Raw genomic sequence first — 60,393 nt, forward strand, 5'->3', positions numbered from 1 at the left:
ATTCCTATAAATCAAAAAGAAAAAGGCAGCCCAATTAAAAAAGGGCCAAAAGATGTGACCCAATACTTCACATAAAACAATATGTAAATGGACAATAGACAGAAAGCAGTGCTGAACATATTAACCATCAGGAAAATGTAATTTAAAACTACAAGGGGTTGGGGGCACCCAGCTGGCTCCAACAGTGGAGCATGTGACCCTGATCTTGAGATTGTGAGTTCAAGTCCCATGTTGGGTGTAGAGATTCCCTAAAAATAAAATCTCCCTCTAAAAAACAAAAAAAAAAAAAAAAAAAAAAAAAGGTGTATCTCATTACAGAACAGTGAAAACTGAAGGCCAGCAACGCTGGGTTGGTGTGTTATAAAGCAATGGGAACTCTCACACTTGGTGGGTGGAGATGATGTAGTGACACCTTCTTTGCAAAACTGGTATTATTTCATAAAGTGGAACATAGGAAAACCCACTCCTAGATACCCACTCAGCACGAATGTATACATATGGCCACTAAAATGCGCAAGAATGCACTAATTTCATTTATAAACTTATATGCAAAAGTTCTAATAAAGATACTAGTAAGCACCCAGTAGGGATCAAAAAGAAAAAACCAAGGGACACAAGGAAAAGGTGTTCAGTGTCACTAATCATCAGCGAAATGCAGATCAAAGCCACAGTGAGATATCATCCCCTAGTGTCAGGACGGCTACAATCCATCCAACACAAAATCCCAGACAAATGGGAACAGGCACTGCTGAGGATGTGGAGAAGTTGAGACCCTTGTACACTGTTGGTGGTGGGAATGCACAATGGTGCTGCTGCCATGGAAACTGGTGTGGAGGTTTCTCAAACATTGAACATAGAACTACCTTAACCCCCAGTAATCCTACTTCTGGGTATAAACCCCCAATAATTGAAATTGGCATCTCCAAGAGATCCTACACTTCCATGTTCATTGAAGCATTACAGAAGAAAAGCCGTGGAAACAACCCAAGCCATGGAATGGATAAAAGACCATATTTTTCAGGCTTAAGAAAGAAGTTAGTTCTGCCATTTACTGCATGAAATTAGGCAGACACAAAAGAACAAAGATAATTCCACTTATATGAGGGATCTGGTAGCCAAATGTATAGAGATAGAAAGTACAATGATGTCACCAGGCGCTGGAGAGAGGAATGGGGAGCTGGTGTTTAATGGGTATGAAGTTCTAGTTATAGAGGATGAGTAAGTCCTAGGAACCTACTATAAAGCATAATGCATATAGTTAACAATACTGTAATGTCTACTTAAAAATTTTTGAAAGAGGACAGATCTTATAGTAAATGTTCTTATCACACACACACACGCACACACACACAAAGAAGGAAAGAGGAAACTTTTAGAAGTGATGGTTAAGCTTATAGCTTTGTGGTGACAGTTTCGTGGCTGTTTACTTATCTTTAAACTCATCAATATGTACATACTAAATATACATAGCATTTTTCATATGTATGAAAACCATACCTCAGCGAAAAAAATAAATGTAGGGTTTTTTTTTAAGCCACTAAAAAGGAAAGTGAACTCGCAATCTTTTGTGTTGTTTTTTGGGTTTTTTTTGGTTTTTTTGTTGTTGTTTTTTTGCTTCTTATGATACTTGGGTTGGTTTTTGTTCTTTTGGTGAGTAATTCCATTTCTGAAAGAATAGAAAAAAGATATTTTTATCCTAAAAATGTTTGTGGTCACATAGATGTCTTTACATGAGATTATCTGTGATTTTAAGTAAACATTACACATAAAAAAAAAAAGTTTGCCCCAAAATCTCACTTGACTGCCATGCAGAGAATGGCCTGTAGGAGGCGAAAGTGGATACAGGCAGCCCGTAGGAGGCTTCCGGAGATGAAACCCCGAAAAGCCTTAGAGTCTGACACATTAAATCTGTACGTTAAGATGTCTAAGGAAATGGCCAAAAGAATAAGAACAGAATACATTGTTTCTGAACTAAGTAGAAGAAAAAACTGTAGTGAGAAAAAAAAAATCCAAAATAAAGCAAGGAGGAAGAGTAAAAGAAATATAGAAAAGGAGGGATGGTCAGAAGTCACAAAATAAATCCAAACCCATCAGTAATTGGAATGAACACAGATACTCTATATCTCTGCCACCCGAAACAGTGGGCGCAAGCCGGCCAGTGCTGTGGAACACCTGAAAGGTGGGCGGTCTGGGCTGAGATCGTCTGGTGCCAGTGGGAAATTCACTGCAGCAGTATTTGGAGACCTGGAATAAAAAAAGAGTGTAAAGTACCTTATGAGTCACTTTATTCTGATTACACTTTGACGTGATTAACATTCTGGATGCGTTGGTAAGTGAAATATATTATTAAAATTCACCATTCTTAAACTCTTAATTGTGGCTGCTAGAGAAAAATTATAGAGCTGGCTCACATTATGTTTGCATTGGACAGCACTGGTCTAAGTACTCAAATTAGAAGACAAATACTGTCAGGCTGGATAAGAAAACTTAAAATCCAGCAACATGTTGTTTACATTTGAACATAAAAGATATAACAAGTTTCTAGTTAAAGGATGTAAATAGCTAGAGAGAAAATTGGTTTAGCCCTATTAGTAACAGCACAGAGTTTAATGTAAAAAGCGTTACTAGATATAACTAAATCTCTGCCATGGAAATATAAAACAGTTTTAATGTGCATGCACTTTAAAATGGTCTTGAAGTAAGTGAAGCAAAAACTGACAGAACTACTCAAACGTGGACAGTATGAATTGAGATGTGCTGTTAGTGTAAAATGCTCTGCAAACATTGAAGACCGGGAATGAAAAAAAAAAAAAAAAAAAAAAAGGAAGGATAAAATAGCTTGTGTTAGATAATTACACCACTGAAGCGGGAGATTTTAAAAACACCTCACGGGGCGCCTGGGTGGCTCATAATGACCTTGAGGACATTATGCTCGGTTGACATAAGCCAGTCACAGAAAGGTCAAATACTGTATGGTCCCACTCAAATGAAATATTTAGAGTGGCCAGATTCATAGGGACAGAAAACAGAATGGAGTTGCCAGGGTGGGGTTGGGTGGGGAGTTACTGTTTCACAGGGACAGATTCTCAAGTTTGGGAGGGTGAGAAAGTTCTGGAGGGGGATGATTGCATGACAACATGAATGTCCTAATGCTGGTGAACTATACACTTAAAAATGGTTTAAATAGTAAGTTTTATGTTGTGTATGTTTTACCACAATTAACAATAAAACTGATTTTAAAACACTTAGAGAATCTCTCTCTCTTTCTCCTTCCCTCCCTTCTTTCCACCTCCTTTTTTTTTTTTTTAACCAATCATTAAGAAGCCTTGTAGTTTTCAAGGGTGAGTGTGGGCATTTTGTTCATTGCTACCAACAGGTGATAAACAGGCGTGAGAAGCCCCAAAATTATGCAGGAGGCAAAAGGCAGAAAATGTTCGTTAACAAAACAGAACACATGGAATGCAATGTTTTCATATCTAGGTGCAAATAGTTAAGTATCAAACTTACAACATGTAACCAAAAGAAAATTTTAGGTGAAAAATCTGCAGCCTTAAATGAAGACCAGTGAGCTTGATATTGAATTGAGAGTCAGAAAAGAACAGAATAAACCCATAGAAAGCATAAGGAAGGAAATAGCCAAAATAAGGGTAGAAACTTTAAAAAACAAACATAATAAAAAGACCAAGATTTAGTTTTTTGAAAACAAGAAGAGATGAACTTCTGGTGACACTGATCAAGCAAAAACCAAGAAAAGAAAAGGTGCAAATCAGAATTATTTATGATGGAAAAGGGAACATAATGACAGAGGCTACAGAGGTTGAAAAGGCAATGATTTTATTCACCAATATGACACCTATTCACCCATAATTGTGAAAATGTAAATAAAATATACAAATTTCTAGAAAAATGTGGCTTAGAAAACCAAGTCAAGAAGAAATACAAAATCTGAAACAGTTAAAAGTCATTAGAGAAACTGGATAACAAACTAAAAACCTCCCTCCACACACACACACACACACACACACACACACACACACACACACACACAAACCTTTCCACAAATAAGATGTCAGATCCAGATATTTTTACAAGTGAGTTTTACTGAATATCTGTGTGACTCAAAATGCTAACCATGTGCAATTCAATTCCAGCATATAGAACAAAAGCACACCCGTTTTGTTTTTTTTTTTTAAATGAGGTCAGCATTGCCTTAATACCAAAACCTGACAAGAATAGTATGAGTCAGAAAAGTCACACACCATGGTCCTCCTAAGCACAGATGCAAAAATCGTATCTAAAATATAAGTATATTAAATCTAGTAATGTATTAAAAAATATATCCTGATCAAGTTGGATTTATTCCATGAATAAAAAGTTGGATTAATGGGGCACCTGGGAGGCTCAGTCGGTTAAGCATCTGACTCAAGTCTTGTTCTCAGGGTCATGAGTTCAAGCCCCATTTTGGGCTTTGTACTGGGCACGGAGCTTACTTAAGAAAAAAAGTTAGATTAAGTTTAGAATACTGATGAACGTAATTCACCACACTGTCAGTTTAAAGGAGAAGAATTATGTGATACAGAGAAAACATTTAATAAAATTCAACATTTATGTATGATTTTTGAAAAACCTCTTAGAAAATTAGGAATAGAAGGGGATTTACTTAATTTGATAGGGGCTACCTGAAAAACCTAACAGCAGATTCATCCTTAAAGGCGAAACATGAAAAATATTCACTTAAAGATCAGAAATAAGACAAGGATGTCCAGTTTTTCAATGTTGTTGTGACAGCTACTGATACCTATCTCACTGTATATACCAGCAACAGATGTTGGAAAATATAATTTCCAAATGGCATGCCACTTACAATAGCACCAAGAAATGTAACACGCTTAGAAAGAAATCTAAAAATGATGTAAATTCTTTATGGAGAAAATTATGAAACATTCTTGAGAAACACTAAAAAGACCGTTTTGGAAAAAGAGTTATACCATGTTCATGGATTGCAAGACTCAGTGTTATGAAGATATCCATTCTTTGCAGTTTGATCTACAGATTCAATGCAGTTCCAATAAAAATCTCAACAGGGTTTTTCATGGAACTTGACAAGCTGAATACAAGGCATACATAACCGAGATAATCCTGAAGATGAAGAATAAAAATAGCAGGACTTACTATGTTCATTATATTCATTATATTAATGAAAGCAGTGTGGTACTGGTGTACGTATAGTTGGATAGGGTTTATCTGCCTGGCTTCCTCTTGGAAAACGAAGAATGCTCCCAGATGACTTTCTTGTCACCAGGATGATGACTATATGACAACCTATTGCTTCCTCTAAGTTGGATAGAAGTTTGGAATACAGACTAGCCCTGTTTTTTTTTTTTTCTTCTTCTTAGTTTCACAGATTGTAACTTAAAATTTGGGTACATCCTACCATACATGCCTACATTATATGACTTAGTATTTCTTTACTTTATGCCAAAATAAATAGGTTGTTACTCTGCTTAAGTTTGATTTAGAATATGTGTGTATATCCATCCACTCATCATTCATCCATTTACTGTTTTATCTGTACACCCATCCATCTATCCAATTGATCATCCACTTATCAACTGCCCATCCACATATTTATCCAACCATTGACCCATACATCTTCTCACCCACCCATCCATACTTTAACCCGTCTACCTATTCATTCATCCTTCCCCTACCCATCTATCCACCTCCCTGTCTGTCTGCCTGCCTATGTGTACAACAATAGAAACAAGCTTGCAGGGTGCCTGGGTGGCTCAGTCATTAAGCATCTGACTTCGGCTAATCATGATACCATGATTTGTCAGTTCAAGTCCCACAACGGGTGACCTTGGGCCCCGCTGAGCTCGTGCCCCGCTTCGTTGAGTCCTGCTTCTCCTTCTCTCTTTCTCTACCCCTAGTGGGATTCTCTCTCTCTCTCTCTCTCTCTCTCTCTCTCTCTCTTGCCCCTTGCTCACTTGTGCACTCTCTCAAAAAAAAAAAAAAAAAAAAAGCTTGCAAGTTCTGTCAGTTACCTACTGATGCATAACAAACCAGTCTAAAACTTAGTGGTTTAAACCAACAACTGTTGTATTTGCTTACAATTCAATGAGATGGCCCTGCAGGGTGTGCGGGGGGATAGTTAGCTTCAGCCCCAAAAGCTGGGGCAGCTCATCTGGGGCTGGTAAAATTATTACGGCTTCACACCCTCCAGGACGTCTCTGTCCACCCGTCCTCACTCACAGGATAGCCATATTTCTTTGCACTTAGGACTCTTAGAAGGCAAGAGTGGAAGCTGCAGTCTTCTAAGGCCTACATTCTAGAATTCAGGTAATTCACTTCTGTCACATTTATTCATCAAGGTAAGTCACAGTTAATTTATTTAGCTGTTATTGTTTGAGAATTTACTGTGTATTAGGCACTGTTCTGGGTCCCGGCAATAAGAGGGAGAATAAAACACAAAACACAAGAGACAAAAGTTTCTGTCCCCACAGACTTTCTGTTAAGGAGAGACTCCGTACTCACTCACCTGTTGAGCAGGTCTAAGGTCTTGATTTCTTGTGGGAGACTTTTCTTCCCATCCATAATAGGTAGGGTTTTTCTAGACTCCCTTTATTAGAGAGCACTATTCTTCCAGGTTCCAGGTTCCAGCTTCTCTCCTTGGCTTGTAGATGGCTGCCTTCTCCCTGTGTCCTCACGTGGTCATCCCTCTGTGTGTGTCTGTGTCCTAATCTCCTCTTCTTATAAGGACCCAGCTCATATGGGATTAGTGCCTACTCTAATAACCTTATTTTACAGGAGGGGTGCCTGACTGGCTCAGTCAGTAGAGCATGCAACTCGATCTCAGGGTCGGGACTTCAAGCCCCATGAGCCCCATGTTGGGTGTATAGTATACTTTAAAAAAATACCCCTTATTTTACCTTAGTTTTCTCTTTAAAGGCCTGATTTCCAAAAGCAGTCACATTCTGAAGTACTGGGCGTTAGAGGTCAACATATGAATTTGGGGGGACACAGTTCAGCACCCATAACAGGGGGAAGCTCCTGTGTTCAGCTTTTTGGAACAAAGAGAAGAGGCGGAGAAAGCTCCCCAGAGAAATTCTAGGGGCACCTCAAACTAGAAGAGCCTCGAGTCCTTCATTGCACAGCCCAGAGAAGTCGCAGGTCCCCAAAAAGGAAATGACTCGACGGTGTCTCTGGGCAGTTGAAGCCACAGACAGCCTCAAAGAGTTTCCGGTGCCTCAGCCTGGCTGAAAATCAGCCTTGTGAGCAAGGCTCAGGAGCAGCAGAGAGTGCTCCAGTCTTGATAGGTCACAGGCATGAAAATGGAGGGCTGATGGGTAAAAAGCAGGCTGACAGTGGGCACCTGCGTGGACAGGTGAGAATCGTCTGGATCCCTCCATCAGTCTTAATGCTGAGGCATTGGCTAAGCTCCCTGAAATGTTTGCAGTCTTGGGAAAGCAGCATGTGGGAAGGGTCGTTCCCAATGGACTGATGATAGTTTTCAGCATCCTGGTGCAAAGGGCTCTGTGCACAAATCGAGTCGCATTAGGAATAAAAAGGAAGTTATGTTATCTGCACTCCTTGCAAATTGAGACTTATGTATGCTTATGTATTGCTTATATTATGCTTATGTACTGCGACTTATGTATGTGTTGCAGTTTGGGAGGACCCCGATAAAAAGATGTGGAGCCACACTTTCCCTCCAGAAGGCATGAAGCCATGCCGGCACATTGGTTTCAGTGCCATAAGACTCATTTCTGACTTCTGACTTCTAGAACTAAAAGATCATCAATCGTAGCATGTTAAGCAGCAGCAGGAAATGAATAATAACACTATGAACCCTCGCTCCTCTTGAAACTTGTGGTCATCCCAGGCTGTCATTTATTTTTCCACCTTCATCTCTCTGTGCTTAGATTTCCCCCTAAGGTGGGTATTACAACACTACCCACCCCACGGTCATTGCGAGGATTGAGTTACTGTGAATTAATCCGCTTAGCACAGTGTCTGGCAAGCGGTGAGGACATTAGAAGTATGACTGAGGATCCTTATTACTTTAAGAGCAAAACCACATAAACACATTGCTGAAAGGCAACTGACATTCAGCCTCTGTATGGGAGACCACGAGGAGTGGTGGAGACTGGTGAGACCCCATGCCCTATCCAACAGGGACAGCTACTGCCCAGCCTGGGTTGTTGTTCACAGCTTCCAAATTTCCAAGAAAATCCAGAAATTGAGATTTGTCCACATGCAAAGTTTTGTCATGTTTAAATATTGGCTACTAATTTCCGTTTTAAAAACACACCCCGTGACTAGATGTGGCCTGTGGGTGTGAGGTCACCTTTCCTATAATCAATGAAAAGAATTCAAACTTTAAATGGACACATGATTACAGCTATGCTTATACAAAAAAAAAAAAAATCTACTGTGGATTAAAGAGCTCACTGTGGGCCAAGCTCTGGGAAACTACTTAAACACTCAAGCCATTTCATCTCACAATAACCACGGTAGGGTAGAGGCCACTATTTGTGTTCTTTTACAGATGAGGAAACTGAGGCCCAGAGAGGCCAAGGATGGATCCCGAGATCACCCAGCTGGGAAATGGCAGAGTGGAGGCCTGGCTTCCCTCAAAGACCCATTCTGTTTCTCTGAGACAATGCATCCCAGTATTTGAACACAGTGCTATTTAGCGGGAGGGACACAGCATTATAATATGAGACTAATAAATGATTTATCATCATTATTTTTACTTCTACTGCCTCTGGGTCTTGGCAAGAGGTGAAGGAGACCTTTCTAGGGGCTGGGGGAGGGTAGGAATGCACACTTCAGGTCTGGAGGAAAAGCTGATTGTGGGGGAAGATGATATCTGAACAGATGCCAGAGCATGGGAGGTGAAAGCGGAAATGAAATAGATAAACTTCTCAGAAGTTGTAAAGTAGGTCAATGGCCTGGACTGGGGGCTCACTACCCCATGCGCTATCTGAAAGTCTAGGTCTCCTGGTGCACCAGCCTCGACACCTGCCTTCAGGGCTCTCTGCTCCTCCTCCCTCCTGCCTCCCTCCATCTTTCCCTCCCCTCCCCTCCCTCTCTTTCCATGTCCCTCCTACCCTACCCGTCCTCTTACCCACCCTCTTTTCTTCCGCTTGCTGTACCACCTCAGGGCTGGAGGCCCCTCCCAGGAATGATCTTTGGAGGCTAAACTTAGTGACAGGTTCCATCCCCAGGCGGAAGTTGGTGGCTGCTGGTGGCTTTGTACTATATTGTCCCCACACCTTGGTCTCATCAAACCCACGGAAACAGAAAAAAACGGTGATAAGAGTAAAGGAAACTCCAGCGGGGGCTGGGGCTGGGCATTAGGGGCTGCCCCACCTCCCACCAGCCCTCAAGGGCAGAGAGGCGTGAAGCTGTGTGCCCTTGGTGGGAATGGAGGGGGAGTCCAGCATTCCTGCCTCTATGTCTGGAACATGGGGACAGCAATAGCTCCCGCCCAGGTATGTATATAAGGCATCTAAGGATGTGACTCACGCAAGATGCCTGACATAGGGAAAGTGCCTGACAAATGCTATAATGGCCTTTTCTGTGTCTGATCTGATGCAATCTTTACAACAGCCCCACGGGCAAAAGCTGGTGTTACCTCCCACTTTACAGATGAGGAAACTTAGGCACTGAGAGGTGGTGGGACTTGCTTGAGGTCACACAGGAGCAGGTGGCAGAGTGGAATTGGAACCCAGGACCATCTGACTGCAAAGCCTGTTTCCCTCCCTCCCTGTTCAGGGCAACGATGACAGTACTATAAACAATAATAAATAAACACTAACAACAATAATCGTCTACCTCTGGGGTCTGAGCCCTCAGCTTTGGGTCCTGGGCACCAACACCTCCCTCCAGCCACACCAGGGTACATGCTCGTCTCTACAGACCGCCTGATTTGCATGCATGTTGTTATCTGCCCCTCTCTCTCCTCACTCTTCCCGTGTTCCCACTTAGTTCAAGCTTCCAGCTGGCTGGGTAGACCGCCACTCTGTCCCGATGTCCGCAATCAGGGTTCTTGGCAGGGTGTAGCCTTCACTTCATCATCAGGAATGGGAGATTTGAGGGGGAGGCAGATCTGGGCATGAGGCTTCTGATTTCTCCCACCCTTCTCCCCGAGCTTCCTACAGGGAGTTGGGCCAGCTGGGTTCAGTTTACTTATCTGTAAAGTGACCTCCACAGGTGACCCCATCTACCGCCCCTCTGCCTCTACAAGCCACCATTCCCCTGAGAAGAGACAGACCCAGTTGCAACATTTACCATTTATTTCCAAGACCCATGGTCAGGGAGCCCAGGGCTGCCGACAGTGGTCCTCATCCCAGGATGTATTGGTCTTAGCTGGGAGGAACCTCAGGCTGTGTGTGATGTGGTGTGTGTGTGACGGGTTGGGACCGTGATGCAGCATGTGATGCGATGTGTGTGGCATCCCATGTGTGACACTTGGTGGGACCGTATGGCCCCTTTGGGTCACTGTGGCTGTGATGATGGCTTGTGTCGGATATATGTGTCATACGTCACATAATCTGACTGTGTGTTTGTGGTCCTATGACTTGTGTGTGACTGTGCAAGTATCTGATGCTTTGTGTGTACGAGTGCAGATCTGAAGGGCACCTTGTGATTTTCTGTGATGCCGTAGGCATGTCCACATTCTCTCTCCATCTTCCTTTCCTTCCCTCTTTCCCTTCTTCCTTCCCCTCCTCCCTTCTTCTTTTCCCTCCTCCCTCCCTCCCTTCTTTCCTACCCTCCTCCCTTCCTCCCTTTCTTCTCTCTGCAAACATTTTCCAGGTGCCTGCTACATGCCAGACCCTGACCTGGGTGCTGAAACACAGCCGTGTGTCCTGGTGGGATGTGAACACCCAGCAGTGCTGAGATCCAGCCAGCCAGCTGGTGATACGTTGGTAGCCAGAAACCAGACACGACGGGAGCCTTTACACCAAGGAAATCACAAACACTACAGAGCCTCTCCCTCCTGGGAGAGCTGGTGGTCAAACGGTCACCGGCACATCCCTGCGCCCGTGTCTCTGAGGGTGAACTTACACAGCCAGGAGGAGGTACAGCCACACACCTGTGAGCAGATCTTGAGTGTGTGGCTATGGCCGTGGGGGGCACTGGCTGGGCTGTCCACATGGGTCAGTCTTGATGATGACTCCCTTCCTCCAGCCACCCCCACTCATGAGAGTGGGGGAGGCTTGGGTTGCCCGTCCTGGGCCAAGTCTCTGGACCCCCACGTCCCACTCTTCTCTGAATCGAAAACATAAATACCCACCCCTCACCCCTTCTTCCTGAATATCAGGCAGATCAGCTTTCCCCCGGTTGGGGGGCCTACAGACCCTCAAGTCTCTGGGTCTTTGTCTTCAGTATTGCCCGTAGTGGCTCTGCAGTTTCCTTTGGGGCTCCAGAGGTGCCGGCTGGGTCTTCAACCTTCAGGGGTGGCTGGGTTGTCGGCCCCTGGAGGTGCCCGCTGAGCTCTTCGCTCACTGGGTTCTCGGTTCCCCAAGGCACCCTCTGAGGGAGGCATGACTGTCACTCCTTCCTTACACCATGAAGGCCCCAAAGTAGGAGCGGGTCCCGTCACGGAGTCGGACCAGGCGCTCATCTGGCACACGGACGACCACCTCCTCGCCAGCGTCCAGGTGCACCACGCCTCCCAGGAAGCTGCTGTCCCACCAGACGCGGGGGCCGGTGGCTCGCCCACAGGGTGACCGCCGACTGACCAGCAGCTCGAGCTCCTCGGGGTAGCGCGGTGTGCGTTTGTAGAGGCCATGCGTGATGGGCAGGCCGCTGCTCAGCCCCTGCGGGCAGCCCACGCCCCCCAGCTGCACCTTGGAGTAGATGTAATAGTAGCCGGCCCGGGCAATCACCAGGGAGCCGTCACGGTAGCTGAGGCCCCTCAAGAAGGCCAAGCCCAGCTTTGTCTCCCAGAGCAGCGGGCCCCCGCTGCCCGTCAGGCTGGAGTTGGCACCTGGGGGCAGAGACAGAGGGGTCTGGTCAGCATGTGTCCCTCTGCGGGTGGGCGAGGGTGACGACTCCCCTCCGTTTTAGGTTGGGGACTTTATATGTGTTAATTCACTTTATTCTCACTTTGAGGGGAGGGAACTGAGGCACCGAAAGGCCAAGTCACTTGCTTCTTACCCCTCCCCTTGCAGGTGGGGAAACTGAGGCATGGAGCCATTAAGTGACCAGCCAAAAGCATCAAAACTTGTGAGTGGCATAACCAAGGAACAGAGAGAGCGCACACCCCGGGCCAGAAGACTTGTAATCTCCATGCTCTTCAGTTTTTCTCCATTCAAATGGACATATGAATAGCGCCTCCTTGAGATTTAATGAATTAATATGTATAGAGCGTATTACAGCCCATGACACACGGTGAACGCCTTGTAAGGGTTTATTCAATGATATGACAAATGCATGGACATAGGCAGCGGGGCAGGTCTGTGAATCAATAGTGAACGGGTGACTGAATGAATACTCAGACATGCTGGGTGTCTGTCTGGTCTCCCCAGGACACCCTCCCCCTCTCCCATGCCACGAGCCGGGGGTCCCCCTCACCTGTGAGGTGTGCTGCTGGGTTGGCCTGGAGGGACCTTCGTCCTGGAGAGAGATGGTGAGCGGTTAGGGGCAGAGGTGGTGAGGGGTGAGGGCCAGCCTCCAGCCAGGGTCATCAGGTCCACCTCCTGGTGTCAACCCCACCCTTTCCGGAGTGCCCCAGACTTCTGCTTCTCAGGCCCGGGGGAGGGGCACCTGTGGAGCTCAGGCCAGTTGTGTAAATCACATTGGGCAACCGGCTGAGGGGGCGGGGGCAACGTGGGAACCATCCTACCCCCGCCCTCCCCAGGACCCAGGACTCTGACTCACCTTGCGTCAGCTGCTTCCAGGATTCTGCTTCTCCATCCTGAAAATGCAGAGAAACCCACGGTGAGGACCTGCGTGGCCCACACCTTGGCATCCTCAGACTCATGGCTGTGAGACACACACAGATGCAGCACACAGACACTGTCCTCACCCCAGTGCCCAGGGCCACGTGCACACTCCTGCCCCACCCAGCAGCCTTGTAACCACCCGGGCTCTCATATTCCCCCTCTGCAAATAGACATAGACATATGAATATGGTGCCTATTTAAGACTCAGTGAATTCACAGGGACAAAAGCGTGTTCCTCCAGTGCATGGTGCATAGTAAGCACAGTATGAGAGTTAATTAAATAAGTAATATTATAGACATATAGACATCAAGACGGCAAGACACGTGGACATCTGTGGCCACAAGTGGATATGGGCATGTGACACAGGGCACAGACCTGGACACTTATGTGACACGTGGACACAGATACATGGGTGTGTGGTTTATGGATCCGTGTGGGTCTGTACACAATGTCAGCACATGGGCTGTAAACAGGCCAGTACGTGGACATGTGGGCACACGCACACAGGACAGCAGTACGGGTTCACATGGGCGACATGCCCATGCGGCCGTCAGATCCAGTCACAAGGACAAATGCTTTGGAAACACACAATGCAAAGGGCCAAGACCACACGGCCATGGCGTGGGATGCAGAGACTCACAGGTGTGGCAAACAGATACATCCACAGCCAACCGTAAACAGAGGCAGAGAGAGATTCTCGCAGACTCGGACAACGTGAATTAGTGACAGTCCCGAATAATGGTGACCAGGGTATGGCTGACAATACTTCGCAATGTCAGAACATCAGTTCCGCGGGTTGCAGACAACCAGACTGTGTTATAAACATGAAATGTGCTTTGAGACTAGGTTTTATTTGTTACGACTACTAGAAGAAATGGTACTTATGTGACCCCACGGCAGGGTTAGCTAATGCTACAATAGCAATCATATTGCAGTATAAATGTATCAAATCCCTATGTTGTACACTTGAAACTGACAGAATGTTAACATGTCGTTTATATCTCAGCTTAAAAAAAATATCGGTTCTGGTTGAATTCTTGCCCTGGGCAGCCACTGACGGGCACCACACACGCAATATCGTATCTCGTTCCCTGTGAGGTGGGCACTCTTATTATCCCACCCATTTCACAGATGAGGAAACTGAGGTTCAGAGAAGTGAATTGACTTGCACTGAGCTGCTGTTAGCCTATGGTCTTGCACACACGTGCACAGAGACGTGCGCAGTGACACAGGAGACCCACCTGCCACGAGCCCCGAAGCCCCACTCACCAGCAGGGGTGTGACCATCTCCCCCAGTCGCCAGTGCAGCTGCAGCAGGAACCAGCCCTGGACGGCCAGCCCAGCCGCCAGCAGCAGCAGCAGGAGGCCCAGGCCCAGCTGGGACGCACTGCAGGGCTGTCTTTGGCGGCGGCTGGGCCCCAGCCGTGTGAATGGGATGTCTGTCTGTCCGTCCACCACAAACACTGAGGGCCGCACAACCGTCTCCTCCATGTCCTGAGACACCTCGGGGCTGGGCTCGCACGGCTGGGTCCCTGAGGGCAGGGAGGAAACCACGATTGCCCAATGCTTCTGGGCTTCGCACGCTGCAGACAGGCACCCGTGGGTCCCGGGGTTCAGCCTTTAGAGCAGGGGCTCAGCCCCTCCCCTTTCCCCACTGGCCCTCCTCTTCTTCCTGTCCTCCCACCCCCAGGCTGGCCCCATCTCACTCTCACTCATACAGCCTCTCACTCTTTCCAGGGGCATCTAAAGATGTGACTCAGGTAGGGATGGAGGGGGGAGGCCCCAGTTTTTCCCTGTGGCCACTTCATTCACTCCGTGACCAAATATTTGTAGATCATCTCTGTGTGCCAGGTACTGTTCTAGGCTTGAGGGCACAGGCGTGAACAAGAGAGACAAAAGTCCCTGGTCTTACAGAGCTCCCATTCTAGTGGGGTGAGAGACGATGAGCCCGTAAAGAAGAAAATACTATAGAGTGTTTGAGACGGTGGTTAGGGAAGTGCAAACTTCAAGAGTGGTTTTTGTGTGTGTGGGTGTGTCCAGGTGTGTATATTGGGTCCAGTGCACGTGTGCATGTGTATGCTGTGTGCATGTGTGCATGGAGATGTGTGCAGGTGCAGGCATGTGTGTATGTGCACCTATGCACACATGCGGGTGTGTGCAGGTGTGTGTGTATGTGTGGGGTGTATGAGTGTGCATGCACGTGTGTGTGCATGTAGGTGTGTGTGCATGAGTGTGCATGCATGTGGGTGTCTGCAGGTGTGTGCATGTAGGTGCGTGTGCGTGTGAGGTGTGCATGAGTGTGCACGTGCACGGGTGTGTGCAGGAGCAGACACACATACGCCCGCATGTGTGGATGTGTGTACACGGGCATGAGTGTGCCTGTGAGTGTGTGTGTGCATGCTGTGTGCATGTGTGCATGGAGATGAGGCAGGTGCAGGCATGCATGTTGGTGCATCTATGCACACATGTGGGTGTGTAGGTGTGTGCATGTAGATGAATGGGTATGAGTGTGCATGCATGTGGGTGCATGTAGGTGTGTGTGCGTGTGAGGTGTGCATGAGTGTGCACGTGCATAAGTGTGTGCATGTGTGGTGTGCATGAGTGTGCATGCACGTGTGTGTGCATGTAGGTGCATGTGCGTGTGTGGTGTACATGAGTGTACGTGCATTCAAGTGTGTGCAGGAGCAGACACACATACGCCTGCATGTGTGGATGTGTGTACACGTGCATGAGTGTGCCTGTGAGTGTGTGTGTGCATGCTGTGTGCATGTGTGCATGGAGATGAGGCAGGTACAGGCATGCATGTTGGTGCATCTATGCACACATGTGGGTGTGTAGGTGTGTGCACGTAGATGAATGGGTATGAGTGTGCATGCATGTGGGTGTCTGCAGGTGTGTGCATGTAGGTGCGTGTGCGTGTGAGGTGTGCATGAGTGTGCACGTGCACGGGTGTGTGCAGGAGCAGACACACATACGCCCGCATGTGTGGATGTGTGTTCACGTGCATGAGTGTGCCCGTGAGTGTGTGTGTGCATGCGTGCATGCATGGATGCAAGTTTAAATTGGAACTCACAGACAGGTGGTGTAACCACCAGCCGCTAGGTTAACTAGGCTAAATCCAAGGCCTGGAAGTCGTCCCGGGGGCACCTCCAATGGGCCTGAGTAGCCCTCTTTCTCTTCTCCCCCACATCCCACCTTTTCGCAAGCCCTGGCCATTCAGTCTCAACGTCTGATCTGAACCCAGCCGCCTGTTTCCAGACCCACTGCTACTACCTTTGCTAAGTGCTGTGGGCTGAGTGTCTGTGCCCCTCCCCCGTTCATTTGGTGATGTCCTGATCACCTACCTGATGGCCTCTGTAGGTGGGGCCCTGGGGAGGCGGTTAGGTCAGAAGGGTGGAGTCTTCCTGAATGGGATGAGTGCCCCTGACGGGAGGCTCTCTCCCTCCCTCTCTGTCTCTGCCATTTGAAGAGGTTTGAGGACCCAGTGAGAGGGCCACTGTCTACAAGCCAGGAACAGAGCCCTCACCAGAGCCCGACCAAGCTGGCACCTGTGTCTCAGACTTCCAGCCTCCGGAACCCTGAGAAATGCACGTCTGCCGTTTGAGGCTCCCGGTGTAGGGCATCTTGTTACAGCCGCCAGACTGCACTAACACACTAGGGCATCCGTCATTTCTGGCCTGACTCTTGCAGTGGTTTCCAGCTGGACTTTCTCTCTGCCTCTTGCCACCTCATAATTCATTCTCTGCCCTCTACAAGTGTGAACTTGTGTATTTGTTTCCTTTAATTTATATGGTTTAATTTAATTTACTATTTTCTTTTATTTTAGAGGTGAAATTCACATAACGTAAAAGCAACCATTTTAAAGTGAGCAGTTCAGCGGTATTTAGGGCATTTCCACAGTCGGACAACTCTGGTCCCCAGACGTTTTCAGCGCCTCGAAAGGTAAGCCCATACCCATAAAGCAGTCCCCACCCCCCAGGCCTCCCAGCCCTTGGCAACCACTAGTCAGCTTTCCTGCTCTATGGAGTTACCTGTCCTGAATAGTTCAGGTATTTCATAAAAGTGGAAATCCACAACCTGTGGTCTTTTGTGTCTGGCTTCCTTCACTGAGTATAATGTTTTCAGGTCTCAGCCAGGTCCTTCCTTGTTAGGGCTGAGGAATGTTCTAGTGTATGGACACATCCCAGTTTGCTTGCCCATTCACACGCTGAGGGATGCTTCAGTCGTTTCCACCTTTGGGCTACTGGGCAAAGTGCTGCTATGAGCATGCTCGCACATATATTTGTCTGGGTACCAGCTTCCAAGTCTTTGGGCATATAGCTAGGATTGGAATTGCTACCATCAGCTTTCCAAACACATAAGTCAGCCTTCATGTCTTCCCTGCTTAAAATCTTGCAGCGGCTGGGGCACCTGAGTGGCTCAGTCAGTTAAGCATCCGACTTCAGCTCAGGTCATGATCTCACGGTTTGTGAGTTTGAGCCCCGCGTCGGGCTCTGGGCTGACGGCTCAGAGCCTGGAGCCCGCTTTTGATTCTGGGTCTCCCTCTGTCTGTCCCTGTGCTGCTTGCACTCTGTCTCTCGCATTGTCTCAAAAATAAATAAACATTTAAAAAAAAATTTAAAAAATCTTGCAGTGGCTTCCCACGGAGTGGTCAGGGGCTACCACATTACGCCTCGTGGCTCAAATCCTCCAAGGCTTTCTCCTGTCATCTGTGTGTTGGCTTAAGAATCCCCTCCTCATGATAGGTTTCTTTGTATTCCCTGACCATCTGCATTGGTCATGACTCTCCAGAGAAAGAGAACCAGTAATATATGTCCATCCATCCATCCATCCATTTGTCCACTCATCCATCCATCCATCCATCTACCACCTATTATCTACCATCTATCTGTCTGCACTCACACACAGACACACACACACATGCACACATACACAATTTATTTTAAGGAATTGGCTCATGTGACTGGGGTTTAGCAAGTCTAAAATCCACAGACAAGCCAGCAGGCTGGAGATTCATTTAAGAGTTGATGTTAGGGGCGCCTGGGTGGCGCAGTCGGTTAAGCGTCCGACTTCAGCCAGGTCACGATCTCGCGGTCCGTGAGTTCGAGCCCCGCGTCGGGCTCTGGGCTGATGGCTCGGAGCCTGGAGCCTGTTTCCGACTCTGTGTCTCCCTCTCTCTCTGCCCCTCCCCCGTTCATGCTCTGTCTCTCTCTGTCCCAAAAATAAATAAACGTTGAAAAAAAAAAATGTGAGTCTCATGATCAGGTCTGTGCTGTTCGCAGTCTGGAACCACAGGTGCCCAAACAGAACAATACCCAATGTCTTTTTTTTTTTTTTTTTTCTGAAAAAAAGGAAGAAAATGAATCCCAGGGCAGAAGAAAGGGGGAATTGGCATGAAAAACCATGACAAGAAGGACATAAAGGTGGCCGGAGGGGCAACCTGCCAGAGGTCGGCTGGGACACCTAGTGAGTGATGAGGACTTTTGAGTCTCCCCTTGACAGGGGTGCTGACAAACAGGGACTGGAAGTAGCAGGAGGGACGGTGAATATATTTCCCTCATATTCCTGGAATTGGGAGGTGGGGTTCACAGGACACAGCCAATTTCATACAGGAAATGGGCTGAGAAGGGGTGACTGCCAGGCTCAGGGCTTTTCCCATGATGACCTCATCTAGAGTCAGGGACTGGATCCCAACATCTACAGACCTAGACGTACTGGTGGTTATTAAACACAAGAGACATCCAGGGACTCAGTTCTGTCTGCAGAGAATGAAACTATTCACCTGTGACTGCTGCCCCCAATGCAGCGCACGTGGTGCTGTGACCGCAGTACCCCCACGACAACCCCCCTTCAGCCCTTGAATGCTGACTCATTCCTTCCCCTCCCTGGTTCACGCATATCTCCAGTGGAAATGAGCCTAGCCTGCCCCTTAACGCCCCCTTCTGGGCACAGCCGCTTGAAATGCAGGCAAAGTAGTGAATGGAGTTGTAAGTGAGCTGCATGTGAGGGGCAAGTGGGGAGAAGGTGAGGAGGGGGAGGATCCACGTGGGGATGAAGGTGAGGGGGGTGAGGGTCCAGGTGGGGGTAAGTGAGGAGAACGAGGGTCCAGGTGGGAGGAAGGTGAGGAGGGGGAGGATCCAGGTGGGAGGAAGGTGAGGAGGGTGAGGGTCCAGGTGGGAGGAGTGAGGAGGGTGAGGGTCCAGGTGGGAGGAGTGAGGAGGGTGAGGGTCCAGGTGGGGAGGAAGGTGAGGAGGGTGAGGATCCAGGTGGGAGGAAGGTGAGGAGGCAGAGGATCCAGGTGGGAGGAAGGTGAGGAGGGTGAGGAACCAGGTGGGAGGAAGGTGAGGAGAGTGAGGGTCCAGATGGGAGGAAGGTGAGGAGGCAGAGGTTCCAGGTGGGGATGAAGGTGAGGAGGCGGAGGATCCAGGTGGGGATGAAGATGAGGAGGCAGAGGACTGTGGAGCCCTCGTGCATAATGATGCTCGTGAGGGCTGGGGTACAGCAGGTGAGGATACTGGTACCCACACAGTGGATGAGAGAAGGATGTAGGTGAAGATACTGGTGAGGACCCAGGGGAGGAGGCAGAGGACACACAGGTCTCGATGCAGGTGGAAAGAAAGCAAGTAGGTGAGCACTTGGCGCAAATGCAGGCTCACTTCAGACTACGTGCGGGTGCAGTGCAGGTGCACGTGGGCGCGGGCTCCCCAGGGGAGGAAGCAAACGTGCAGGTGATCCACAGGGAGGAAGGAGTTGCAGGGGAGGAGGCAGGGGATCACAGCTGCCTCTTCCTCCCTCTCCAAGACCTTCCGACTTTGGGAGACCCATGAACTCACAGGGAAGCTTTATTGTGGGGACTGTGGGCAGGGGTCAGTTGGGACAGCCAAAGACAACCATGTTCTCAGTGAAGTTGGCCAGGTCTTGACACAGCTTCTCATTCTCCTCATCCTGGCATTCGTCAGCCTCTGGCCACTGTTCCAGCCAGGTGTCCTTCCCGATGACATACTTGATGCTGGGGGATGGTAACAGGTCAGGATCAGGGCAGGGAAAGCATGGGAAGGGGCGACCCACTGTGGGGGATGGGGATGCACAGGGCTGACACTCACTTGGGTTTCTCTCCCCACAGGTCAGTGGACACGCCCCACATGAGGTAGTGTTTCCCCTCCTGCAGCTTCAGGGCTTCTCTGCACTTGATGTGGCTGATGAACCTGCGCTCCTGTCCAACCTGCACCTCATCAGAGCCTGGAAGGGACGGACAGGGACGCTGAGTGGGGGAGGGCAGGGAACCAGCAAGAAGGAAGTAGAAAGACAGAACACAGACTGCAGGGCTGACCTGATTTGATGATCTGCTCGATGACCATTACGTAATCATCAAAGTCTGACGACAGCTCCTTCTTGAGAAGCCTGGTCTTGTACACTGATGGGAGGAGGAGGGGAAGAATGGTGGGGTCACGGGCAAGGGGGGCTGCGGGGACCCTCAGCTGCAGGCGCACCTGGGCATATGGCGTCCCCAAGCAGACACATGCAGGGTCACAGCCACACGTGCAACAGTCCCTGCCCCCCAGTAACACACCTGCCACATGTGTTCCCACAACCACCACGTCACACAGCCACACACGGCCATGTGCACAATTACAGTCACCACAGTGGAGTCCTATGCATAGCCTCCCATCCACTGTCCCCCACAAGCACTGTCTCTTATCTCCATGGCTTGGCAAGACTACAATGTCACACACACAACGGGCAGACGACCATATCCGCTCTCACACTGGCTGCACACCCGGCCGACTCATTAGCATGGCTCCCCATGCACTCATGGCCCCTCATAACACATTTACACCCACACACACATGGGCTGCAACCACAGCCTGACGTATAGCCATATGCAGCCAGGGGCACTCACAGCCAGTCACACACACAGCTATGGCCACGCAGTGTCGCTCACCCAGGCACCCACATGCACGTGCCCACTCACCGTAGTCTACTCCTGGTTCACAGGCCTTGTCCAGACGGTCGTCCAGGGTGATCTCTTCATCCATCGGGTGCATGAAGCAGTTCTCTGTGTGGTGGATGAGTGGGGGACATGGTTGTATTACATGCGTTGTCCAGGGCCCCCCGCCTCTGGGTCCGTGTGGGTGTCCACTGGGTGTGGGCTTTCAGAGCCCCCTTGGGCCACCCCCATGGAAGGAGGATCCAGGGGTGTGTGTCCACCCTTCCATGCTTCTCTGCACCCACCCTCAGCACAGCGGCACATGTCTTTGTGACAGAGCTTGCTCAGCAACCCGTCTTCTTTGTCTGGGTGGTAGAACCGGATGCAATTCTCATCTGTGGGCAGAGTAGCAGGGAGGTGTCAGAGGGCTAGGGCCTCCGGCCCAGAGACCCAGGGGCTTGGAGTCCCAGCTCCAGTCCCTCAGACCTGGAGAGGCCAGGTCCCCAACCCTGGGACCCTCAGGCCCCCGCCTCGCACGGATCCCTTGGACCCTCAGGCCGCCCAGGCCCCCCAGACCCTAGGTGGGCTGCTCACCCAGGTTGTAATAGGAGTACACCTTGACCGACCCGGGCTGGATAAGCCCCACGTTGAAGTACTGGTGCACTTTGAAGGTCAGACAGTCCTCCTGGTCATGTGAGATCTGGGGGGAAGGAGGAGGCTGGTCAGTGGTGCGACACGTCGTGTGAGATCTGGGGGGAAGGAGGAGGCTGGTTAGTGGGGCGACAGGTCGTGTGAGATCTGGGGGGAAGGAGGAGGCTGGTCAGTGGGGCGACAGGTCCTGTGAGATCTGGGGGGAAGGAGGAGGCTGGTCAGTGGGGCGACAGGTCCTGTGAGATCTGGGGGGAAGGAGGAGGCTGGTCAGTGGGGCGACAGGTCGTGTGAGATCTGGGGGGAAGGAGGAGGCTGGTCAGTGGCGCGACAGGTCGTGTGAGATCTGGGGGGAAGGAGGAGGCTGGTCAGTGGGGCGACAGGTCGTGTGAGATCTGGGGGGAAGGAGGAGGCTGGTCAGTGGGGCGACAGGTCGTGTGAGATCTGGGGGGAAGGAGGAGGCTGGTCAGTGGGGCGACAGGTCCTGTGAGATCTGGGGGGAAGGAGGAGGCTGGTCAGTGGCGCGACAGGTCGTGTGAGATCTGGGGGGAAGGAGGAGGCTGGTCAGTGGGGCGACAGGTCGTGTGAGATCTGGGGGGAAGGAGGAGGCTGGTCAGTGGGGCGACAGGTCGTGTGAGATCTGGGGGGAAGGAGGAGGCTGGTCAGTGGGGCGACAGGTCCTGTGAGATCTGGGGGGAAGGAGGAGGCTGGTCAGTGGCGCGACAGGTCGTGTGAGATCTGGGGGGAAGGAGGAGGCTGGTCAGTGGGGCGACAGGTCGTGTGAGATCTGGGGGGAATGAGGAGGCTGGTCAGCGGGGCAACATAGAACGGAGCCCAGCATAGGGTCCTGGGGGCTAGAACAGTGGTGGAGAAAGTGAGGGAGCAGGAGTCTCCACCAAAAGACTGATGAGCACTTCAACACAGCCATTTTCCACTTCGCCAAGGCTTGAAGCTACAGTATCCCTGTCAGCTTCCTTTCCTAGTTCAGTGTGGCCATGTGATTGAGTTCTGGCCACCGGACTGCTGTCTCTGCCCATAAAAACATCCATGGTTAATGGTACTGAATGCTATATTTAAAAGTAGTTGTTGGGGTGGCACCAGGAGGGCATAGTCGGTTAAATATCCGACTCTATCTCAGGTCAGGTCATGATCTCATGGGTTTGTGACTCTGAGCCCCACATTGGGCTCTGCTCTGACAGCACAGAACCTTCTTGGGATTCTGTCTTTACTTCTCTTTGCCCCTTCCCTGCTTGTGTTCTCTCTCTGTCTCTCTCAAAATAAATAAATATTAGAAAATTGAAAAGAAAAACTTATTGAGAGGCTAGATCTTAAAAGTTCTCATCACACACACACACACACACACACGCATGCATTAAAACTATGTGAAGTAATGAATGTGTTAAGTAAATTTATGGTGGTGATCATTTCCCAATATACACATACATCAAATCATTATGTTGTGCACCTTAAACTTACACAATTTTATATGTCAATGATACCCCATTCAAGCTGAAAAAATAAAGACAAAGAAAGGGAGAGAGAGAGAAACAGAAATAGATATGCATAGACAGGTGTACTTGGAGGAACAGGCTAGCACTTAATGAAGTTGGGTAGAGAGTATATGGAACTGTGTTTTACTGCTCTGCAATTTCCCTGTAAGGTTGGAATCCTATAAAAATTTAAGTGCACAAAAACTCCAGTACAAGAAAACGTCAACCACTAGCTCATGCACAATCCTCTTTTCTTCCAGGGAGGAGGGGTCCAGCAGAGGACTCTAAGATCCTAGGGATTGCAGAGCCCCAAGAAGGGATGTGAGCGGATCCCTGACTTACTGTGTGGAGCAGAAAACCCTTCCCTTAGCCTCCCGGCTGGACTTTACCTGAGTGGGAGGCACAAGACTCTTGTGTTGGGACCCTCATATTCTTGAGAGGCTTATTACAGCAGCTAGTGTTACTTATGCTGACTAATATGGGGTGAGGGGACTTTGGGAATTTTGGAAGTTAGCAGGGGGCATGTGAGGATAAGGAAACGGAAAGATGTAAGTAGGGGAGAGGAGGAAGCTCAAGTCAATGTTAGAGAGGAAGGCAGTGACAGAAAGTCAGACGGAGAGCAAACACAGAGAGAGAAAACCCAGGGGGAGCGGAGCAAGGGGAATGCTTTTCAGCACTGAGCACTTTATTTTTTAAACCCAAGTGGCTCCTTTCAAAAGTTGTTGAGGACTACGATGAGAAATTGGAGGAAGCAAGTGTAAAATGAGGTTGGAAGGAGACTGGTCAGAAGGTAAGCTGCTTAGAAAAGATGAGATGACCTGGGTTGTCCACCTTCTTTTTATGCCCCTTCCCTCCACCACCCAGCAGCACAGACCCCTCACTTCCTAGACTGGGCCTGGTGTGGCCCAGAAGGAGGCCTGCCTGGTAGAGGTCAGATCCCCATTGGAAGCCTTACCTTGTCCAGGTAGATGGTGACGGTGTTCTTATTTGAGAAGGCCTTGTTCAGCTCGTACATAGAGATGTATCTGTCAACGCCGTTGCTCAACTGGGGGAAGGGTAAGACTTAAGAATATCCTCCTGAAGCCTCCGCCCTCTGACCCAGCCTCCAAGCCCAAGCCCTTCATACCAGGTCAAGGTCACCAGTGTCAGGAGAAAAGCCAGTCATCATGGATATATCCAGGATCGACATGGTAGCATCCTGCTCTCCCAGGTACCTGTATAGGGCAGGGGGAGGGCACTTGGGTCCCAGGGTAGGGTCAGCCCTGGGGCACAGTGTCTGTACAAGGGGGTCTGGTCAGAGACTGGGGTTACTGGTTCCCACACAGCAGCACAGAAGGATATTAGATTGTGGGAAACATTCCCCAAATGGAATGAAGGAAAGGCAGTGTCATGGTCAAGGTGACTAAAAGCTCAGGCTCTGGAGCCCCTTTGCACGGGTTCAAATCCCAGCTCCATATGACATTTGATGAGTCGCTTGACCTCTCCATGCCTCAATTCGTCCAGAAAATGCAGACGAGAAAATGTTACCATGGTCTAGCTCAATAACGCCAGGCCCCCAGCACCAGGGTACAGTAGTCAATTGCATAAAGTACGAGCACAAATCTTCTCTCTGGATCTTGGGTCCACCAATCATTGTGCAAATCACAGACACGCATCACGGTCAGTGACCAATCACGTCATTCCTTTCAAAGTCTGTCCGTGATGGGTCACTGAGCAGTTCATGCACAGATAGCAAGGCCTGTGGTTGTGGTACTTCCTTATCTCCCAGGGATAAGCCGCATGACGTTTCACAAAACTGGTCAACTGGCAGAGGGATCTGCCAGCCAAGATGAAAGGCAGCAGAGAAATGAAGACACTGGAGGTAAAATTTGAAAGCACAGAAATGGAGTTAGAGAAGGAACAGCAGACTGTGCGAATGTCACCCTTGCTGCCATTGGAGGGACCGACCGGCTGTCTTGTGACATCGGCCGCTCAAAAGATTAGATGTTGGAAGCTGACCTAACTTAGAAGGGAGCGTGACAATTCACTATGTCTTAGGAAAGATGCCTGCTCAATCCCTATCCCAAGTGACACAACAGAAGGAAGACCCACAGCACTTTTGGTAAGTGTTTTACAAAGGAGAACAAGAATTGCTTGTTATCTCCATGTTCTAATGTTGTAGTTTATAGCATGCTAAACAAATTCTCATGTTACTGTAATTTCCATTTCTCTGTACCTTCCTAACTGGCATTTTGAGAGTTCTGAAGCTGTGATAAACGCTTTAAAGGTCATGCAACAATGGCAAATTCCCCCACTGATTTGTTGACACTGCTTGAATAATTTCAGGTTATGGGGCCATCGCTCGTGTTGGACTGCCAATGCAAAGTGAGGACTGCCTGGGGTACCCACCTCCTGGCAGGTACTTCAGACAATACCAGATGCACAATACGCTCTTAGAAAGGATTAGGTCATGGAAAGGAGAAGTCTTGCTATAGACAGAGGAATGGCCAAGATGACCCCCAGTGACCCATCACTTACCTGGTACAGATGTCAAGGATCATGGTGTCCAGGGCTTCCTGAGGCCTCTTGACTAGAAACACAGACAGAAGAATGGGAGGGGGGTGTCCCTGGGTCCCAACTCAGGAAGGAGGCAGACTTTAGAATGAGGGCGGGGGAAGGGTAACAGGTAGGGTCTTAACTCTTTTACCATCTTCAGGAGCTCGTCGTACATTAATCTTGAGGTCAAACTTCTTGCAGGTGTGGTTGCTTTTGAGCTTGGCATGGTACATTGTCACCACCTGGTGAGATCACAGGGCAATGCAGTGTCAGCCCACTTGAGTTGAGAAGAGGGTCCCTCGGGGCCAGAGGGGCTGAGAGAAGGCGGGCCAAGCTGGTGTGTGTTCCTGTTCCTTACCGACAAGGTGCCTTGTCCTTTCCCTTTAGCTGTTACTACAAAATCCTCATTTTTCTTGGTCTGCAGGGAGCAGGGAAAGAAGAGAGAGGGTGTTGGGAACCAAGCCTTCCCCTGGTTGCTACAGTCATATGCCCTATTTCTTGCCTGTGGCCAACACTGGTTGTTGTGGAGGGGGACGGCAAGCATTTGGCTAGGCAGTTGTACCTCTGCTGACCGCTGGAGGCTAGCAGATTCCCAGAGGATGGTGTGCCTGATGGCAGAGCTGCGGCTGGGCAGTTCAATGGATACTTCCAGGTTCAGGTCCTTGTGGTCAGGGACATCCTTCTGGAATTGGGCCAAGGCCTGGAACACCATGAAGGTGGCCTAGAGCCCATGAGAAAGAATGAAGGTGAGCCAGGAGACTGAGAAAGTGGTTAGAACCCACTGGGGAAGGAAGAGACTCAGATCAGAGGGAAGGGGGTACTGGGACTATAGCTTAGGACCCCCTGCCCCAGAGAAGGTGAGGATAAGATTAGGGGTTGTTAGACACTGAGGACTTGTTCTTGATTCTCCAAGGGACAGTGGCTTAGACAAGAGCTTGGACACACTGAGAACAGGTCTAGAATCCACCAGAAATTGTAGGTATAAGACTGAAACTCTAGCACCATTGAAAATATGGCACAACCCATCCAGGGCAGAGTCTAGGACAAAGGTTTGGAGCCACTGGGAATGTGTTTAGAACCCATTTGTGTAAAAGGAATGAAGTTGGAGGGGCGCCTGGGTCGCTTAGTCGGTTAAGCGTCCGACTCCGGCTCAGGTCATGATCTCGTGGTCCCTGGGTTTGAGCCCCGCGTCGGGCTCTGTGCTGGCAGCTCAGAGCCTGGAGTCTGTTTCGGATTCTGTGTCTCCCTCTCTCTCTGCCCCTCCCCTGCTCATGCTCTCTCTCTGTCTCAAAAGTAAATAAACGTTAAAATAAAAAAATTAAAAAAAAAAGGAATGAATTTGGAGCTTGGGGATACTGATCATATGCTCTAGATTTCAAATGGACAGAGACTGGCAGCTTGCCAGGAAGAAAGGGGTCAACTGGAGCCTGAGGCTATTGAAACCATGTCCTAGAACCCACTCTCCTGGGTCAGAGAGGCTTATATGATGTCCTAGTTGATGTCCAAGAACATGATCTAGAACCCACAGTAAGATGAACTAACACTGGGAGCCTGGTGGAACTGAGAACATGGTCTAGATATCAGAAGGCTCAGAACACAGCTTGGGCATCCAGAATGTAGTCTGGAATCCACCACTGGGTTCACAACTAAAAAATCCTGACCTCTCAATTCCATTACAGCCACTGTGGCTTGTGGGACAGAAGGACTGCCCCTCTTGGTTAACATGTTCTCTGGGAGACCAGTGGGAAGCCAGAGGAGGTAGGCATGCAGGTGCCTGGGGGATATGGGGTCACTTGCCTGGGTGGAGCCATAGCCACCTTCGTAGTATCTCTGCTCATTGAGCCAGCTGGCGATGGGACGTACAGAGTCAAAGTCTTTGAGCAGCAGCAGGGCCAAGAGGGCATAGGATGTGGCCTCCACGTTGTAGAGGTGCTTGCCAGGCTCCTCCCAACTTGTCTTGTCTGCAAAGAGATGCACCCCCCCCATCCCGTTCCCCATGCTCACTGCACAGTCCAGCCTGAGATGGCTCAAGAAAACTCAGAAAAAGACTCACAATAGACTCCTTGGTGTTCAGGTGTCCTGACTGACATCCAAGGCCCTCAATCTGCTGGCTCCTGCCTCACTCTCTTCTTTCATTAACCTTCACTCTTCCATTTCAATTCTCAACTGCAGCCCCACTGATCTACAGGAGATTCCCTAAACTTTCCATGGTCATTCTTACTTCCTGGGCCTTTTCATATTCTGTACCCTCTATGTATTCCCGGTTAATCCCATCCTGCACAATTCAGCTTCAATGGCACCCCAAGAGTTTGTGAGGCCCTCCCTCTGTCTCTTAAAACATCATGTGCTGTCCTGTCCTAGCACTGTGATGCTCTATAGCAATCTATTTACTCATTTGTTTCCTCAACTGGAGTGTGAACCATGTTGGCAAGGGCTGTGCTGTATTCACTGCGATGTCCCAAGTGCCCACAAAAGCACTTGTGGCAGAGATAATCATTAAAAAGCATTCCCTCCTCAGGGACACCTGGGTGGCTCAGTCGGTGGAGCTTCCAACTTTGGTTCAGGCCATGATCTCACGGTTCAGGAGTTCAAGCCCCACATCAGGATGTCTGCTGTCAGCACAGAGCCAGCTTTGTACTCTCTGTCTCCCACTGTCTCTGCCTCTCCCCTGCTCATGCCCTCTCTTTCAAAATAAATAAACATTAAAAAAAAACACTGCTCCCTCCTCCTGGGCACACAGTTGCAATGCATCTCCCATATGTCTTTGCAGGCAGGTGCAGCCACATGACTGAACTCTGGATGATGGCATGGACACTGGCAATGTTAGGGGCCCCTTCCATGCCTGGTCTACCTCCCTTGAATGATCCACCTGACCATTTCCCTTTCTGCTTAGATGGAGTGGATCCCAAGCACCCCGTGGTGGCAAAGTCATGAAAAGATAGAGGCCCAGATCTCCACATGACTGTCTGGAAGAGAGCTGTCCACCAACAACAAGCTTCCATTGTGCTAAACCACCTCAGTATATGTCCTGACATATGTTACATCAGTGAGTGCAAACCTGATGCAGTATATTACCTGAGCCAATGATTAAGTGCTCACTGTGTGCTGGGCACTGTGCTAAATTCCCTATGGCATTATCTTATCTAATCCTAATTACCCTTGAGATAATGACGACAACAACATCGGAATAGAGCTCTCACTGTATGCTAGACCTTCTACCTACATTACTCCTTCAATCTTGTCAACCACCTATGATGTAAGTATCTTCTTCAGATGAGGTCCAGGGAGGGTCAGTGACTTTTACAAAGTCGCACAGTGAGAATGTGGCAGAGGGGGATTTGAATGTGGGTCTGTCTGATGTCAGAGCTCACGTCCTTGTTCCTGTGTCATAGCAAGTGCTCAAAACATAGCTGTTGAATGAATGATGCTACCTTCTTGTGTAGCTTACAGTGAGGATTCTGACACCTCAGAGCCATTCACCAAGCAGGGCTTAGCACCATCCACTCCAGCTCAACCTGAAGCTGCCCATCGTAGCATAGCTTAGAGCCACATGCCAGCTCAAGATGACCACCCCCAAACCCTGGCCATGCATGCCTCTGTTCTTCACCAGGCTGCCACTCACCTTGGGCTGCGCTCAGAAATTTTTCGAGGAGATCTTCCTTCAGCCTGCCTAATCGGGCCAGGGCGTAGCCTGCAATGGCCACAGAATATGGTCTCCGCAGGTTCCTATAGTGGAATTCAATATAATCTCCTGCCTTATTGATGTTCTTTTCCAGGCTCTGTGAGAAAGAGGATTGGTTCTCTGGTAAGTTGGACATTGCAACCACAGAGAGCTGGTAAGCATCACACAAATGCCAATTCTTGGGTATGAGGAAGGATTCTGTCCTTGGGACATATTTGTTTAGAATCTGTCTTTTTTTTTTTTTTTCTTTTTTGGGTTTTCCAGACATTTTAGTCTCCGTGAACTGCCTCGTTGTTGAGTAACTCTGATGTGCCTGGGATAGTTTATATACCCAGTGGTGTTTTGGTAACAGTTTAAGCACCAGCTCTCCGGAGTGTGTATGAGGGCCAGGGGTCTGTTTTATTGCCTGCCGATTACTGTGGTGTAAATGCTCCCACTGTGGGCAATTTCAAGCTACCAACGTAATGGCCCTGAACATAAAGGGGAGAATATGTGTCGCAGATAGACACTCATGACCTAGTATGACCCAGCTTCAGCACCCCACTGGGAAACCTCTTCTCTAATCATCAGCTTCACAGCTAACACTTACTATATGGCAGTCACACAGGAAATCGCTGAACTTCAGGATCCCATGGGGTTGGCATTATTTTCATCATCATCTCTACTGCACGAATGACAAGATTGAGACCCAGAGAGATGATGGAAGGAGGAAGACATGATGTGCAGCGTTCGCCAACTTCCTTGGTGTAAATATTACCGTGGCCAAATTCAAACTATGTGGAGTCAGTGAATGCAGAGTTGGGGGGAGGGGGGCAGTAGCACAGAATCAGATAGCATTTCCACCTTATAGGTACATAACCTCGAGATGGATAGATTTGTCATAGATAATGAGGGAAAGTAATGAAACAATCAGGAAGTGATGAGTTTTGAGCGTTTCTTACCTTTGCTTTTAATGCTTAGTGTTTAAAGTCAGTTTACATAATTTGCTTGAAAAGAATGATTGTGTTTAACAACTAGCTTGTGAAAGCCCTGGAAGTTTAACGGTTGGCTTTCACAGACTGATCCCAGCACACTTTTTTTTTTTTTTTAATGTTTATTGGTATTTGAGAGAGAGAGAGAGGACAGCAGCAGGTAGACAGAGACAGAATAGAAGCAGGTTCCAGGCTCCAAGGTGCAAGATGTCAGCGCAGAGCCCAATACCAGGCTGGAACTCCCTAACAGGGAGATCATGACCTGAGCTGACATCAGAGGCTCAACCGACCATGCCACCCAGGCACCCTAGTTCCAGCACACTCCTGATCTGCACCCCAGCAATCTGCTTCTATAGCCTATGCTATGCTCAGTTATACTGTTGTGGTAGGGCCCCTCCCTAAGGAAAAAAAACAAAACAAAAACAAAACCTCAGGCAACCTGGCTATAAGAGTACTTGACATCCCTCATGACCCTGTAACATGAGATCCCTTGATCAGACTGCATGTTTGTGTGTTACCATATATGGGAGACAAAGGAGTAAAAGATATGTAAAACACTATGCCACCTGGAGTTAGGGGCTCAGTTCTTAGGGTATAAACCCAACTGAGCCTGCTGGCACGAATAAAGTTGCTTCCTGGAAAATAAGCCTCTATGTCACGACTCTCTCTGCAAGAATCCTGCTACAGTGTTGCCATTTTGTAGAAGAAAATGTTGGTGCCTTGCAGCAGAAACTAATCCTTTCCCAGCTGCCCAGCTTCCCTGCCCAGCTGCCTGTTCTCCATCCACTCTTAACTTTTGCAGAAACTTCGGTCTTTCATTCACTCAGCCACAGTGGAAGCAGCCATATTTGCTCAGTAAGACCTACTTCCTGGCCTCAGCTGATTGGATCAGGTATGACCACCTGACCCGGGGTGGGCCAATCAGAATTTACCCTATGGGAATCTGAAAGCTCTAGGTTTGGTCTGGCTATTTCCCCAAGGAAGGCAGCCAAGTTCTGTTGGGCAGGCTGGGTGGCAGGGAGAGAGGAATTATTGGGCCCAGAACGGCCTGGGTCCCTCTGAGGCCCTCAAGTCAACAGCCCTGTCCCCTCTGTCTTGAGTCCGATGAAGGGAGGGGCAGCTGCCTGAGGCAAAATCCTGGGCTCTCTAACTTGGCAAGCTAAGGTCAAACAAACCACTCTCAAACCCCAGGACAAAGCAGAGGGAGTAATTGCAGAGACTCTCGGGAGTCCATCTTTCTAAGCTTCTCTGCTTCAGAACCAAAACCAGAGGAAAAAGAGACAGCCGTGAGCCAATATTTGTAATCATTTCGTTTTTGGGGTCATGGGCCCCTTGGAAAATTTCCTAAAAGATCTCCTGAACTAAGAGAGTAGCCTTGATGTGTTCTTGGGTCTGGGTTGTGCCTTTTCTTCAGGGAAGCAGCAAGGTATGCTGCACTGATCATGTAGCAGTGATGGGGAAAGCAGGCTGAGGGGGCTTTTGTTGAAATTGGCTGACACTCTCTGGACAGGGTAAAGCAGGCAGAAAGGACCCATTCTTTGATCTCTTTCTGTCTTAGTTTTCTCCTCTGTAACCTGGGGATAAGAAGAGTAGCCTACGTCTCGGACTCTTAGAAGGATTACAGGACTTAGCATGTGCAGCACCTAGATGAGCATCTTAGTTAAATGCTCAATAAATGCTGGGAATTATTATGGTTTTATGGGCATTATGGCTGCTGTGGTGGCTGCTATTGCACTGGGAGGACCGGGAATCACCCTAATGCAACACCCACCCTCCAAGGTGGATGTGCCGTGGGTAGGGAGGGGAGAAGGAGAGGGTGGCAGACACTTACATTGACCCTTTGCTTGCAAATATCTTTAGCCTCTTCCAGTGCAATGAGAACAAAGGCTGTGAGGGACACATCCTTCTCCTCATTCTCCTGGTAGCCACCCTAGAATGGGAAGCAAGAAACAAGGATAGTATGACCACTGTGTCCCCACATGCTGACCAAACCTCTTGTAGGGTCAGCAGGTCAAGGCAGGGTTGAATCTCTCATCAGTATCTCCCTAGGTGGGCCACACTTTTCAGTATTCATTGATTCAGCAATTGTTGCTGGTGCTGTGGATAAGATGGTGGGCAAGAACTAGACACTAGCCCCAACCCCCACAGTGCTCCCCATCTAGTAGGGGAGACAGACATGAACCAATTGGCTCACCAGTAGATATATCATTACAAATTGATGAGTGCTGTGCAGGAGGAAAAGTGGATGTGGCATTGAGAATGGACAGTGGGAGTGTGACTCAGTTGTGGAGATCAGGAAAGATTTCCCTGTAGGATGACCAGGGTTGGCATGCCAGACAGTGAGAACAGCATGTGCAAAGGCCCTGTGGCTGGCTAGAGCAAAGCTCCTTGCAGTACAGATGGCATGTGATGGGGGTAGGGGGATGGTGTGAGATTGGAAATCTGAAATGTCAGGCTAAGGCAGTGATTCTCCACCTTATGAATGCATCAGCACCTCATGGCATGGGGAGGGGGTGTTGTAGCAACTGTGATTCCTAGGCCCTACTCCTGAAGTTTCTGATTCCTGCATCTCAAGTCTATATTGAGATCATACTTTTCTAACAAGTTTGAAGGTGATTATGCAGCTACTGGCCTGGGGACCACATTTGGAGAACCACAGCTGGGAAGGGTTCTATATTTTCAGAGTGAAGGGGGAGGGACTTCGGTGTTGCACTAGCCTCTGAAGGTCTCTGGTCTTTGCATTGGGAAAGTGACACTCTCAGCTGAGGGGAAGCCTTTCTCCTGTCTATCCTGTGACTCCAGTCGTCCCTCCCCCAGCTTGCCCGAAACCCATGCTTCTTACAGTCATTGCTTGGGACATTACGGGCGCATCTTCCCGGAAGACCCCGTCGGGATTCTGCCTGTGAAGGATCAGCCATTTGACCGCCCCGCAGATGACATCGGCCTGAATGGCAATGAGGTTGGAAGCCAGAGAGAAGACCTTGACCACGTAGGCTGTCAGCCTGTGGGCGGCACAAAGCGTCAGCCAATCGCCTCCGGGATCCAGAGACTGCCATTCCAGGAAACCAATGAGCAGAGAGGGGCGGGGCCTACAAGCTGGCCCAGCTTCTCCACCCAAGTCAGGCGCCAGCCTAGCCACAGGGGGCGCTTAATGTCCACAGGCCACGTGGCAGCTCAAGGTGGGCGCCTCATCTCTGTGGGCTGAGGGTCCATAGCACAGCGTGTTCGGGCGACACCTGGCTGGAACACCCCAGGTGGACCTGCTCAGTGGGGTGCCAGAACCGCTCACCAGGTGCTGGGCTTCCTGTCCAGGTAGGCCGCATAGGCAGAATTGTCCTGTCTGTAGGCCAGCTGCTGGGAGTACCCTGCAGGAAAGCCAGAAGTGTCTCCAGAGGAGCAGGGGCTGAGTGGAGGGGCTCAGGGGACAAGGATTCTCTGAGGGGCGAGACAGGGGTTCAGGGAGGAATGAGGCGGCTCAGGGCTGAGCAGGGAAGTCTGCTGGGAGAGCGGAAGGGACTTCTAAAAGGGGAAGGAGTTCTCAGAGGAGAGGGGTTCAGAGAGGCGAAGGATCTCAAGGGAGTTCAGGGCAAGGGGGCCTCAGTGAGACAGGGAGTTCTAGAGGGCTCAGAGGGGCCCAGGGTCTCAGAGAGGGCAATGGTCAGGGGAGGTCTTTGAAAAGAAGGGATCCTGAAAGGGGAGGAGCTTAGGGGAAGGGCGTGGCCTGGAAAGGGGCCTGGGTCTCAGGGAGGACCCTGCTCTGGAGGTGGCTGGAGCAGAGAGGGTCTCCCAGGCAGACCCACCCTTTTCGATGAGCTGCAAGGCTTCCTTTCTCTTTGTGGGTCCCAACTTCTCCCACTGGTCCGTTTGGTCCAGGTAATGGACGGCAATGACCGTGGGCGTCATGCTTTTCATGTTCTGCTCCCCACAGCCCGAGGGGATCACGATGAGGTTTTTCAGTCGCTCGGCGTCAATGGCATCCTCAGTCAACTGAGCCACCGGGGTCCCTGCAACCGGGCGGGAGGACAGGGCTCAAGCAACTCACCCACCATGGGGTGGGGTGAGAAGGGTCAGGGCTGTCCCCAGCGATCCCAGGCTCCAGGCAGCCAATGCCAAAGAGGTCAGGGGCAGTTGGGGGCTGAGGGGACGTGATGGTAGGAGGTAGGAGATGGGGGTAGGGGAGTGGCGAGGGTGTCTACATTTGTAGGGAAGGGAGTCTTATGCTTCACAGAAATCTGCTCCCTGAGCCTCTTGTCACAAGTGGCAAATTAATTCCAGAACAATCGTCACCAATACTTAGATCATGCTTCATGCTGTTGCCAGGCGCTGTTCTAGAGAAACATCAGACAGTATCTCATTTAATCCTCTCAACAAGCCTTTGATATAGGTACTATTATTCACCCCATCACAGATGAGAAAACCAAGGGTCTCTCCCCAAAACCTTACAGCTTACAGGTTACAAGGTGCTTTTCCAGGAACTTCTTTTCCCTTCTGGCTCCAGTCGTCCAACTCAGGCAATTAGTTCCAGAATTTCCTGCTCTTGAACTATACTGTTTCTCATTTAAGCTTCTCTATCAGCAAAGGCTATTTGCTGAACTAAATACTGCCTGGAACCCTCTATAAAACAGATCAGGGAGGTGGCCTGCTGTTCTAGCTGTAGTGGAGGCAGGGGACGCACGGTAGTATACATGCCCAGAATTAGGAGAAATTAGGTCCCCTTCTCCAGAGCTGTGCCTTCCTGGGCGAGGGTCAGTGGCAGCTCACCTTGCAAGAGGATCCTGGTCTCTGAATCTGTGTCTGGTACCTGGTCACTGAGGTCTATGGCGTGGACCTCCTCTCGCTGCACTCCGTCTGCCAGTGGAATGGGAGGGACCCATGGCGTCACCCTCTCCCACAAGGCCCTGCCTCACCCCCTACCCCGCACCCCCAGGTCTCAACCATTCTGTGGCTGACTCACTTTGGCCCTGGTTTTCTGGATCCAGTGTGTGAACGGCCACAGTTTTGTTGACTCTGATCCCTTCAGGCTGAACAGTGTTGGGATGGGATGGGGGAGGGGGAAGTCAGGTGAATAAAAGAACAGACACAGCTGATCAGCAGGGCATGGGCACGATGGCATCACCCATCCTAGTTCTGTGACTGGGAGTCAGTTTACCCCCACTGCCTCTCAAATGTCCTTAAAATAAAAGAATGTGCATAAAGTGCTGAGTTCAATGCCTGGCACTTAGTAAGCGCTCAGTTAAACTAGGGGCTATCTTATTATCAGTGTCCCAAGTGAAGCTCTCCTTCCATGCCGGACTGCTGCTGTTTGTGCCCTTCCATCACACATTCTGCTTGAAGCTGGTACTAACGCACACATTTTCCTTTGGAGACCCAGTCTCCTCCGTGGCATGCTGGTAAACATTTGGTAGCCATCTCTCCAGGAAGAAAAGATCCTGATTTGTGGCACTGGCAGTTTCCATCCTGCGAACATCCCTGCCACAGTAGATTTCAAGCTACCAGCATCAGAGGGTGCAGAATTGGGAGTTGTGGACACACTGGCTCTGGGGAGCCTTGTGCAGGCTCCGGCGCCCTCTGGGGTTTCTTCCCATTGGTGCCACACTGAGCCACCCTGGGACCCCTGATAAAAGGGATAATTAAGATTGTGCTCCTGGGGGTGCCTGTGGGGCTTGGTGGAAAAGCATGGGACTCTTGATCTTGGGGTTGTAAGTTCGAGTCCCACATAGGGCGTGGGGATTACTTAAAAATAAAATCTAAAAAAAAAAAAAGAATTTGGTTCCATTAAGGAAAGAAATATTATAATAAATTCTAGTTTGGGTATAAATAAGATATATCACTGTAAAATAACGCTGTCAGTTTTAAATCATTTTCTTTTTCTTTTTTTTTTTTGAGTTAGGCTCTGTTATCCTTTATTTTTGTTTTTTTTTTGTTTCAATATATGAAATTTATTGTCAAATTGGTTTCCATAAGACACCCAGTGCTCATCCCAAAAGGTGCCCTCCTCAATACCCATCACCCACCCCCCCCTCCCTCCCACCCCCCATCAACCCTCAGTTTGTTCTCAGTTTTTAACAGTCTCTTATGCTTTGGCTCTCTCCCACTCTAACCTCTTTTTTTTTCCTTCCCCTCCCCCATGGGTTTCTGTTAAGTTTCTCAGGATCCACATAAGAGTGAACACATATGGTATCTGTCTTTCTCTGTATGGCTTATTTCACTTAGCATCACACTCTCCAGTTCCATCCACGTTGCTACAAAGGGCCATATTTCGTTCTTTCTCATTGCCACATAGTACTCCCTTGTGTATATAAACCACAATTTCTTTATCCATTCATCAGTTGATGGACATTTAGGCTCTTTCCATAATTTGGCTATTGTTGAGAGTGCTGCTATAAACATTGGGGTACAAGTGCCCCTCTGCATCAGCACTCCTGTATCCCTTGGGTAAATTCCTAGCAGTGCTATTGCTGGGTCATAGGGTAGGTCTATTTTTAATTTTTTGAGGAACCTCCACACTAAATCATTTGCTTTTTAATGTTTCATTGTTATTTCAATGACTTTAACGTTACGGGGGAAAATTAACCACTAAACAATTTCAACCATTAAAAAAGACACGTAGATGGGGGCCTTCATTTGTCCTTTAGCTTCAGGCTCCTATTGTGGTTTGACTTGGCACTATCTCTATTTAAAATTTTGATCTTTTGTGTATCATGGATTTTTTGGCATTAATTTTGATTCCTTACAATATTGCATTAAAACACTGTTGCTCTTATGATCTCACATTTTGCTTGGAAATATTAAGGAAAGATGATATGAGGCTTTTATTTTTATTGAAGACTTGATCTCCTATTATATTTGAGAATGTTCATCACTAGGAAAGAGTGAAAATGTAAGTGTTTCGCACTTACTCACCCTAATCCTGGCCTTGCTTCCGAACTTGTAGGACTCCCAAGCATCCTAGGCTGGACACTGGACACTCTTGGTGTCTCAGAGTCAGTGTCTCCAACCTGGGTTGACAGCATGGGGAGACAGGAGCCTCTCCCAAAGGACAAGGGACTGCAGGTGCCCCAAGGACTCACCACGACCTTCAAGGGTTTCTTGACACCATCCATGAGGAAACGATTGTAGACCGCAGCCTTGACCTCCACCTCATGTAGACCGACCTTCAGAGGCACGAGGAGAAAAGGCACGGCTATTGAGGACTTGGCTGGGATGTTCAGAATCTGCTGATACGGTTTCCTTGCGGTGGCCTGGCTGCAGAAGGCTGGGTTGTAGAGCAGGGTCACCCGCACCTGCCAGGGAGAGAATATCAGTCAGGGGGGCAGGTGCCATAGCCACCTCCCCCAACCATCCAAGCTCTTCATCATACCTCTGCCCCCACCCCCCTGGGAACCCACCTTGAGCTCCCCAACATCCTGGTAATTGTAGAGCACGGCTCGGATCTCCACTTGCTCATTGCGCACGACAGAGTAGGGTAGCCGCAGGTCGATGAAGAAGTCTTGCATCACCGTGACCTCATAGGGGTCAGCCACGCAGATCCCTGCCCAGGAGTGGAGTGTCAGGGGATCAGCCACGCAGATCCCTGCCCAGGAGTGTTCCTTCCCAGTGTCAAGGGAAGGAGGTGGACAGGCTCTCAGTGCTTACCCCTGACTGCGGGAGCTGTGTCAAGCTCAGCCTGTGTTTGTGCAAGCCCAGGGGCTAAACAATTGCACAGGTGACACATTACTGATAGTGGTGGCAGCTGGGAGTCACTCTCATGTACGGTTTCCATTTTCTTCTTGTAGTTTTACTCATAGGTAGGTGTGCAGGGGGAAGGGTTCGAGCACACCCGAAGGGTCCATACCTGGGCTCTCCAAAATGGTAGCCTGAGCTCTCTCTGGTTCCTGGGCACTTGGAATGTGGCTAACTCAGAAAACTTTTTAACACATGTTTGGAACAATTTGCATATGCCAACCTACCTTTTCAGCTGTACATTTTGCAAATCCTACAATACAGATCAAAGTATTTTCAATGAAAGGCTAGGGGCGCCTTTCCACTGACTGGCTCAGTCAGTGGTGGGTGTGATTCTTGATCTGGGGCCATGAGTTCAAGCTCACGTGGGGTGTGGAGATGACTTACAAATAAAATTAAAATCTTAAAAAAAAAAGCACCCTCCTTGAGATGCTCTGCAGACATAAATTATGTACTAGATTTCAAAGGCTTAGTACAAACAAAAGCAAAATGCATCTTTCACAATTTCGAGATATTAATAGGTTACTCTTAAATATCAATAGATGATTATTATAACATTATCATTAGCGTGATGGTGGGCTTTTTTAAACATATTTTTCAGCATATTTTTTCAACGTATTTACCACAAGTTGCAAGAATAACATTGTGGAGATATTTGGTTACAGAAAATGTATGATAAAATTGATTTCACCTCCTCTTTTTTTATGGGGCTCCCAGAATATTTAAAATGACATGCAGCTTGCATCGTATTTCTGGTGGACAGTGCTGATCTACAGGCAGTGAAAATGACTGCAAAAGCGATGGTTAATTTGTGATTCAACAGCTACTAGGCTATATTCAAGCACTCGGTTGATGCAAGCAAAATTTGTAAAACTTTATCATATTGAAATGTTACACTAAAAAAATAAATAAAAATAATGCTGCACCAAAGGTGTATTAAAATTTGGGGCACCTGGGTGGCTCAGTCGGTTAAGCATCTGACTCTTGATTTTCGCTCAGGTCATGATTTCCGGGTGCCTGAGTTACAGTCTGGTGTCAGGTTCTGAGCTGATGGCGTGGAGACTGCTAGGGATTCTCTCTCTCTCTCTCTCTGCCTGTGTGCTCTTCCTCTCCCTCCCTCTCTCAAAATAAACATTTAAAAAAGACAGTTAAGGAAAAGAAATACATAAAAATTTATACACCTTATTTTTCAGCAATGGAAAAAAAAATAGAGGCCTGAAACTTGAGCCTTGAAAATCCTTATTTCCTAACCTACGGTCATTATTTCTCATTCTCACAGGGGTCTGTTATAGTCATGGGAGGTAGTTACCATTTCTTATCTACCATTCATTTTTACATTTTTAAAAAAGCTTATTTATCTTTGGCCATCTCTACACCCAATGTGGGGCTCAAACTCACAATCCCAATATCAGGAGTCACACGCTTTTCCCACTGAGCTAGCCAGCAGCCCCTGTTTTCACATTCTTAAAGCCAGAGTTAGTTTACTCTGGTGGGTGAAAAACCAGCTTTTGCACCACAAACAGGAGGCTACCTCCAGGGAAACAAAACGGTTTTGTTTTGTTAAATACTGGCCAGCTCATGCTGTGCCTGCAGAAAGCAGACCTGCTCTCTCCTTGCTAATGCAAGTCAGTCAAGACCTACAGAGGAGATGAGGACATCCTTGCACCAGACTTAGCTTTTCCCTTGAACAAGCTGGAAGGAGCGAGAGAGAACCACACACAGAGTGACCTCTGACACACCATCCGTGTTATGTTTGAGGCAGAGAAACGCCTACTCTCCGTGACCCTGAAGGACAGCTACATGTTTGTCCAAACCCACGGAAGGTACATCACTGAAAGGGAACCCTAGCTTTTGACTGCAGTTGATGATGATGTATCAGTGTTGTCCCAGAGATTTTGGCAAAGGTACCACCTAATGCAAAAAAAGGGTTAGAGACGGGAATTGGGGGGAATTGAGGAGTGAGTGGTAATTCTCAGTTGTTTCTGTAAACCTAAATTGTTTAAGAAAACCCATTAATTAGGGGCCTCTGGGTGGCTCAGTCGGTTGAGCGTCCGACTTCGGCTCAGGTCATGATCTCACAGTTTGTGGGTTTGAGCCCCACGTCGGGCTCTGTGCTGACAGCTCAGAGCCTGGAGCCTGCTTCAGGTTCTGTGTCTCCTTCTCTCTGCCCCTCGCCACCCCCGCTCGCACTCTGTCTCTGTCTCAAAAACAAATAAATATTTAAAAAAATTAAGAAAACCCGTTAATTAAAAAAATATCAACCAGGGCACCTGAGTGGTTCAGTCGGTTACACATCTGACTCTTGTTCTCAGCTCAAGGTCATGATCTCATGGTTCATGAGTTCGAGCCCTGCATTGGGCCCTGTACAGCCGACAGTGCAGAGCCTGCTTGGGATTCTCTCTCTCTGCCTCTATCTTCCCCTCCCTCAAACATACTGCCTCTCTCTCTCTCAAAATAAATAAATAAGCTTAAAAATATAATCGTACCTGGTAAGACAACAGTATTGAGAAGATGTCACAAGGGTACAGAGAGCAGAATAGAAAAACCATAGGGCCCTTTAAGATGCTGCCCCATCACTCCCAGGGGGCATTGGGCAACTTCTGGGGATATTTTGGGGACATGTTACAACGGGGGCGGGGGTGCTCCTGAAGTCTTGTAGGTAGAGGCCGCGAATGCTGCTCAACATCCGATATTGCACAGGGAACCTTCCACAGAGAACCACCCAGCCCTGAACAACATCAGTGATGAGGTGCAGAGACCCTGGTGCAGGACAGGCCTTCCCCAACCTCCAGATACACACAACCCCCCACTTCCTGCCCCGTGGGTCATGTTAAATGCAGGTTCTGATTCAGCAGGTCAGGAGTGGGGTCCAAGATTCTGAATTTCTACAACCCCCCAGGGAAAGCACCTTTGCCAGATTGCTAGTGGTTCAGGGAGCAGGCTTTCAGAAGCAGGGATCTAAACTGTGCCTTTCAACTTTCTCTTTTCAAGCTGCAAGAACCTTTCTTATTTCAAGGAAACCTCATGCAGGCCCTCCATATGTGAACAGGGACAACGAGGATATAGGAAGATGCTCTGATCTGAAACATGGGCGGGGGCCACCGACCAGAAGTGTGCTGAGCTGTTACTGGAGCTCCAGACGAAAGGAAAAGTATGTGCCCCATGAATGCATGCACCACCCTCCCTTGGTCAGGAGAAACTGCCAGTTTCAGTTCCCTCAGTTAAAACAAGACAAGCAAAGACGCAGGTTTTGAACATCTTGAAGCCAGGAAAGGGAAGTGATAATGATGTGTAATGTATTATAAATGGTAACAAAACAAAATTATTAAACACATTGGTTTCGCATGAAAGAGATATTCATGCCTCCCGTCCTGAGTCTTCACGTGTCCTTTTTAATGTTTCAATATTTTTTTCAACTACTTTAATGCTCAGGGAAAAAATTAACCTTTACAATATACCTAAATCATGGGGCGCCTCATTGGCTCAGTCACTTAAGCCTCCGACTTTGGCTCAGGTCATGACCTCACAGGTTTGTGGGTTCGAGCCCTGCGTTGGGCTCTGTGCTGACAGCTTAGCGCTTGGAGCCTGCTTTGGATTCTGTGTCTCCCTCTCTCTGCCCCTCCCCCACTCGTGCTCTCTCTGTCTCTCAAAAATAAATAAATAAATAAATATTAACACCCCCCCCCCAAATGTACCTAAATCAGGCACAGGGGGCAGGGGGCACACATTTTCCCTCTTGCCTCAAACTCCAATATGTTTCGGAGTGGTGCTGGTTTCTATTTACAATGGAGATATTTTGTTCATCACTGATTTTTTTTTTATTCACATTGATTTTTTCAAAATCATCACATGAAAATATTACTCATCTGGTGTTAAAGTCATTGCCTCTCTCTCCTCATCCTGCTCTCAGGCCTGCCTGAGATCATCACATTAGACCAGGGCTTGCCAGCTCCCTGTGGTGAGTCCCCCACCCCCTGGGATACCTTTTACCCAAGATTCACAATCTGACTGTCTATGTTCCAATCATGCATTTCATCCTGCTTCCTCTTTTATATTTTCTTAATCACTTTACCCATTATCCTGTCAACATGTCAACATCACCCCTTAAGGGTGTTTTTTGTTGAAAATTATTCTAGAGACTGTGCATGTCAACATGGGGGAGATTGTATGTCAGGGGTGGGTGGAATGGAGGTATGTGGGAACTCTTTGTATCTTCCCCTCAATTTTGCTGTGAACCTAAAACTTTTCTCAAAAGAAAATTTATTTACAAAAAGCACTATGTTCCCACAGAATAGGATCTGACACTCCTCTAATCACCTGGGAGCAGAGTGTCAGACACCAAGAAACAGGGGATCTCTCTGGATGGGATGAGGAAATGCCCAGTGTCCCTGGGGTCTCTGCCTGCTGAGCATGGGGGCACCAACTTCACTCACCTTTCTTGTCTGACAAGCTCACGGCCAGAATCTCCCAGGTGGTGATGGAGTCTTTCAAAAATATATTTATGGTCTTTGTGGAGATTCTGGATGGATGAGAAGTGGGGGTATTAAAAAGAGGCAGGTGTCAGGGGTACGGGGGAAGCTGGTGTGGATGGGTCCCAAGGGGCAATTTGGAGGGATAGGTGGAGGCTGGGCACATGGAGGGGGCCTGACTCTTGATTTTCTTTCTAGGCTGGGTTGTGGAGTTGCACAGTGATTCCAGAAAAGAGGTGCATAAGGTACATACAAATGAAGTGGTCCAGTCTGGGGTGCCACAGGAGCTGGCCTGGGCTTGGGTTAAGGTGGGGGGTGTCTCAGCCTTACCCATCTTTCGCAGGTTCATTGAGATCCTCCATGCGCCATAGCCAGCTCTCAGGGAACTGGCTTCGGGAAATGATGTCTTCTTCCGGGATTATATCCTCATCCAAGTCACCTGGGAGGCACGGGTGAGGAGAGGGCATTATGGGTTTAGAACACACCCATTCTCCACTGTCCCCAGAGATACTTATCTCTACACATCTCTGGATTAACTTTATAGTTAATAAACTTTATAGTTTATTTGATTTTCTTCCTTATCTTTTTTTTATGCCCCTTTCATTTTTCTCTTTGCATGGGAATCAGGCTCCTCTCACCTTTCCTTTTTCCAGGGTTCCTTCAATGAACAAATGAAAACACACCTGGTGGAAGGTCCAAACCATCACCACCATGAGCAGTGTGATAGAATAGCCAAATATGCAACAGAGTGCATGATCATACTCCACAAGCACTCTGGAAGTCCCAGGACCTGGGCAGTGTATGACCTATTCTTAATATAGTAGGACTTACAGGTGCAAGACACATAACAACCTAGTAAAATAGGTAAAAATCAGAAACCTAGCCAAAATGATGAAATGGAAGAATTCTCCTTAAAAGAAATTCCAGGATGAAATGACAGCCAGAGAACTTCTCAAAACAGATCTAAACAATATATCTAGACAATAATTTAGAAAAACCATCATAAGACTGATAGCTGGGCTTGAAAAAAGTATAGAAGACAGCAAAGAATCTATTGCTGAAGAGATCAAAGACCTATGAAATAATCAAGGTGAATTATGAAATGTTGTAAATGAGATGCAAAATAACCCAGCTGCAGTGACAGCAAGGATGGAAGAAGTAGAGGAGAGAATAAGTGAAATAGAAGATAAAATTATGGAAAATGATGAAACTAAAAACAGGAGGGCAAGGATATTATTAGACCATGAGGGGAGAATTAGAGACCTAAGTGATTCCTTGAAATGAAATAAATCTGTATCATAGGTGTTCCAGAAGAAGAAGAGAGAGAAAGGGTCAGAAGGTTTATTTGAACAAATTATAGCTGAGAACTTCCCTCATCTGGAGAAGGAAACAGGCATTCAAGTGCAAGAGGTACAGAGAACTCCCTTCAAAATCAACATAAACAGGCCAATACCATGACATATCGTAGTGAAAGTGGAAAAATACAAAGATAAAGAGAGAATTCTGAAAGCAGCTAGGGAAAAAATAGGTCTTAACCTACAAGGGTAGACACAGAAAGGTAGTAGCAGACCTGTCCACTGAAACGTGGCAGGCCAGAAGGGAGTGGCAGGAAATATTCAATGTGCTGAATAGGAAAAATATGCAGCCAAGAATCCTTTATCTGGCAAGGCTGTCATTAAGAATAAAAGGAGAGATAAAGGTTTTCCCAAACAAAAACTGAAGGAGTTTGTGACCACTAAGCCAGCCCTGCAGGAGAGCCTTAGCGGGACTCTGTGAGTGGAAAGCAGCAAAGACTACAAGGGACTAAGACATCACCATAAGTGCAAAACCTGTAGATAACACAATGACACTAAATCCATCTCCTTCAGTAATCACTCTGAATGTAAATGGACTGAACGCCTCAATCAAAAGACATAGGGTATCAGAATGGATAAAGAAACAAGATCCATCTATATGTTGCCTACAAGAGATTCATTTTAGACCTGAGGACACCTGTAGATTGAAAGTGAGGTGACGGAGAACCATCTGTCATGCTATGGGACATCAAAAGAAAGCTGGAGTAGCCATACTTGTATCAGACAAACTATATTTTAAAACAAACACTGTAACAAGAGATGAAGTAGGCCATTATATCATAAACGAGGGGTCCATTATCAAGAAGAGCTAACCATTGTAAATATTTATGTCCCCAACATGAAACACCCAGGCTTAAAAATCAATTAATCACAAACATAAATAAACATGTAGATAATACTGTTGTTCTGGAGGGGACTTTAATACTCCACTTGCAGCAATGGAAAGATCATCTAGGCAGAAAATCAATAAGGAAACAATGGCTCTGAACAACACATTGGACCAGATGGACTTAACACATATTCAGAACTTTTCATTCAAAAGCAGAATACACATTCTTCTTGAAGGCACATGGAACATTCTTGAAAATAGATTACATACTGGGTCACAAAACAGCTCTCAACAAGTACAAAAGGATTGTAATCATACCATGCACATTTTCAGATCACAACACTGTGAAACTTGAAATCAACCACAATAAAAAATTTGGAAAGCCCCCAAATGCATCGACGTTAAAGAACATCCTACTAGGGGCGCCTGGGTGGCTCGGTCGGTTGAGCGTCCAACTTCGGCTCAGGTCATGATCTCACGGTCCGTGAGTTCGAGCCCCGCATCGGGCTCTGTGCTGACAGCTCAGAGCCTGTTTCAGATTCTGTGTCTCCCTCTCTCTCTGCCCCTCCCCTGTTCATGCTCTGTCTCTCTCTGTCTCAAAAATAAATAAACGTTAAAAAAAAAAAAGAACATCCTACTAAAACATAAAGGGGTAAACTGGGATATTAAAGAAGAAATTAAAAAATGTATGGAAGCAGATGAAAATGAAAACATGACAGTCCAAACGCTTTGGGATGCAGCAAAGGCAGTTCTAAGAGGACAACACATTGCAATTCACACCAATCTCAAGAGGCAAGAAAGGTCCCACATACATAACCTAACCTCACATCTAAAGGAACTAGAAAGGCAGCAGCAAAGAAAGCCCAAGGCCAGCAGCAGGAGAGAAATAATAAAGATAAGGGCAGAAATAAACAATATAGAATCCAAAACAAAACAAAACAAAACAGAACAGATCAATGAATCTAAGAGTTGGTTTTGTGAAAGAATAAATAAAATTGATAACCTCTTAGCCAGGGTTCTTAAAAATAAAAGCAAGAGGACCCCAACAGATAAAATCATGAATGAAATAGGAGAGATCACAACCAGCGCCACAGAAATACAAACAATTATTGAAGAATACAATGAAAAATGATATGCCAACAAACTGGAAAATTTTGAAGAAATGGACAAATTCCTAGACACCCACACACTACCCAAACTGAAAATGGAATAAATAGAAAATTTGAATGGACCCATAACCAGTGAAGGAATTGAATTGGTTTTGAAAAATCTACCAACAAATAAGAGTCCTGGGCCAAATAGTTTTCCAGGGTAATTCTACAAGACATTTAAAGCAAGAGTTCACACCTATTCTTCTGACGCTGTTCCAAAAACGGAAATGGAAGGAAAGCTTCCAGACTCATTCTATGAAGCCAACATTACCTTGATTGCCAAACTAAACAAAGACCCCACTATAAAGGAGAATTACAGGGCAATATCCCTGATGAACATGGATGCAAATATTCTCAACAAATTGAGATACTAGCAAATTGAATTCAACAGTATATTAAAGGAATCCTTCACCATGATCAATTGGGATTCATTCCTGGGCTACAGTGCTGGGTCAATATTGGCAAATCAATCAATGTGATACACCACATTAATAGAAGAAAAGATAAGAACCATATGATCCTGTCAATAAATGTAGAAAAAAGCATTTGACAAAGTACAGCATCCATTCTTCATAAAAACAACCAAGATCATTGGGGTAGAAGGAACATACCTTATCATCAAGGCCATATGAAAGGCCCACAGCTAATATCATCCTCAATGGGGAAAAACAGAGCTTTCCCCCTGAGATCATGAACATGACAGGGGTGTGCACTCTCACCACTGTTGTTAAATGTGGTGTTGGGTGTCGTAGACTCAGCAATCAGACAACAAAATGAAATAGAACTCATCCAAATTGGCAAAGAAGAAGTCAGACTTTCACTCTTCACAGATGACATGATACTCTACCTGGAAAACCCGAAAGACTCCACCAAAAACTGCTAGAACTGATCCATGAATTCAGTAAGGTCGCAGAATACAAAATAAATGTACCGAAATAGGTTACATTTCTCTACACCAATAAGGGAGTAACAGAAAGAGATATCAAGGAATAAATACCATTTACAATAAAATACCTAGAAATAAACCCAACCAAATAGGTAAAAGATCTGTACGCTGAAACCTATACAAAGCTTATGAATGAAATTGAAGACACAAAGAAATGGAAAAGCATTCCATGCTCAAGGATTTGAAGAACAAATATTGTTAAAAGGTTGATACTACCTAAAGCAATGTACACATTCAATGCAATCCCAATGAAAATAGCACCAGCATTCTTCACAGAGCTAGAACAAACAATCCTAAATTTTTTATGAAACCACAAAAGACTCTGAATAGCCAAAGTAACGTTGAAAAAGAAAACCAGGGGCACCTGGGTGTCTCAGTTCAGTTAAGCTTTTGACTTCAGCTCAGGTCATGACCTCGCGGTCCGTGAGTTCGAGCCCCACGTTGGTCTCTGTGCTGACACCTCAGAGCCTGGAGCCTGTTTCAGATTCTGTGTCTCCCTCTCTCTCTGACCTTCCCCCGTTCATGCGCTGTCTCTCTCTGTCTCAAAAATAAATAAACGTTAAAAAAAAAAAAGAAAGAAAACCAATGGCAGAGGCATCACCATCCTGGATTTTAGCCTATATTACAAAGCTGTAATCATCAAGACAGTATGGTAATTGGCACAAAAGCAGACACATAGACCAGTGGAATAGAACAGAGAACCCAGAAATTGACCCACAAATGTATGGCCAACTAATCTTCAACAAAGCAGGAAAGAGTATCCAATGGAAAAAAGACAGTCTCTTTAGCAAATGGTGCTGGGAGAACTGGACAGCAACATGCAGAAGAATGAACCTGGACCACTTTCTTACACCATACACAAAAATAAATTGAAAATGGATGAAAGACCTAAATACGAGACAGGAAACCATAAAGATCCTACAGGAGAAAACAGGCAACAACCTCTTTGTCTTCACCCGCAGGAACTTCTTACTTAACATGTCTCCGAAGGCAAGGGAAATAAAGGAAAAATGAACTGTTTGGGACCTCATCAGGATAAAAAGCTCCTGCATAGCATAAGAAACAATCGACAAAACTAAAAGGCAATTGACGGACTGGGAGAAGATATTTGCAAACGACACATCAGATAATGGGTTAGTATCTGAAATCTATAAAGAACTTACCAAACTCAACACCAAAAAACAAGTAATCCAGTGAAGAAATGGGCAGAAGACATAAATAGACACTTTTCCAAAGAAGACATACAGATGGCAAACAGACACATGAAAAGGTGCTCAATGTCGCTCATCATCAGGGAAATACAAATCAAAACCACATTGAGATACCACCTCACATGGGTCAGAATGGTTAACATTAACAACTTAGGAAACAACAGATGTTGTTGAGGATGTGAAGAAATGGGAACCCTCTTGCAGTGTTGGTGGGGATGCAAACTCTGGAAAACAGTGTGGAGATTCCTCAAAAAATTAGAAATAGAATTACCCTACGACCAAGCAATAGCACTACTAGGAATTTATCTAAAGGATAAAGAGTGCTGATTCATAGGGGCACTTGTACCCCAATGTTTATAGCAGCGGTTTCAACAATAGCCAAACTATGGAAAGAGCCCAAACACACACACACATACATACAATCGAATACTACTCATCAATGAAAAAGAGTGAAATCTTGCCATTTGCAACAATGTGGATGGAACTGGAAGGTATTATGCTAAGCGAAATAAGTCAGTCAGAGAAAGACATATATCATATGACTTCATTCATATGTGGAATTTGAGAAACTTAACACAAGACCAAAGGGGAAAGGAAGGAAATTAAGATAGAAACAGAGAGGGAGGCAAACCATAATAGACTCTTAAATACAGAGAACAGACTGGGGATTTATGGGGGCAGGGCTAGGAGGGGGGAGGAAATGGGTGATGGGCATTGAGGAAGGCACTTTGGGGATGACAACGAGGGGTTGTATGTAAGTGATGAATCATGGGAATCTATTCCTGAAGCCAAGATTACACTGTATATTAGCTAATTTGACAATAGGGAAAAAAAAGAAGTTCCATAAGGCTGGGGGAGAAAACATCTGAGCATATGTAAGCCATATCCTATTGGATACTTTTGTCTAGTTTTCCTCTTTGAGAAAGAAAGTCTATAGGTCACTGGAGCAGAAGGCACCAAGCCTAGATTAGAATAATTTGCACAGACTGAAGATTCAGCCCTTTACTCATGTGTGTTGGGAATCTTTGTGTGTTTTTTGGGGGGTGGTGGTGGAGGGAGTGTTAGCCTTCCAGCTAAAAGAATTTAGAAATATGTGTCCCCTTTGGCGATGTCTGCCTTTAGGAGGTGACTGCACATTTCTAATAAATAAATAAATAAATAAATAAATAAATAATAATAAATAAATAAATAAATAAATAAATAAAATAAAAAATAAAAATATGAGTGTACATGAAAAGTATGTGTTACCATATAAGGATCCATACCTGCTGTCATACAGGCTACATAAAAATTGATTTGGGGGAAATTTTCCCTTGGCTTAAATTTTGCCCTGATCTGATAGCAGAAAGAGGTTTAGAAATGGACTATCCAGGAATAAGGAGGAACTTTACAGTGGAGAGACCCAGCAGACAGCGCCTTAATCACGTGATCAAGACTCACAGCACCAACAATGGGACAAATCAATGTCTTTGGGCTCCCGACATGATGCACTGAGAATCCATAGTGTCTCTCCTGTGACAGTGCTGCCCCCAAATGCAAAACCTGGATGTCATTACGAGGAAGCAAGGAGCCAACCCAAACCGTGGGACAGCCCCCCAAATAGCTGGACGTGAAAGTCACTCAAGACGGATGTGCTGCCAGGGGTTGAGCCGATCCAAGGACACTAAGGAGACCCCACCAGTAAATACGACGTCTGCTCCTGCACAGATCCTTTTCCTTTAAAGGATCCAAGCCAAACCAGACCAGACCAAACCAAAGGGAAACCACTGGCCAGCTTGAACGGGGTTGGAGGTTTTGGTGGTGGTAACAAGTCAACATTAACGTCCTAATTCTGATGACTATGCTGAGGTTTTGTGGCAGAATATCTTTGCTTCTAGAAATTCCACACGGAGCTAATTAGGGGCCTTAATGGTGCGGCCTCAAATGATTCGGAGGGATAAAAGGTATTTATGCCCATTTCTCCTTTTTCTGCTTGAGAGTCTAAAGATTTAAAAAAAAAAATGATTATGTTTGCTTGGATCGGGCAGCCTGCCGCTATGGCGTTTCCCCATCTTCCTTAGTTTTTAAGCAAAGGGGTTCTGTTTTGTGACTTTTCATCCTGTGGTCGATAAGGTAACTTCCCTCGGTTTCAAGAGCCGCTCACACTGGCCTTTGTTCTCAGAGCCCAATTTGGACGACACAGTTTCTGGTTCCCCATGAAAACGATGGGATGTGCAGAAGAAGTGTTCAAAGGGCCAGTGAGAAGGGTCAGTGCTGCAAGCACCACTCTGCACACAGGGGTTAAAAAGAGCAATCTGGACAGGGTGGGCCGAGAGGGAATCTGCCAGGGGGACCCTCACGACAGGGGCCATGCTGCCCGTGGTGCGGGGGGCTCTCTGTGGGCTTGGTTTCCACTGCACCCATCCTAGCAGAAAGGCCTTTCTCTACATAAGACACATCAAAAAGCATTTTTAAAAAGCAGACATCAGGCCTCACTGGGCTCAAAGGCTCTGAGCAAATGGCAGGTAGGATTCCCACCAGTTCTGTCAGGGCCACCTTGTGGTGGGGACCACTCTGGTTCTGCTTTCAATGGGCTTCTTGGAAGAGAAATTTCTCTTGGCTTAAGATTTATTTGGCTCGAGATGTAAAGTTTCAAGTGTGCACATGTTTTGTCTTATCCAGAACTGAATGAATGAATGAGTGAATGAATGAATGAATGAGTGAATGAATGAATGAATGAATGAAAACAAATCAACAGATGTTGTTAGGCATTGAGTTAGGTACCTCTTTGGAAAGCAACATAAATGAGTTTTCTTTGGTAAAGGCAGGCTAAAAACGCATCTCAGACAGAAGCATCCTCCCCCTTCAGACAGGCCCACCTCCCCGCTCAGACACAGGCATCCTTCCATCCAAACAGGCCCCTTCCCCCCTCAGATAGGCTCTCCTCTCCGCTCAGACAGAGGCATCCTTCCTCCCAGACTGGCCCCTTCCCTTCTCACATAGGTCCTCCTTCCCCAGACAGGTCCTGCCCCCTCAGACCAAGCCCTCCCCCATCAGACTGGTCCTCCCTCCTCTAGCAAGCCCCCCCCCCCCCCGCACTCTGGCTGGGTCTCCTCCCTCTGACAGGGCCTCCCCACCCAGACAGGTCCTATCCTCTCCCACCAGGCCCTCCTCCATCAGACCAGGCCTCCCCTCCTTAACGGAGCATCCCCACTCTAGCTGGGCCTCCTCCCTCAGACCACAATCTTCCTCATCAGACCAGGTCTCCCCTCTCTCACTGAGCCTCCCAACTCTGGCTGAACGTATTCCCCCCTACTGGGCCTTCCCGCTCAGACAGGTCCTACCCCCTCAGACCAGGCCCTCCCCTCCTCGGACCAAGCCTCCCCAGTCTGGCCAGCCTCTCCCCTCACACTGGGCCCTCCCCCTTCTGATCCAGCCACTGCATTCTGGCTGGCCTCCCCCCTCAAACCAGGCCCTCCCTGCTCGCACAGAGCCTGCCCCTTAGACCAGCCCCTCCACCCTCAGAACAGGCCCTCCACCCTCTGACCAAGCCTCCCCACTCTGGTTGGTCTCCTCCCTCAAACCAGGCCCTCCCCCCCTGACCCAGCCTCCCCACTCTGGCCAGCCCACAGGCAAGTGGACTCACTCCGGGCCAATCCCAGGTGGGCACTACGGGTGTGGTTGAGCCTCAGCTGGGTGATGTATTTGCAACAGTCCAGGAAGGCCTTCACGCAGGAGGCCTCGTGCTGGATGAACCGGGCCCTGCGCTCGCACGAGAACTTCATGGGGTTCTCCCGCATGCCATGTTCACAGCACTTGCGCAGCTCCTTCGGGTACTGACCCGCTGCGTGGACACGACACCGGTCAGGGCCTCAGCTGGGATCTCAAAGCAGGAGGAGCTCGGGCGGACCACGGGTAGGACGTCCCCAGGGCCCAGCCCTGCCCTCCTCCCTCCTGGGCTGGATCCCGGATGGGCAGGGTTTGCGGGGGGGCCCACCTTTGTCCATCCTCTTCTCTGTGAGCATCACCGAGCGGCGGCGCCGGGTAGCTGGTTTGGGGCACTCGGGATCTGAGGGGAGGGCACACAAGAACAAGATGGGTTAAGCGTCAACTGAGGGTCCCCGATGTCCTCCTCTCAGTAGCCGTGAGGGAGGGGTGTTGCTGCTCCCATTTGACAGATGAGGAAACTGAGGCTCAGCGGGCAGTGATTCACTAGGTGGGGGCTGGGGCAGGACTTGAACCCAGGGCCCCCACCTATTCTCAGCATCTGAGGACCTCAGAACAGTGCCCTCCACCTGCTCTCAGCATCTGGGGTGGAGGCCCCACCCCTCCCTGGTCCTCACCTGTCCTATCCGGGGTCTGCAGGTTTTTGTTGGTCTGGAAGGCCAGCCCTGCGTCCGTGAAGACGCCGGCATAATCCTTCCCGCTGCCTGGAGTGCAGCCAATGTCAGCCTTCTCCACCACGTTCCAGATCTGCAGGAGGGCAGGGGTCGCGGGCAGGCCTCCACCACCAGGCTGACATGTCCGACCGCCCCTGCGTTCTGGTCCCAGGCCCCTCTCAGAGCTGTGTGCACAGCCTCCGCCAACCACCCCCAGCGCGGACTTCTCCATCTAAGCTCCCACCCGCAGCCTTCACTTCCGCGCCACGTCTGTGTCCGTCCCAGCCTCCGTCCAGCCCACGCCTAACCCCACTTCCGGTTCCCTTCTGATCGCCACCTGCGCCTCAGCCCCAAGCCACCCCTTTGCCTCCGCCACACCCCAACGGGACAGGGCGCACCTTGCTCTGAGTTAACTTATTCTTCTTGTTCAGCACGAACACGCCCTTGTCCACCGCCACAAGCCCTACTCGGGCTCCTCTGTCACCCTCAATCTTGAGGGTCATCTGCTGGCCAGGTATGTACACCCTCTCTTCCTTCCTGCCACTTTTCACCACCAGCTGTTGGGGGTGGGGCACAGAGGTGGGAGTGAGGGGTTAGCCCTGCCAGGCTGGGTCTCCATCAGCAGTCAGCCCAGGGCAGTGTCCGTGCTGTGCTGGTCAGGAAGGGGCAACGGTGGAGACAGACAGACTGAAGGCAGAAAGGCCAGCAGGGAGGGAGATACTGAGGCTGAAACAGAGGTGGGGAGAGAAGGAGCTGGAAAAGGAGAAGATGGGCCCCGGTTGGGGACCCCACCCAGAAGGCTGGAGAGAGGCAGAGACGGAGCGAGCACTGGCCAGGCGGGGAGTGCCAAGATGGGTGCAGAGGAAGGCTCCGGAAGCTTACCTTGCCCACACAGGAGTCCTTGACATCCACCCACACGGAATCGGCCACCACCTCCCTCTGGCCATTGTTGTTAATGAAGGTGTAATAAGCCACCAGGCGGAAGGAAGGAATGAAGTCCTCAGTGATGGTCAGGGGCAGCACGTACATGTCCTGGCCGGGCTCCCGCGTCTGACGCTCCACCTTCAACAGCTTCCCTTTGTTCATGATCTGGGGGAGACAGGTTGGCGTAAGGAAGAATCAGCTAGGTCCGAGGGGGGGTGGCCCTGGACTGGGGGTGCTGCAGAAGTAAGGAGGAGGGTCTGGGGATCCTAGGAGGGCACGGACCAGGTAGGTGAAGTAGCGGATATTGTTCTCCTGGGTGGTGGTGGGGTCAATTCGCAGGTGGAAGTTGACGTTGAGATCTTCCCCTGGCTTGAGCTCCACGCGAGGCACAGAGATGTGCAGGTAGTTATTACTCATGGTGCTGTAGGGTTGGGCGTTCATAGTCCTGTTGGTCTGTCGTGACTCTGGGATACCGTCCTTCCTAGTGCTTACCTGGGTGAGGAAAGGGGGATGAATTCTGGCCCCCCAAAGATGTCCACATCCTAATCCCTGGGACCTGGGAATACGGTACCTTCCCTGGCCAGAGGGACTGTGCAAATGGGATTAAGGGTCTGAGGATGGGGAGTCTGCTTTGGATTATCCAGGTGGGTCAGATGTAATCACAGGATCCTTATAATAATATACCTATGCAGATGGCCAGACTGCTGGTGCAGATAAGATCCCCTCTATGCAGATGAGAACACTCTATGTGAATGGCAGGATCCCCTGATACAATAAAAGGACCCCACTCCTCACGTGGCAGGATGACCGTGGCAGAGGACAGAGTTCCTCCCTGTAAATACAGTCCCCTATCTCCCAGAAGTGGGGCTAGAGGTGGGCGAGGACTCACGGTGATGGGCAGGGACCTAAAGGTTTTGTGTGTGTTGATGATCAGCTTGGCCACGCCGTCTTCCTGGGTGAAGGAGCGTGATTTGGAGTACTGGGTCACCACGGGGATGTTGCGTGCTGGGGAGCCGTCGGGGTTCGTCACAAACACCTGTGGGTGCAGTGCAGGGGCAGGTGGAGGGCGTTCAGGTTGACCCAGAGGCGTGGCTGATGCTCAGGGGAAGGGTGGGGGAGGCAGCCCTACCCCCAGTCTCACCATGAGCTCAAAGGGCATGCCTGGTTTGAAGAACTTGGACGTCTTGGTGAAGTGGATCTGGTAGGGGGAGGTCACGATGGGGATCCCGCTGCGCTCCGCCTCCACCATGTCGCTGCCTGAGGGGGCCAGCCGTGAGGGCAGGTTCCTGGGCCACCCCTCCAGGTTGGACCACACCTTACACTGGGCCTCCCTCAGACTGGGCCTCCTCCATCAGACTGGCTGGAACGTTCATTCTGTTCCTCCCCCATCAGACTGGGTCTCCTCTGTCAGACAGCTTCCCACCTTCATACTGGGCCTCCCCTCTCAGACTGGGCCTCCTCTATCAGATTGGATCCCACTTTCATACTGGGCCTCCCCCCTGAGACTGGGCCTCGTCTATCAGACTGGATCCCACCTTCATAGTGGGCCTCCCCCTTCAGACTGGGCCTCGTCTATCAGACTGGATCCCACTTTCATTCTGGGGCTCCCTCCCACCTCAGACTGGGCGTCTTCTATCAGACTGGATCCCACATTCATTCTGGGCCTCCCCCTCAGACTGGGGCTCCCCTGTCAGACTGGATACCACCTTCATTCTGGCCTGCCCCCTCACTGGGCCTCCTGTATCAGACTGGATCCCACCTTCATACTGGGCCTCCCTCAGACTGGTCCTCCTCTGACAGACTGGTTCCAACCTTCATACTGGGCCTCCCCTCTCAGACTGGGCCTCCTCTCAGACTGGATCCCACTTTCATCTGGGACTCCCTCCACCCTCAGAATGGGCCTCCTTTGTCTAACTGGATATCACTTTACTCTGGATATTCTCTCTTACACTTGGCCTTTCCCTTCAGACTGGGCCTCCTCTATCAGACTGGATCCCACATTCTACTGGGCCTCCCCCTTCAGGTTGGGCCTCCTGTATCAGACTGGATCCCACTTTCATTTTGGACCTCCCCCCTCAGACTGGGCCTCCTGTATCAGACTGGATCCCACCTTTATTCTGGGCTCCCCCCTCACTGGGCCTCCTCTGTCAGACTGGATCCCACCTTCTTACTGGCCTCCCCCATCAGACTGGGCTTCACTATCAGAATGGATCCCACCTTCATTCTGGCCTCACCCCATCAGATTGGGCTTCTGCTATCAGACTGGATCCCACATTCATACTGGGCCTCCCCCACTCAGAATGGGCCTCCTCTATCAGACTGGATCCCACTTTCATTCTGGGGCTGCCCCCACCCTCAGAATGACTGGATCCCACTTTCATTCTGGGGCTGCCCCCACCCTCAGAATGGGCCTCCTTTGTCTCACTGGGTATCACTTTCCTCTGGATATCATCTCTTACACTTGACCTCTGCCCTCAGACTGGTTCTCCCCTGTCACACTGCATTCCACATCCATTCTGGGCCTCTGCCCTCACACTGGGCCTCCCCCCTCATTTGGGTCCCTTTCCTCAGACCAGGCCTCACCTGAGTGCAAGATAACGGTGACAGACACGTACAACGACTTCCCCACCAGGGCATCTGCTTCGGGGGGTTCCACCCCGCTCAGCAGGACCTTTCGTTCCAGCCTGGCCTCCCCACTGCCATCATTGATCTGGGGGAGGAAGGAAGGCTCAGAGAGGGGGAGGGGCGCAGGTGAGGGAGGGGGAAGTCCAAAGTGGAGGAGGCTCAGAGGGGCAGAGCACCTGAACACGGGTGAGGGACTGGGGCAGCGAAATCCTCTGGTCACCATCCTGGACCCCAAAGATGACGAAGGCTATTCCATCCACATTCTTCCCATACAAGAACCTGAGAGGCAAGGGGGTCTCAGATGCTCCTCTCCTGAAGGGCGAGCCTGCCTGCAAACTTCCACGGACCCCTGGTCCCTCGCCTGGTGCTTACCTGGCCAGTATCTGGTTCTTCACTCAGCACCCACCTGGTCCCACACCTGGCCACACCGCACCCGGGTTCCCTTACCCGGCCCCTACCTGGCTCCACCCCTAGCTGCCAACCTGGCCCGTCATCTAGCCCTCACCTGGCCGCCCTCCCCTCCCCTCCCGCCTGGCCCCATTCCTAGCCCCTCACCTGGCCGTGATGGTGACCTCCAGGCCCTGTGGGTCATCAATGTAGTAGAATTTCTCTGTAGGCTCCACTTGGACCTCAAAACTGGGCAGCACTGGGGGCGAGACGGCACCAGTAGGCTGTCAGCACTGGGCCTGGCACTTGGGGCCCCCACCCTGACTCCTTCCTCCTCTTACCGTACTCCTTCACCTCGAACTCAGCAGAGAATACCTGCTGCGGGGCATCTTCATAGTGGGCTTCTATCTTCCACTGCCCTGTACTGTGGGGAAGGCAGGTGAGTGAGCCAGCCAGACGCCCTCCCTTGGCATAGGGAACCCCCTCTGGGAGGGCCTGACATACTTGACCAGCTCCGGGATGTTCCAAGACAGGGACAGGATGCCAACCTGGTTCTGAGAAGACAGGGAGTCCTTCTTGATGAGAACATTGTCGGGGGTCTGTGGAGACAGGGAGGGCGTGTCTCTTCAGAGACCTGGCTTAGCCCCTAGGCTCTCTTCCTCCTCTTTGTGTCTGGACACTCTCTGTGTCATGACTACTGGGGCAGTGGTTATGAACATGGACTTGAGTCAGCCTGGGTTCAAATGCCCACTCTCCCAATTATGCGCTGTGTCACCTTGGGCAAATTACTTGATGTCTCTGTGCTCAATGTGCCCAGCTAGAAAAAGGAGAGGAACATAGCCCCTACCTCACTGGCTTGGCACCTGATTCATGTAACCTGGAGCTCACTCTCGTCGGCGGCTGTCTGAATACCGATAGTAACTAGCATTTATCACCTACTTTGTGCGGGACCCTGTGGTAAGCATCCTATGGGCACTAAGTCACACAGCATTGCCTACCTTCGACTCTTTGACCTACAAGAATACAAAGTCGTGTGGTTCAGCCTAACACACAGTATGTCATTCGTTGCAAATAACTAAACACCAGGAGACATCATGTAAAAATCTGGCTTTCTGGCTTCTCTTGGAAATTGGGATAACCGTGGATATGGGTTTCTGTTGGCACATAGCGACATTTGACTGGAACTGGGCAGAGGCTCTACCGTTAGAGGTGTGTGTTCTCCGTTCCCCACAAATCCCACCGATCCCCACAGTCAGCTTGTGGCTGTCAGGACCTGGTCCCTGTTACCTTTGCGTGATTGCAAGAAATACTCATGACGATCCTCTGAGAACGACCTACCTCTTCCCTCTGTCCTTCACTTCCTCCTTCCATTCCCCCTCCCCCCCACCCCTTTCCTGCCTTAGCCCAGAAAATTGTAATGAAATTACTGTATGCCAAGCACCCATCCTGTCTGGAATTTAGGTTCTGTGGAGGTCTAGGGAGCGGGCAATGAGCAAATGAATACATTCAATTTATAGGATGCCTAAAGGAGATGACAGGAAGGGAGACCAGTGGAGTGTGTGTGTGTGTGTGTGAGTTGGGAGAGGGTGTTTGCAATTTTACAGGTCCTCAGAGAGGCTTCCCTGTAAAATTGTGCCATCAGTGACATTTGAGCAGAGGCTTGAATGACGTGATGGGGCAAGCTATGTGGGTATTTGGAGGAAGAGCGTTTTGTGAGTAGTGGGGGAACAGCCTGTGCAAAGGTCCTAGGGCTGGCTCTTTATGGCAGTTGGAGGGACAGCAATAAGGCCCATGTGGCTGGAGCAGAGTGAGTGAGGGGACGAGGGGGAGGAGAGGAGGAGAGGAGGACAGGTAGGGGACAGGGCAAGTCTTGCAGGGCCTTGGGGAGTGCTGGGAGGACTTAGGCTTTTACCCCAAGTAATTGGGAGCTCCTGGAGGGCTCTGGGTGGAGGAGGGTGGGACATGAGTTGGGTGCTCAAGGCTACCCCCTGGCAGTAGGAGGCGGATTGGGCTACAGAGAGTTTTTATCTGTCATCTCAATCTTCAGCTGAGAAAACCGAGACCCAGGAAGTTGAAGTGACCTGTCCAGAGTGACATGGTCCCCAGAGATTTGTCTGGAGCCAGAATCCATGGGCAGAATCATCAGTGAGCCTGGTATCCCTGGATCTCTGCCCTGTGTCCAGGGCTCTTTCTGTGTTCAAGGCTCTACACATTTCTTTGCCTTTCGGCCTCTGCAGTCTTGCCCTTTCCGGAGTCTCTTTCTCTGTCTCAATCTCTTTGTCTCTCCCTGAGTCTTGCCTGGGGTGTGTGTGGGTCCCCAGCTGGCTGATACCTGGATGCTGATGACAACGGCCCGGCCCACAGGCAGTAGGTCATTGTTGACCGTGAAGATCCGATAGAGGACTGGAAGATGGTGGGAAAGAAAGGAGGTGGTGAGTGAGGCCATGCCCCTCCCCACAATCTGGCCCCTGGGTCCTCAGCTGCTGCCCAGCCCCTTACCCGTGGAGCCTGGGGTGTAGATGGGCTTGTCAGTCTGGATGAAGATGTACCCGCTCTGAAAGCTGACCAGCACTACGTTCTCCACCACGGTGCCCCCAAAGTCTGCCTGGACAGTCACGAATTTTTTCTCCTTCCCTGATGTTAATTCCTGGGTGGCTGGGATCTAGGCATAGCCAGAGAATCATTGAGATGTTGCCTCCTGGCCCCTTGCCCACATTCAGCCCCAGGCTTTCAGTGGGGTCCACACCTGCCTGCCCTTCCTGCCAATAGCACCTGTCCACCACTCCGGTCTCCCTGGTGTGCCCAGGTTGGGAGCGGAAGGGTAGTAGGGGAGGGAGCAAGGGTCTAAGATGGGTAGGGATCAGAAAGGGGGAAGAGTAGGGGGAATTAGACAAGGGGCTCAGAGGACCTCACTTAGGAGAGGGGCTCAAAGCTAGGGGCTCAGGATAGAAGAAGCTAATTGAAGGAGAATTCTCAGAGAGAGGAGGGGCTCCAAAGTGGGAACTGCTCAAAACAGGGAGGAGACTTAGACAGGTGGGAGGGGCTCCAGCAGGTGCACACACATTGATGTTGAGTGTGCCCATGTGGTCGGTCTCCCTGATCAGAGCAATGGTCTCGCTGAACATCCTTTGCTTCTTGGCAGGGAAATCGTAGACGCTGACTGTGACTGCAAGGTTCCCTCCATAGTCATGGGCCTCAAGCAGCACCTTCTCCTCGTTTCCCAGCCGCAGGATGTTGGGGGTGATCATGGAGAACCTGCAGGTCGAGTGGAACACGGGATGGAGCTGCCGTTCGAGGGACTAGGGTTCCAACCCTCACCCACATATCACGAAGCCCCCAAATCCTGTGAAGTCAGATCTCCAGGCCTCCAAGTGATTCCGCAGCCACGGAATCACTGAACACACCACAGGCACCCAAACCTGCAGACCCCTGCTTCTAGAAACATCCGCCTCCCATTGTAACCCGAGTGCCATGAACCCCCAGCTCATGAAATCATGAGCTCACAGGCAGCCCAAGTCCATTCACATCCCAACCCGCTGACCCCTGCCTCCACAGACACCCACGTGCACCCTGGATTCTACTAGGACCTGAACCCCACCCCCACCTCACAAGTAGCCCGGTTTGGAGAAGGGTCATGACCACTCACATGGGGTCCCCCGGTGCCAGGGGCAGGGTGGTAAGCAGCAGCAGCAGCAGGCTGAGGCCTGAGGCAGGCCCCATGGTGCAGGGACGGTGGAGGGACAGAGGGACGGAGGAAGCGGACTGGGAGGGAATGAGCAGAGGCTGCTGGAGGCTGCCTTTTATCTGGCTCCCGCCTCCCCCCTGCAACCTCAGCCCAGCCCGCAGCTCCCGTGGCTTCCCCCTTCCTGGAGCTGCCCCAGATTTCTCAATACCATTTCCTAAGTTTTTCAATCCCTGGGGCCAGTGTGTCCTGGGGTAACTAACCCAAGGGCATGTCCTCCAGCAAGATGGACACACCTCCCCCCTGCCAAGGTCTCCCTCAGGGTCAAGGTCAGTTGGTAAACAGGGACCTTTCCCTGTTGCACCTACTTAGCGGTGGAGGAACACTGAGGGCCAGAGAGCTCCCCACCCCAGGTATCTGGGCCTGGCGCCCAGTCTTCTTTTGGCCATGCGTTTGTTAACCAATGCCTTCCTATGGGTCTATCTCTATGCTGGTGGCTGGAGTCCCTCTTCTATGCTGGG

General features: G+C 49.1%; 2 protein-coding genes and 1 long non-coding RNA gene across 3 annotated transcripts; 1 reads left to right on the forward strand and 2 right to left on the reverse strand.

The window, feature by feature from the left end:
* Positions 1–11,573: 11,573 nt before the first annotated feature.
* On the reverse strand, positions 11,574–14,573 carry TNFSF14 (TNF superfamily member 14). The gene is made up of 4 exons (XM_019430930.2): positions 14,230–14,573; positions 12,895–12,931; positions 12,589–12,630; positions 11,574–12,001 (listed from the first exon to the last, which is right to left on the reverse strand). Exons 1-4 carry the CDS (start codon positions 14,449–14,451, stop codon positions 11,574–11,576), a joined length of 729 nt encoding a protein of 242 aa, XP_019286475.1. The 5' UTR covers positions 14,452–14,573.
* Positions 11,587–12,342, forward strand: LOC109256011 (uncharacterized). Its single transcript, XR_002075464.2, has 2 exons — positions 11,587–11,672; positions 12,186–12,342. It is a non-coding gene; the product is annotated as an uncharacterized LOC109256011 (long non-coding RNA).
* Positions 14,574–19,786: 5,213 nt separating the features above from the next.
* LOC109261023 (complement C3-like) lies at positions 19,787–59,971 on the reverse strand. The gene is made up of 41 exons (XM_053898204.1): positions 59,837–59,971; positions 59,253–59,445; positions 58,690–58,852; positions 58,523–58,593; positions 56,695–56,789; positions 56,532–56,614; positions 56,359–56,449; positions 55,980–56,082; positions 55,762–55,888; positions 54,320–54,435; positions 54,068–54,214; positions 53,461–53,670; positions 53,137–53,343; positions 52,653–52,811; positions 52,219–52,348; positions 51,873–51,944; positions 51,522–51,719; positions 42,735–42,843; positions 42,369–42,454; positions 37,602–37,744; positions 37,284–37,496; positions 35,168–35,234; positions 34,975–35,061; positions 34,014–34,217; positions 33,503–33,578; positions 33,056–33,215; positions 32,045–32,143; positions 29,183–29,339; positions 27,358–27,521; positions 26,123–26,281; positions 25,919–25,978; positions 25,712–25,802; positions 25,543–25,594; positions 24,152–24,239; positions 23,981–24,070; positions 21,482–21,587; positions 21,193–21,282; positions 20,933–21,016; positions 20,291–20,374; positions 20,064–20,199; positions 19,787–19,969 (listed from the first exon to the last, which is right to left on the reverse strand). The coding sequence occupies exons 1-41, from the start codon at positions 59,908–59,910 to the stop codon at positions 19,828–19,830; spliced, it is 4,986 nt and encodes a 1,661-aa protein (XP_053754179.1). The 5' UTR covers positions 59,911–59,971; the 3' UTR covers positions 19,787–19,827.
* Between the last annotated feature and the right edge of the window lie 422 nt (positions 59,972–60,393).

Source organism: Panthera pardus, unplaced genomic scaffold (assembly GCF_024362965.1).
Source record: "Panthera pardus isolate Hobbes unplaced genomic scaffold, ASM2436296v1 HiC_scaffold_8, whole genome shotgun sequence".
Classification (NCBI taxonomy): Eukaryota; Metazoa; Chordata; class Mammalia; order Carnivora; family Felidae; genus Panthera; species Panthera pardus.

What these genes read in the sequence shown, in the direction of transcription:
- LOC109261023 (XM_053898204.1), bottom strand. Translation starts at nt 59,910, where the DNA reads ATGGGGCCTGCCTCAGGCCTCAGCCTGCTGCTGCTGCTGCTTACCACC. An exon ending in AGAAACCCTTGAAGGTCGTG is followed by an intron (nt 35,235 to 37,283) that starts GTGAGTCCTTGG and finishes AACACTGTTCAG; the next exon opens with CCTGAAGGGATCAGAGTCAA. An exon ending in GTACTCCTATTACAACCTGG is followed by an intron (nt 21,283 to 21,481) that starts GTGAGCAGCCCA and finishes CTCTGCCCACAG; the next exon opens with ATGAGAATTGCATCCGGTTC.
- TNFSF14 (XM_019430930.2), bottom strand. Translation starts at nt 14,451, where the DNA reads ATGGAGGAGACGGTTGTGCGGCCCTCAGTGTTTGTGGTGGACGGACAG. An exon ending in AGATGGTCACACCCCTGCTG is followed by an intron (nt 12,932 to 14,229) that starts GTGAGTGGGGCT and finishes CTGCATTTTCAG; the next exon opens with GATGGAGAAGCAGAATCCTG. An exon ending in CCCAGCAGCACACCTCACAG is followed by an intron (nt 12,002 to 12,588) that starts GTGAGGGGGACC and finishes CTCTGCCCCCAG; the next exon opens with GTGCCAACTCCAGCCTGACG.